Genomic DNA, 72,089 nt, shown 5'->3' with positions numbered 1-72,089 from the left:
GTACTAGGTAGGCAGGCTGTTTTAGCAGTAGCCAGGTCAGCCACAATCTTATTGAGGTCTTCTCCAAAGAGAATGTCTCCCTTGAAAGGAAGAACCTCCAGGGTTTTTCTGGAATCCAAATCCAACGACCAGGATCTCAACCAAAGGATACGTCTGGCCAAAATGGATGCAGTAGCAGCCTTGGCCACAAGCACCCCGGCATCGGAGGCCGCCTCCTTAAGGTACAGAGAAGCCGTGGCAATATATGAGAGACATTGTCGAGCATGCTCAGAAGCTTCTGAAGGCAGTTCCGCCTCGAGTTCCTGAGCCCACGCCTCAACAGCTTCAGCAGCCCAAGTTACTGCAATAGATAGCCTTTGAACGGCCCCAGATAGGGTATAAATCGCTTTCAAACAGCCCTCCACCCGGCAATCCGTCAGTTCCTTCAAAGAGGTGATGGTAGTTACCGGTAAGGCAGAGGAAACAACCATACGCACCACATGAGAATCTACAGGCTTCCCAGTTTTTACACACCTCCGCAGACAGAAGATAGCGAGCCAACAGTCTCTTATTTGGTGTAAACTTTGTCCCCGGATTTTCCCAATATTCCTGACGTATGTCAATCAGGTGTTTAGAGTAGGGTAGAACTTGCTTAACCACCTTCTTGCGCTTAAACCTATCAGGTTTCTTGGAGACAATTTCAGGCTCAGAATCATCAGCCACCTGAAGAATGAGCCGTATCGCCTTAATCAAATCTGAGACATCCACGGACGATTTCCCCTCCCCATCTGAAACATCAGCGTCAGTATCCGAGGGGTCACTATAAGCATCATCCTCCTCGGAGGATGTGTCAGTTAAGGCCGCGGATCGGTAGGAGGTAATGGCCCTTTTAGAAGACGATTTAGTCTTATGCGGGTGAGAGTGACCCTTAGATTTGGACATGGATCGGTTCAAATGCTGTAACTGAGTGGAAAGCTGATCCGTCTATGGCGGGTTCACAGCGGGGACCATAATCTGTGATAGCGGCACAGGTGGTCCCACAGGGGGCATCAACTTAGTTACAAGCGTGTTTAACAATGTGGAAAATGTAGCCCAAGGTGGATCTTGTGTTGCCCCGAGTGCTACCGACCCACTGGGGGGCAAGGAAGCCCCTGAACCTGAACTCTCAGCTGCCAAATTATCCTCCATGCCGTCAGTGGCCTCACTACCACGCAGTGTGGGAGAGGCCCCAACGTCGTTGCCACGTATAGCAGACATAACAATGCGCACAGTAATGGGAAACCTGGTACAAACAGTATGTTATATTTAGCAGCACTGTACCTAGTAAGAACTCTCAGAATAACAGCCGCAGCTGGCACAGACTGAGGGTTCAATAGGAATAAAATATATATATATAGTGACTATAATTCACAAGTAAAAAATACTGCAGTAGTATATCTTGTGAAACAAACCTATATTATCTGAGAAAAACCTGAAACACTTGGCCCCCACAGGTATAGTAATATAGGAATAGCACGCTGAGTGAAATACCCTGCAATAAGGCAACCACGCAGCAGCTACATGCACACACACGTATATAGGCCCTCATTCCGAGTTGTTCGCTCGCTAGCAGCTTTTAGCAGCATTGCACACACTAGGCTGCCGCCCTCTGGGAGTGTATCTTAGCTTAGCAGAATAGCGAACGAAAGATTAGCAGACCTGCTACTAAATAATTATTTGCAGTTTCTGAGTAGCTCCAGACCTACTCCTAGATTGCGTTCAGCTCAGTCCGTTTAGTTCCTGGTTGACGTCACAAACACGCCCTGCGTTCGGCCAGCCACTCCCCCGTTTCTCCAGACACTCCTGCGTTTTTCACTGACACGCCTGCATTTTTTTGCACACTCCCGGAAAACGCTCAGTTACCACCCAGAAACGCCCCTTTCCTGTCAATCATTTACCGATCAGCAGAGCGACTGAAAAGCGCAGCAGAATCCACAGCAAATCTGCTAAGTTTTTAGTTAAATAACTAAGCGCAGGCGCCCTGCGTGCCTTGCGCATGCGCAATTAGCAACAAATAGCAGCATAGTGAAAATCGGCAACCAGCGATCAACTCGGAATCGGAATAACCCCATAGTCACATACGTACCATGCAGAAATTATGTACCATAAACTGCACTGGACTAGCAATACAAAGTAATACTCAGTATGGCTATATGTGATAATAATAGATGTAACAAACACAGTAAGCACTGGATGTATATCACAGGGTGTTTGTACTACACGACCCTGACAGTATGCACTCTTTCTTAACTAGCACAGTCGCAGTGACAGGTAGAATAATCAAGTGTCTTGTAGGAAGCTCAGCACTGGCAGTCAGGTGGTTCCACAGAGAAGGATTTGCCCCAGCAGTCCTAGAAACAGCTCAGCTCCACCTGTAATGGCCGCTGATCAGGAGTGAGGGAGACAGATATGCAGCTCCAGGGCGGGAACATTACAGAAATGGCGCTCTGGGGCTGGGGGGAGGGGCCTCAGGTCCAGCCTACTCCCCTGCTGGCATCCCCACCGGGCGTGCGGGCAGTAATATGAAGCGGGGGGTAACGGTACAAAAGTCCCCCCTGATCTGTGCCCTATAAAACCACCCTGGTGGCTAGTGGAACAGCAGCCCAGTAATCTGTGTCCACGCTAGCACTCGCGTGGCCCGCCCCCTACAGCCGCACGGGACCGCCGTGTACAGCGTGGGCACAGAAGCCCCTTACCTCCCCCTTGACAGCGGCTCCGCGATCCGTGAGACGGCGGCGTGTGTGTGACCGACAGAGGACAGAGGTAGAAAAGCCAGCGCCTCCACTGTAGTGACCCGGCAACCTCGGCGCGGGAGTATACAGCGTCCGCTGGGGGTGATGGAGCTGCTGCAGGGACGCCTTCTGACACAGCCTGCTGCAGCCCTGGTATAGTCCTCTTCTTTTCTGTTGAAGCTAAAACTAAGAATTAGGCTGCCTGAGGCAGCCCCCTGTTAAGTGACCTGCTACTGCAGGCACCAACTACAAACTGAGCTCTCTGGCATGGAGGCGGGGTTATAGAGGAGGCGGCACTGTGCATCTTGGGAACAGTCTAAAGCTTTGAGCCTGTTGGTGCCTCGGATCAAGATCCTACTCTACACCCCGATGTTATTTCCTTGTGGAGCCCAGTGTACCCCGCAGCAGAAATATATATATATATTTTTCTGTGACATTTACAAAACCTATTATGCTGTGCTCGGCCCACAATAAATATGCTCAAACAATTCTTAATTTCAGATTTGAAGTGTTAAAAACTAATACTAGTAAAAAAAAAAAAACTTAAGTAGCAAAGCACTGCATGTCAGTTATGTGTTTAAAAATCCTGCAGCATTATCACTCTCCATATTGGTATGAATTCAACAATTTCTACAAAGCCATTATGCTAATCAGGAGAATACAGGTTATTCAGTATAATTCAGGCTGTGCAGTGCCTTTATGATCATGTGACCAAGACAGAGGCGTGTGCCATCCTAATAACGTCAACAGTAAAATGTTTACACGCAACAACATAAGAAATAGTGCAGAGACGGATTAAGGCTCTGGGGGGCCCGGGGCACTTCAGAGAGCGAGGCCCCTAATTAAAAGGCAGGCAGCTGAGTTATATATATATATATATATATATATATATACACACACACACGCACATGTATACATGCATACACATATAAATACATATATACACACGCATATACAGTATATGTTTACATATACTGTATGTGCACACACAGATATATACACGGACACAGATAGATATATATATATATATATATATATATATATACACACACACACACACACACATATATATATATATATATATATATACATATAACAAACATTTATGCACATATGTATAGACACAAACGTGAGCTATAATTATACAGCCAGCCTTACTTTTGCTGGCAGGCTGCTGTAGCACAGGAGACAGGAGAGTGAGTGTTCGTTCCTCTCCTTCTCCTCCAAACACCGCTCCGTATGGTGTTTGGAGAAGAACTGCACTACAGTCTCTCATACAGCCTGCGCGCTCAGACGGTGACTGAGCCGCAGGCTGTTACATTACACACTATTGGACAGCTGAGCCGTCGCTCAGCTGTCCTGTACTGATAGGCGGCGCCGGCGCCACGGCTCAAGTGTTAGGTTGCCAGGGCAACCAAACGGGAGCCGGGAATGCAGCGCAGCGCCGCAGATCGGTAAGAGCTCCGATCTGTGGCGGGGGGCCCTTTTAGGAAGGGGGGCCCGGGGTACGTACACCCCGCCCCCCCCCCCCCCCCCTTAATCCGGCTCTGAAATAGTGATAGTACATATAGATAATGCTGCTTTCACATCGCAAAACCTGCTTTTGAAATGGTATTTGAAACGGTTCTTAAAACGGGTCTGAGCAGTTAAACCCCTTTCACATCTCATGTTGTAACCAGTAAATTACCATTTCATTACCGTTTTGGTACCTTTCACACTAAACCCGTTTCACCCATAGAAAACAGTGGTTGTCATTATAAATGGACTTTTCTGGCCCACACATTATTAATAATTATTAATTAATTAATTATTAATAATTTGGATAGTCGTACGATGGAACCCAGCAGCTTGAAGCATTTTTGCTATGTTTTTATATATGAGGGTATCCTTGACTGTCCCAGTAATTTGGCAGCAGATTTCCTCATCCCCTCTGATCCTAAAGCAGCTCCCTCACCTCTTCATCACTCCAATTAGACATTTTATAATGGCTTTGCAGTCTAAGGGGTATATGCAATTGCGGTCGAATTCCCGAAATTGTCGAATTTCGGGAATTTTTCGCCCCCAAAAAAAAATCGTCAATGCAATTCAATGCTTTCCGTCCAAAAAACGGACTTTCAAAATTCGACTTTTTGAAATTCGACTTTTGTCAAATTCGACTTTTCTGCAATGATACAAGTGCTGCAATTCGACTGAAGTGTATTCAATTGAAGTTTGGAAATTCGACAACAGTGCTTTTAGACAGTAAATTCGACATTTTCAATCCGCCACACTTTGGTGGGTGAAACTAATAAAAAAAAATTAAAACATGTTTTTTTTTGTGTTTTTTTTATTGATAATAGCATATCTATTTATATTAGAAGGGATTAGGTACTTGGTTTGTCTTTTTTGGAGGCACAAGTATTATTTATATATTTTTTAAAATAAATTTTTTTTTTTAGATGGAATGGTAAAATTCAGAAAAAAAATGGCGTGGGGTCCCCCCTCCAAAGCATAACCAGCCTCGGGCTCTTCGAGCTGGTCCTGGTTCTAAAAATGCGGGGGGAAAATTGACAGGGGATCCCCCGTATTTTTAAAACCAGCACCGGGCTCTGCGCCTGGTGCAAAAAATACGGGGGACAAAAAGAGTAGGGGTCCCCCGTATTTTTTACACCAGCATCGGGCTCCACTAGCTGGACAGATAATGCCACAGCCGGGGGTCACTTTTATACAGTGCGGCCGTGGCATTAAATATCCAACTAGTCACCCCTGGCCGGGGTACCCTTCAATCAAGGGGTCCCCCCCCAGCCACCCAAGGGCCAGGGGTGAAGCCCGAGGCTGTCCACCCCATCCAAGGGCTGCGGATGGGAGGCTGATAGCCTTGAGTAAAATGTCAGAATATTGTTTTTTCCAATAGTACTACAAGTCCCAGCAAGCCTTCCCCGCAAGCTGGTACTTGGAGAACCACAAGTACCATCATGCGGAGGAAAACCGGGCCCGCTGGTACCTGTAGTACTACTGGGAAAAAAAATAAGATTTTACTTACCGATAAATCTATTTCTCGTAGTCCGTAGTGGATGCTGGGACTCCGTCAGGACCATGGGGAATAGCGGCTCCGCAGGAGACAGGGCACAACATTTAAAAGTTTGACCACTAGGTGGTGTGTACTGGCTCCTCCCCCTATGACCCTCCTCCAAGCCTCAGTTAGGATACTGTGCCCGGACGAGCGTACACAATAAGGAAGGATTTTGAATCCCGGGTAAGACTCATACCAGCCACACCAATCACACCGTACAACTTGTGATCTGAACCAAGTTAACAGTATGACAAACGTAGGAGCCTCTGAACAGACGGCTCACAACAATAACAACCCGATTTTTTTGTAACAATAACTATGTACAAGTATTGCAGACAATCCGCACTTGGGATGGGCGCCCAGCATCCACTACGGACTACGAGAAATAGATTTATCGGTAAGTAAAATCTTATTTTCTCTGACGTCCTAGTGGATGCTGGGACTCCGTCAGGACCATGGGGATTATACCAAAGCTCCCAAACGGGCGGGAGAGTGCGGATGACTCTGCAGCACCGAATGAGAGAACTCCAGGTCCTCCTTAGCCAGGGTATCAAATTTGTAGAATTTTACAAACGTGTTCTCCCCTGACCACGTAGCTGCTCGGCAGAGTTGTAATGCCGAGACCCCTCGGGCAGCCGCCCAAGATGAGCCCACCTTCCTTGTGGAATGGGCCTTGACAGATTTAGGCTGTGGCAGGCCTGCCACAGAATGTGCAAGTTGAATTGTGCTACAAATCCAACGAGCAATCGTCTGCTTAGAAGCAGGAGCACCCAGCTTGTTGGGTGCATACAGTATAAACAGCGAGTCAGATTTTCTGACTCCAGCCGTCCTTGAAATATATATTTTCAATGCTCTGACAACGTCCAGCAACTTGGAATCCTCCAAATCGCTAGTAGCCGCAGGCACCACAATAGGCTGGTTCAGGTGAAACGCTGAAACCACCTTAGGCAGAAAGTGAGGACGCGTCCGCAGTTCTGCCCTGTCCGAATGGAAAATCAGATATGTGCTTTTATACGATAAAGCCGCCAATTCTGACACTCTCCTGGCTGAAGCCAGGGCCAGTAGCATGGTTACTTTCCATGTAAGATATTTCAAATCCACCGATTTGAGTGGCTCAAACCAATGGGATTTGAGAAAATCCAAAACTACATTAAGATCCCACGGTGCCACTGGGGGCACAACCGGGGGCTGTATATGTAGTACTCCTTTTACAAAAGTCTGGACTTCAGGAACTGAAGCCAATTCTTTCTGGAAGAAAATCGACAGGGCCGAAATTTGAACCTTAATGGACCCTAATTTGAGGCCCATAGACAATCCTGTTTGCAGGAAATGTAGGAATCGACCCAGTTGAAATTCCTCCGTCGGGGCCTTCCTGGCCTCACACCACGCAACATATTTTCTCCAAATGCGGTGATAATGTTGTGCAGTCACCTCCTTCCTGGCTTTTACCAGGGTAGGGATGACCTCTTCCGGAATGCCTTTTTCCCTTAGGATTCGGCGTTCAACCGCCATGCCGTCAAACGCAGTTGCGGTAAGTCTTGGAATAGACACGGTCCCTGCTGAAGCAGGTCCCGTCTTAGAGGTAGAGGCCACGGATCTTCCGTGAGCATCTCCTGAAGTTCCGGGTACCAAGTTCTTCTTGGCCAATCCGGAGCCACGAGTATCGTTCTTACTCCCCTTTGCCGTATAATTCTCAGTACTTTTGGTATGAGAGGCAGAGGAGGAAACACATACACTGACTGGTAAACCCATGGTGTTACCAGAGCGTCTACAGCTATTGCCTGAGGGTCTCTTGACCTGGCGCAATACCTGTCCAGTTTTTTTGTTGAGGCGGGACGCCATCATGTCCACCATTGGTCTTTCCCAATGGACCACAATCATGTGGAAGACTTCTGGATGAAGTCCCCACTCTCCCGGGTGCAGATCGTGTCTGCTGAGGAAGTCTGCTTCCCAGTTGTCCACTCCCGGGATGAACACAGCTGACAGTGCTAACACATGATTTTCTGCCCAGCGGAGAATCCTTGCAGCTTCTGCCATTGCCCTCCTGCTTCTTGTGCCGCCCTGTCTGTTTACGTGGGCGACTGCCGTGATGTTGTCCGACTGAATCAACACCGGCTGACCCTGAAGCAGAGGTTTTGCCAGGCTTAGAGCATTGTAGATTGCTCTTAGCTCCAGTATATTTATGTGAAGAGACGTCTCCAGGCTTGACCACACGCCCTGGAAGTTTCTTCCCTGTGTGACCGCTCCCCAGCCTCTCAGGCTGGCATCCGTGGTCACTAGGACCCAGTTCTGTATGCCGAATCTGCGGCCCTCTAACAGATGAGCACTCTGCAACCACCATAGCAGAGACACTCTTGTCCTTGTGGACAATTTTATCCGCTGATGCATCTGCAGATGCGATCCGGACCATTTGTCCAGCAGATCCCACTGAAAAGTTCGTGCATGGAATCTGCCGAATGGAATCGCTTCGTAAGAAGCTACCATTTTTCCCAGGACTCTTGTGCATTGATGCACAGATACTTTTCCTGGTTTTAGGAGGTTCCTGACTAGATCGGATAACTCCCTGGCTTTCTCCTCCGGAAGAAATACCTTTTTCTGAACAGTGTCCAGAATCATCCCTAGGAACAACAGACGTGTCGTCGGGATCAGTTGGGATTTTGGAAAATTCAGAATCCACCCGTGTTGTTGGAGCACTACTTGGGTTAGTGCTACTCCGACCTCCAGCTGTTCTCTGGATCTTGCCCTTATCAGGAGATCGCCCTTGGTGTGAAGGACAAATTGGAACATGAAGGTAAGCATCCTTGATGTCCAAGGACACCATAAAATCCCCTTCTTCCAGCTTCGCTATCACTGCTCTGAGTGACTCCATCTTGAACTTGAATTTTTGTATGTACAGGTTCAGAGATTTTAGATTTAGAATCGGTCTTACCGAGCCGTCCGGCTTCGGTACCACAAATAGCGTGGAGTAATACCCCTGTCCCTGTTGTAGGAGGGGTACCTTGACTATCACCTGCTGAGAATACAGCTTGTGAATGGCCTCCAATACCGTCGCCATGTCGAAGGGAGACGTTGGCAAAGCAGACTTTAGGAAACGGCGAGGAGGGGACTTCTCTAATTCCAACCTGTAACCCTGAGATACTACCTGCAGGATCCAGGGGTCCACCTGCGAGTGAGCCCACTGTGCGCTGAAATGTTTGAGGCGACCCCCCACCGCCCCTGAGTCTGCTTGTAAGGTCCCAGCGTCATGCTGACGCCTTTGTAGAAGCCGGGGAGGGCTTCTGCTCCTGGGAAGGAGCTGCTTGTTGCAGTCTCTTACCCTTTCCTTTGCCTCGGGGCAAATAGGAATGTCCTTTTGCTCGTTTGTTCTTATAGGAACGAAAGGACTGCGGCTGAAAAGCCTGCGGCTTTTTCTGCTGGGAGGTGACCTGGGGTAAAAAGGTGGATTTTCCGGCCGTTGCCGTGGCCACCAGATCCGATAGACCGACCCCAAATAATTCCTCCCCCTTATACGGCAATACTTCCATATGTCGTTTGGAATCCGCATCACCTGACCACTGGCGCGTCCATAAACTTCTTCTGGCAGATATGGACATCGCACTTACTCTTGATGCCAGAGTGCAAATATCTCTCTGTGCATCTCGCATATAAAGAAATGCATCCTTTAACTGCTCTATAGTCAGTAAAATACTGTCCCTATCCAGGGTATCAATATTTTCAGACAGTGACTCCGACCAAGCCACGCCAGCACTGCACATCCAGGCTGAGGCGATTGCTGGTCTCAGTATAACACCCGTATGTGTGTATATACTTTTTAATGTATTCTCCAGCCTCCTATCAGCTGGATCCTTGAGGGCGGCCGTATCAGGAGACGGTAACGCCACTTGCTTTGATAAGCGTGTGAGCGCCTTATCCACCCTAGGAGGTGTTTCCCAGCGCGCCCTAACCTCTGGCGGGAAAGGGTATAATGCCAATAACTTCTTTGAAATTAGCAGTTTTCTATCTGGGGTAACCCACGCTTCATCACACACTTCATTCAGTTCCTCTGATTCAGGAAAAACTATCGGTAGTTTTTTCACACCCCACATAATACCCCTTTTTGTGGTACTTGCAGTATCAGAGATATGCAAAGCCTCCTTCATTGCCGTGATCATATAACGTGTGGCCCTACTGGAAAATACGTTTGTTTCTTCACCGTCGACACTGGATTCAGTGTCAGTGTCTGGGTCTGTGTCGACCGACTGAGGTAAAGGGCGTTTTACAGCCCCTGACGGTGTCTGAGACGCCTGGACAGGTACTAACTGGTTTGCCAGCTGTCTCATGTCGTCAACCGACTTTTGTAGCGTGCTGACACTATCCCGTAATTCCATAAACAAAGCCATCCATTCTGGTGTCGACTCCCTAGGGGGTGACATCACCATTACAGGCAATTGCTCCGCCTCCACGCCAACATCGTCCTCATACATGTCGACACACACGTACCGACACACAGCAGACACACAGGGAATGCTCTGATAGAAGACAGGACCCCACTAGCCCTTTGGGGAGACAGAAGGAGAGTTTGCCAGCACACACCCAAGCGCTATAAATATATATAGGGACAACCTTAATAAGTGTGTTCCCTTTATAGCAGCTCAAATATTATAAATATCGCCAATAAGTGCCCCCCCTCTCTGTTTTTACCCTGTTTCTGTAGTGCAGTGCAGGGGAGAGTCCTGGGAGCCTTCCTCGCAGCGGAGCTGGGCAGGAAAATGGCGCTGTGTGCTGAGGAGAATAGGCCCCGCCCCCTTTTCGGCGGGCATCTTCTCCCGGTTTTTTTGGAACCTGGCAGGGGTTAAATACATCCATATAGCCCCAGGGGCTATATGTGATATATTTTAGCCAGAATAGGTATATTACATTGCTGCCCAGGGCGCCCCCTCCCAGCGCCCTGCACCCTCAGTGACCGCTGGTGTGAAGTGTGCGGAGAGCAATGGCGCACAGCTGCAGTGCTGTGCGCTACCTCATGAAGACTGAGACGTCTTCTGCCGCCGGTTTCTAGACCTCTTCTCTATTCGGCATCTGCAAGGGGGTCGGCGGCGCGGCTCCGGTGACCCATCCAGGCTGTACCTGTGATCGTCCCTCTGGAGCTAGTGTCCAGTAGCCTAAGAAGCAAATCCATCCTGCACGCAGGTGAGTTCACTTCTTCTCCCCTAAGTCCCTCGTTGCAGTGAGCCTGTTGCCAGCAGGACTCACTGAAAATAAAAAACCTAACAAACTTTTTCTAAGCAGCTCTTTAGGAGAGCCAGCTAGATTGCACCCTGCTCGGACGGGCACAAAAACCTAACTGAGGCTTGGAGGAGGGTCATAGGGGGAGGAGCCAGTACACACCACCTAGTGGTCAAACTTTTAAATTTTGTGCCCTGTCTCCTGCGGAGCCGCTATTCCCCATGGTCCTGACGGAGTCCCAGCATCCACTAGGACGTCAGAGAAATACCCAAATAAAAACAGGAGACACACACCGTGACAAGTACAACTTTATTACACACTGCCGACACACATACATACTTACCTATGTTGACACGCCGACTGCCACAGTCTCCGACGATCCGAGGGTACCTGTGAAGAGCCCGGTGCTGGTTTTAAAAATACGGGGGATCCCCTGTCAATTTTTCCCCCGCATTTTTAGAACCAGGACCAGCTCGAAGAGCCCGAGGCTGGTTATGCTTTGGAGGGGGGACCCCACGCCATTTTTTTCCGTGTTTTTCCCGTTTAAACGTTTATAAAGCCACTCTCACATGTGTCTCCTGTGTTTTCCAAGCTGTTTCCTGGTTGTGGCTGCTGACATCACACATGGAGACAGCCTATGACCTGCTGGGGCTTGCAAATACCGTTTCAGACCCTTTCACACTGCACAGTGAAATGGGACTGAAACGGGTAGGACCCTTCTATTTTACCGTTTCAAAATACCGGTATTTTGAAAACGGTAAATTGAAGGGGACCCTTTCACAACGCAGCTTGACCCGTTTAGGAAGCCAGTTAAAACGGCAAAATACCGGGTATAAGCTGCGGTGTGAAAGGGGTATAAGTAAATGTTAACATAAATAGGCAAAGTTATCAGCACAAATTACACACCTTTAGCACATATTAATGCCACATAATAAAAGTCTGGAGTTCCCTGAATGACAAAAGATTTCTGCAATATATTTATAAGGCTGGAAGATGCTGTAAAAGGTTGTGTGAAACTCATTGGCAAGCACAGGGTATTTATACTAAGTGCTTCTGCAGGGAAATCCCTCAGCAGATGTGAGGTCAGATAGCTGTGATGAAATGCCAAAAGTAGAAAAACTCTTCTTACTGACAAGAGTACAACCCTAGACTCTGCTTGTGCTGCAAATCAGATACCTTATGTAAGCTTAAAAGTAAATTAGCCAGTAATAACTCAGCTAGTATCACTTAACTCTTTGTATCGCTCAATGTGCTGGTTTTATGAAAATGTTGCAAACATGCACTTACAGTAATAGTGCGCACTCTGCAGTATTCCTAAACTCCTAGTGTAAGTGCAAACACAATAATAAAACCTATTCTGCACAGGTTGGGGCTGAAATGCCGGCGGGATGCCAGCGATCAGAATAACATACCCTCTAACTGTACCTTTTTGCCAGGTACAGTACCTTTTTTTATGGTCTGTACCGATTTTTGACTCTCCAAACTTCCATTGAATTTATAGGAAAGGGGGTATGACCACTCCCCTTTCACCCGTGGTCACGCCCCCTTTCCTAATTTGTACCGATATTATGTGTAAAATGTTAGAGAGTATGGAATACCATCTGCGCCACCTCGCTGATTAGCTACTGCTCACCCCCTGACCCCCTAACCCTCCCTTACTGCAGCCCAACCCTAACCTCCTCCTTCCACAGCCTAACCCTCCCCCCCCCCCCCGGCAGCCTAAACATAACACTCCCCCCCACCCCCACCCCACCCCACCCCCGATGGCATACTTCTTTGTTGGCCCAGCAGTGATTCAAACGTTATCCCGGCATTGTGATCCTATTCGGGATGCTAGCACTGGCATTCTGATCATTGTGGGGTATCCGGCGTCAGTCTTTTGAACGGCGGGATCCTGACCGCATCACTTCTGCACTGCATGTGTTTAAATGAGAAATGAACACTATGGGGCAGATTCAATCAAAAGCTCTGTAATTAATGCCTGGAGCTATTCAATCATTAGGCTATTTCCCCGTGCAGTAGACCTGAGGCTAATGCGCATTTACCGATAGGTTCCTTGTTAAGTGCCCAGAATCTATACGTTACCCCATGCAGTACGCCCCAGAGGGTGTATTTATTGAAAGATTTTTTGTTGCAACTCCTAAGGCTGCAAGGAAAAAAACTGCATTAAGTGCACCCCCTGGGGCAGGGGCATATTCAGGGAGGAGGGGGCCCGTCTGCAGACTCTGTCCAAGTCCCCTCCTCTCTAGCAGGCAGCAGCAGTGACTCTGAGCACTAGGTGGTGCATAGCTCCCTGGCGAGTTTCCCTACTGTACATGTGCAAAACCCCGGGAAAATTGCCACCGCACCATTTTCCCTGAGACCTGGGCCCACCTAGTGCTCTCACTGTGGAAGCACTCTGGAGAGGTAAGTATTGAAAAAGTGGGTGCAGGGTGTGCGGTGTGGGGCCTGTATGTACCACACACACTGCACCCATTATACAGTAGATACACCAGTGCTCTCGGGCTAAACATGTAGGCTAGGGACACTAAATAGCTAAGAGCTAATTGAATCTGCCCCTGTATAGTGATAGTTGTGTTTGCATAGATTAAAGGGGAAAATAATGGGGGTAATTCCAAGTTGATCGCAGCAGGACATTTTTTAGCAATTGGGCAAAACCATGTGCACTGCAGGGGGGGGCAGATATAACATGTGCAGAGAGAGTTAGATTTGGGTGGGTTATTTTGTTTCTGTTCAGGGTAAATACTGGCTGCTTTATTTTTACACTGCAAATTAGATTGCAGATTGAACACACCACATCCAAATCTAACTCTCTCTGCAAATGTTATATCTTCCTCCCCTGCAGTGCACATGGTTTTGCCCAATTGCTAAAAAATGTCCTGCTGCGATCAACTTGGAATTACCCCCAATGTACAGTATTGTGTGTTCAAAGCAATTCTGCACTTTTGAGTGATTCATGTATAACATATCATCCACTGACTGCGTCACAAAGGGGCCAACGCAAAATTGAACCCATGTTTGGCGTAAATACTCCTGCGTTGTAACTAAATGTATATATGTTCAGCTGTATACCCTAAACAGTCATCATCATTATCAGCGCGCACTTACACCAGCCCTGTCTTTGGTGCAAAAGATTTATTCCAAAACAAGCGTAATTACTAGAGATGAGCGCCTGAAATTTTTCGGGTTTTGTGTTTCGGTTTTGGGTTCGGTTCCGCGGCCGTGTTTTGGGTTCGAACGCGTTTTGGCAAAACCTCACCGAATTTTTTTTGTCGGATTCGGGTGTGTTTTGGATTCGGGTGTTTTTTTCCAAAAACACTAAAAAACAGCTTAAATCATAGAATTTGGGGGTCATTTTGATCCCAAAGTATTATTAACCTCAAAAACCATAATTTACACTCATTTTCAGTCTATTCTGAATACCTCACACCTCACAATATTATTTTTAGTCCTAAAATTTGCACCGAGGTCGCTGTGTGAGTAAGATAAGCGACCCTAGTGGCCGACACAAACACCGGGCCCATCTAGGAGTGGCACTGCAGTGTCACGCAGGATGTCCCTTCCAAAAAACCCTCCCCAAACAGCACATGACGCAAAGAAAAAAAGAGGCGCAATGAGGTAGCTGTGTGAGTAAGATTAGCGACCCTAGTGGCCGACACAAACACCGGGCCCATCTAGGAGTGGCACTGCAGTGTCACGCAGGATGGCCCTTCCAAAAAACCCTCCCCAAACAGCACATGACGCAAAGAAAAAAAGAGGCGCAATGAGGTAGCTGTGTGAGTAAGATTAGCGACCCTAGTGGCCGACACAAACACCGGGCCCATCTAGGAGTGGCACTGCAGTGTCACGCAGGATGGCCCTTCCAAAAAACCCTCCCCAAACAGCACATGACGCAAAGAAAAAAAGAGGCGCAATGAGGTAGCTGACTGTGTGAGTAAGATTAGCGACCCTAGTGGCCGACACAAACACCGGGCCCATCTAGGAGTGGCACTGCAGTGTCACGCAGGATGGCCCTTCCAAAAAACCCTCCCCAAACAGCACATGACGCAAAGAAAAAAAGAGGCGCAATGAGGTAGCTGTGTGAGTAAGATTAGCGACCCTAGTGGCCGACACAAACACCGGGCCCATCTAGGAGTGGCACTGCAGTGTCACGCAGGATGGCCCTTCCAAAAAACCCTCCCCAAACAGCACATGACGCAAAGAAAAAAAGAGGCGCAATGAGGTAGCTGTGTGAGTAAGATTAGCGACCCTAGTGGCCGACACAAACACCGGGCACATCTAGGAGTGGCACTGCAGTGTCACGCAGGATGTCCCTTCCAAAAAACCCTCCCCAAACAGCACATGACGCAAAGAAAAAAAGAGGCGCAATGAGGTAGCTGACTGTGTGAGTAAGATTAGCGACCCTAGTGGCCGACACAAACACCGGGCCCATCTAGGAGTGGCACTGCAGTGTCACGCAGGATGTCCCTTCCAAAAAACCCTCCCCAAACAGCACATGACGCAAAGAAAAAAAGAGGCGCAATGAGGTAGCTGTGTGAGTAAGATTAGCGACCCTAGTGGCCGACACAAACACCGGGCCCATCTAGGAGTGGCACTGCAGTGTCACGCAGGATGGCCCTTCCAAAAAACCCTCCCCAAACAGCACATGACGCAAAGAAAAAAAGAGGCGCAATGAGGTAGCTGTGTGAGTAAGATTAGCGACCCTAGTGGCCGACACAAACACCGGGCCCATCTAGGAGTGGCACTGCAGTGTCACGCAGGATGGCCCTTCCAAAAAACCCTCCCCAAACAGCACATGACGCAAAGAAAAAAAGAGGCGCAATGAGGTAGCTGACTGTGTGAGTAAGATTAGCGACCCTAGTGGCCGACACAAACACCGGGCCCATCTAGGAGTGGCACTGCAGTGTCACGCAGGATGTCCCTTCCAAAAAACCCTCCCCAATCAGCACATGATGCAAAGAAAAAGAAAAGAAAAAAGAGGTGCAAGATGGAATTGTCCTTGGGCCCTCCCACCCACCCTTATGTTGTATAAACAAAACTACCGTGAAAAAAAAGCCATGAACTACCGCACTGTACTGTGTCTGCTGCTAATATATAGACTGGTTGATAAAGAGATAGTATACTCGTAACTAGTATGTATGTATAAAGAAAGAAAAAAAAACCACGGTTAGGTGGTATATACAATTATGGACGGGCTGCCGAGTGCCGACACAGAGGTAGCCACAGCCGTGAACTACCGCACTGTACTGTGTCTGCTGCTAATATATAGACTGGTTGATAAAGAGATAGTATACTCGTAACTAGTATGTATGTATAAAGAAAGAAAAAAAAACCACGGTTAGGTGGTATATACAATTATGGACGGGCTGCCGAGTGCCGACACAGAGGTAGCCACAGCCGTGAACTACCGCACTGTACTGTGTCTGCTGCTAATATAGACTGGTTGATAAAGAGATAGTATACTACTAATATTATATACTGGTGGTCAGGTCACTGGTCACTAGTCACACTGGCAGTGGCACTCCTGCAGCAAAAGTGTGCACTGTTTAATTTTAATATAATATTATGTACTCCTGGCTCCTGCTATAACCTATAACTGGCACTGCAGTAGTGCTCCCCAGTCTCCCCCACAATTATAAGCTGTGTGAGCTGAGCAGTCAGACAGATATATAATATATATAGATGATGCAGCACACTGGCCTGAGCCTGAGCAGTGCACACAGATATGGTATGTGACTGACTGAGTCACTGTGTGTATCGCTTTTTTCAGGCAGAGAACGGATATATTAAATAAACTGCACTGTGTGTCTGGTGGTCACTCACTATATAATATATTATCATGTACTCCTGGCTCCTGCTATAACCTATAACTGGCACTGCAGTAGTGCTCCCCAGTCTCCCCCACAATTATAATCTGTGTGAGCTGAGCAGTCAGACAGATATATATAATATTATATATAGATAATAGATGATGCAGCACACTGGCCTGAGCCTGAGCAGTGCACACAGATATGGTATGTGACTGAGTCACTGTGTGCTGTGTATCGCTTTTTTCAGGCAGAGAACGGATTATAAATAAAAGTGGTGGTCAGTCACTGGTCACTATCAGCAAAACTCTGCACTGTACACTACTGAGTACTCCTAATGCTCCCCAAAATTAGTAAATCAAGTGTCTAAACGGAGAGGACGCCAGCCACGTCCTCTCCCTATCAATCTCAATGCACGTGTGAAAATGGCGGCGACGCGCGGCTCCTTATATAGAATCCGAGTCTCGCGATAGAATCCGAGCCTCGCGAGAATCCGACAGCGTCATGATGACGTTCGGGCGCGCTCGGGTTAACCGAGCAAGGCGGGAAGATCCGAGTCGCTCGGACCCGTGAAAAAAAACATGAAGTTCTGGCGGGTTCGGATTCAGAGAAACCGAACCCGCTCATCTCTAGTAATTACATGGAGTGTGGTATGTTAGATAGAATAGACTTAGGTTGACAGTGTCTAGGTCAACTACTATTGGTCGACAGTAAGTAGGTCAACATGGTTTCTAGATCGACAGGGACTCTAGGTCAACATGTACTAGGCTGACATGAAAAAAGGTCGACATGAGCTTTTACATTTTTTTTGGTGTCGTTTTCTTCGTACAGTGACGGGGAACCCCAATTAATGCACCGTGTACCCTCGCATTGCTCACGCTTCGGGCACGGCACAGGTTACCGTTCCCAATTGTAGTCCACGTGGATCGTAAAGTATGAAAAAGTTAAAAAAAAATTAATTTAAAAAAAAAAATCATGTGAACCTTTTGTCATGTCGATCCTAGTACATGTCGATCTAGAGTCCCCGTCGACCTAGAAACCATGTCGACCTACTTACTGTCGACCAATAGTGGTCAACCTAGACACTGTCGACCTCAGTCTTGTCGACCTAGAGACCGGATCCCAATTACATGTATGCTCAAATCTGCACAGCTTGCATCATCCTCTCTGAACTTATGTACAATTGCCTCATTAATACCCAGTTACGCCTCTTTACCTACGAGTGGAGATGCGACTGAATTGCGTATAACTAGGCTTCATCCATATTTGCGCATGTTTGGCTACTGGGCATGTGCAGTATGAAAACATGCACAATATGGGCCTAATTCAGCATGGATCGTAGATGTGTGAAAAATCGCACATCTACAATCCATTACACTGACATGCGGGGGGACACTGGGCACAGGGCAAGTCCGCCCCACAAGCTGGTCTGTGCCCCCCCGGCAAACATGCAAAAGCATTGCACAACGGAGTTGCTCTCTGCCTATGCGGCTGCTGAGGCAGACGGCAACCTGCCATCTTTTGGGTTGCAGCAGAGCCGCTGTGGCCCGCCCAGCAAGTGGTCAGGACATGCCTGCATTGTCCCTACCGCACCCCCCCCCCCCCCAAACGCTGCTGCGACGTCCCTTAAATGCCGCCATAATGCCCCCTCCTACCCTCCAACAGGTCTGCCTGTCAGTTCCCACAAGTTTCTCACTGTGTGTGCAGGCGTAGTGTGGCTTCTCTGCGTTCGCACACTTCACAGGGCTTCAGCATGCAAACACTGACACAGCAGTGTTCCATGCTGAATAAGGCCCTATGTTCCCAAAACTAACCTGCATTTGAATTTGTACCATCCCCAAGGTGTCTTCATGGGTCAAGCACCAGAGTTAAATCTGTAGAAAGACCATCTATTCCTTTTGAATTGTCTTCCAAGACCGCCACCTACTGGTATGTCGGAGAATAGGCACAAACTGCAAACTTGTTGATAATGATACATGGGGAAACTGTTGTCTAGTGACTAAAGGGGTCATTCTGAGTTGATCGTAGCTGTGCTAAATTTAGCACAGCTACGATCATTCATACTGAAATGTGGGGGGACGCCCAGCACAGGGCTAGTGCACCCCGCATTCCGGCTCCCCCCCACAGAAGTGCAAAGGCATCTTTGCACTTCAAGAGTAGCTTCCGACCAGCGCAGCTTTAGCGTGCTGGCCGGGAGCTACTCGTCGCTCCCCGGCCCGCAGCGGCTGCATGTGACGTCACGCCAGGGGCGGATCCAGAAGAAAATGATAGGGGGGGGCACCATGCTAGAGGAACGGTAATAGTTATATTTTCATGCACCTAAGGCACACGTCTCCCAGATAACGAGGGTGGTATCACAGGGGGCGTGGCCTCACAGAATACGCCATCAGATAATGATTGGCTGTAGGAGCGCATCCTGGTTTATTGCCAATGTTTCGCCCTGATGAAAAGGCTGATTGGGCCTTGAAATGTTGGTCACCTGTTCCATTAGTTATGGGATCCCGGAAGACACCCCAGCACAATATAATTATTAAAGTATTTAGTTGGTGGTGGCAGGTGCAGCATACCTTGTTTTGAGATTCAGACTGCAGGACACGAACTGCCCATCTTTGATTAGCAGAAGCAGCCAGCTGGATCTCCAACAAGCAGCATAAGACATATGCAGCACACAGCCCTGTCACAATCACACCGGCCGCCTTCTCAAAGCTGAGGCTAAGTTTGACTGCACCTAGCATGGTGGTAAAGGAAGTGGAGGAGGAAGTGCTGGGAAACTGTGTGGTGCAGTGAGGGCTAATAAAGCCTTCTGCGCCGTCATAAGTAACAGTCTTACTCGATGCTGGCATTTGAACCTCGCGCCTGGGCTGGACTCTGGCCGGCTGGCAGTGGTGGTGGTAGGTTGCGTCGCAGTGTGAGCAGGGGGGCTGCAGCTCCAGCCTTTCCAATGGTTACCACACAGACTTGCTGCTAGAGCCGGTCGGTCCAGGCGGGGAGGGGGATGGGGTGGGGGGCGAGGGGGCTGCAGCAGAGCTCTCACTTCACTGTTACTCCGTTCACACTGCACAATTCAACCAAGGAATAAACCCACCCCCTATGTCGCCTCTCTCCCCTCCCCCGGGTCGGGTTGCCGTCTGAGGGTGGGGACCATAGTCTACAATGGGCTAACAACATAGACTAACACCAATGGGCTAACACCATAGTGCCCATAAACTACAATGGGCTAATACCATCTTCAGATGGCGTTAGCTGCAGGGGCCAAGCTCAGAAATGTTTCGCATTCCAAAACTTGTTAAATCTGGGCAGCATCACATCCCCCATAGTAACTTAAGGTGATTGCAGCTGCGGTCGGGAATGTAGGGATCACAGCAGATTTATCTGCAGCGGTCCCTCAGTCATACATTTGTGGGATACTAAATATTTGTGGTTACTCCCCCAAAACGGAAGTTTTCAGGGAATAAACCGCAAATATTCAATGATAAATGGGCTCTTAAGAGTTACTACCTTGTAAAATTAGATCAGGACATGGCAAAAACGGCAAAGCATTTTATTATGGCAAATAGGCCTACTTGTCTCACTACCACATAGCGTCTGCGCCTAAACTTGCAGATTTATGGAGCCACCTGAAAATAAGCATGACAGAAAGAGGGAAATCTCCAACCTACTTTCACATCAGAGTCTTCTTCATCATTTATTTGAATATTTCCATTCTCCTCACACAATGGCCCTCATTCAGATGTGGACAGAAAAGCTATCACTGCTGCTTACATGGAAGCAGCAGCGATCGCAATGATATGGTAATGCAGCAGTAGGTGTCACGGATTGCGTAGCGAGTGCAGCGAGCCCGCAAAGGGCTTCGTTGCACTTGCCCCTACCGCCGGCCATCTAACAGCCTGCTGCCGGCCATCCGAAATAGTATAAACACACCTTTTCTGAAAGGCCCCAGAGGCTGCAACACCACTAAGCAAGAGGCATCACACCAAGACGACCAAGGAGCTCTCCAAACAGGTCAGGGACAAAGTTGTTGAGAAGTACAAGTCAGGGTTGGGTTATAAAAAATATCCAAATCTTTGATGATCCCCATCATCTTCAAATGGAAAGAACATGCCGGTACCACAACAAACCTGCCAAGAGAGGGCCGGCCACCAAAACTCACAGCTCGGGCAAGGAGGGCATTAATCAGAGAGGCAGCACAGAGACCAAAGGTAACCCTGAAGGAGCTGCAGAGGACCACAGCAGAGACTGGTGTATCTGCGCATGTGACCACAATAAGCTGTACACTCCCTATAGCTGGGCTTTATGGAAGAGTGGCCAGAAAAAAAGCCATTACTTAGTGTTAAAAATAAGAAGGTACGTTTTGAGTTTGCCAAAAGTCATGTGGACGACTCCCCAAATGTATGGAGTAAGGTGCTCTGGTCAGATGAGACTAAAATTTAACTTTTCGGACACCAAGGAAAACGCTATGTCTGGCGCAAACCCAGCACATCCCATCACCCCAAGAACACCATCCCCACAGTGAAATATTTTTCAGCAGCAGAGACTGGTAAACTGTTTTGAGTCGAGGCAAAAATGGATGGTGCTAAATACAGGGATATTCTTGAGCAAAACCTGTTTCAGTCTGCCTGTGATTTGAGACTGGGATGGAGGTTCACCTTCCAGCAGGACAATGGGGGTCATTCCGAGTTGTTCGCTCGCAAGCGGATTTTAGCAGATTTGCTCATGCTAAACCGCGGCCTACTGGGAGTGAATCTTAGCATCTTAAAATTGCGAACGATGTATTCGCAATATTGCGAATACACACCTCGTAGCAGTTTCTGAGTACCTTCAGACTTACTCGGCATCTGCGATCATTCCACTGTTTGTCGTTCCTGGTTTGACGTCACAAACACACCCAGCGTTCGCCCAGACACTCCCCCGTTTCTCCGGCCACTCCTGCGTTTTTTCCGGAAACGGTAGCGTTTTTTCCCACACGCCCATAAAACGGCCTGTTTCCGCCCAGTAACACCCATTTCCTGTCAATCACATTATGATCGCCAGAACGATGAAAATGCCGTGAGTAAAATTCCTAAGTGCATAGCAAATTTACTTGGCGCAGTCGCAGTGCGGACATTGCGCATGCGCATTAAGCGGAAAATCGCTGCGATGCGAAGATTTTTACCGAGCGAACAACTCGGAATGACCCCCCATGATCCGAAGCATATTGCTAAAGCAACACTCGAGTGGTTTAAGGGGAAACATTTAAATGTGTTGGAATGGCCTATTCAAAGCCCAGATCTCAATCCAATTGAGAATCTGTGGTCAGACTTGAAAATTGCTGTTCACAAGCAGAAATCATCCAACATGAAGGAGCTGGAGCAGTTTTGCCTTGAGAAATGGGCAAAAATCCCAGTGGCAAAGATGTGGCAAGCTCATAGAGACTTATCCAAAGTGACTTGCAGCTGTTATTGCAGCAAGAGGTGGCTCTACAAAGTACTGACTTTAGGGGGGTGAATAGTTATGCACGCTGAAGTTTTCTGTTATTTTGTCCTATTTGTTGTTTGCTTCACAATAAAAAAAAACAAAAAAAACATCTTCAAAGTTGTAGCCATGTTCTGTGAATGAAATGATGCAAACCTTCAAACAATCCATTTTAATTCCAGGTTGTGAGGCAACAAAACATGAAAAATGCAAGGAGGGGGGGGGGGGGTTTGAAAACTTTAGCAAGGCACTGTACATACATCTAAATAGTACATCTATGACATCACAATGCATTAACATACGGACACCTTAATACTTAATAGTACATCTGTGACATCACAATGCATTAAGATACAGACACCTAAATGGTACTTCTGTGACATCACAATGCATTAAGATACAGACACCTAAATAATGCATCTGGGACATCACAATGCATTCATATAGACACCTACTGTAAATAGTACATCTGTGACATCACAATGTATTAAGATACAGACACCTAAATAGTACATCTGTGACATCACAATGCATTAAGATACAGTCACCTAAGTAGTACATCTGTGACATCACAATGCATTCATATAGACTCCTAAATGGTACATCTGTGATATCACAATGCATTAACATACAGATATCTAAATAGTACATCTATGACATCACAATGTATTGAGATACACCTAAATAGTACATCTGTGACATCACAATGCATTAACATACAGATACATAATTAGTACATATGTGACATCACAATGCATTAAGATAGACACCTAAATAGTACATCTATGACATCACAATGTATTAAGATACACCTAATTAATATATCTGTGACATCACAATGCATAAAGATACAGACACATAAATAGTACATCTGTGACATCACAATGCATTAAGATTCAGACGCCTAATTAGTACATCTGTGACATCACAATGCATTAGGATACAGACCCCTAAATAGTACATCTGTGACATCACAATGCATTAAAATACAGACACCTAAATAGTACATCTGTGACATCACAATTAGAGATGTGCACCGGAAATTTTTCGGGTTTTGTGTTTTGGTTTTGGGTTCGGTTCCGCGGCCGTGTTTTGGGTTCGAACGCGTTTTGGCAAAACCTCACCGAATTTTTTTTGTCGGATTCGGGTGTGTTTTGGATTTGGGTGTTTTTTTCAAAAAACCCTAAAAAACAGCTTAAATCATAGAATTTGGGGGTCATTTTGATCCCAAAGTATTATTAACCTCAATAACCATAATTTCCACTAATTTTCAGTCTATTCTGAACACCTCACACCCACAATATTATTTTTAGTCCTAAAATTTGCATCGAGGTCGCTGGATGACTAAGCTCAGCGACCCAAGTGGCCGACACAAACACCTGGCCCATCTAGGAGTGGCACTGCAGTGTCACGCAGGATGGCCCTTCCAAAAAACACTCCCCAAACAGCACATGACGCAAAGAAAAAAAGAGGCGCAATGAGGTAGCTGTGTGACTAAGCTCAGCGACCCAAGTGGCCGACACAAACACCTGGCCCATCTAGGAGTGGCACTGCAGTGTCAGGCAGGATGGCCCTTCCAAAAAATACTCCCCAAACAGCACATGACGCAAAGAAGAAAAAAAAGAGGCGCAATGAGGTAGCTGTGTGACTAAGCTCAGCGACCCTAGTGGCCGACACAAACACCTGGCCCATCTAGGAGTGGCACTGCAGTGTCAGGCAGGATGACCCTTCCAAAAAACACTCCCCAAACAGCACATGACGCAAAGAAAAAAAGAGGCGCAATGAGGTAGCTGTGTGAGTAAGCTCAGCGACCCTAGTGGCCGACACAAACACCTGGCCCATCTAGGAGTGGCACTGCAGTATCAGGCAGGATGGCCCTTCAAAAAAACACTCCCCAAACAGCACATGACGCAAAGAAAAAAAGAGGCGCAATGAGGTAGCTGTGTGACTAAGCTCAGCGACCCAAGTGGCCGACACAAACACCTGGCCCATCTAGGAGTGGCACTGCAGTGTCACGCAGGCTGGCCCTTCCAAAAAACACTCCCCAAACAGCACATGATGCAAAGAAAAATGAAAGAAAAAAGAGGTGCAAGATGGAATTGTCCTTGGGCCCTCCCACCCACCCTTATGTTGTATAAACAGGACATGCACACTTTAACCAACCCATCATTTCAGTGACAGGGTCTGCCACACGACTGTGACTGAAATGACGGGTTGGTTTGGACCCCCACCAAAAAAGAAGCAATTAATCTCTCCTTGCACAAACTGGCTCTACAGAGGCAAGATGTCCACCTCATCATCATCCTCCAATTCATCACCGTGTACATCCCCCTCCTCACAGATTATCAATTCGTCCCCACTGGAATCCACCATCACAGCTCCCTGTGTACTTTGTGGAGGCAATTGCTGCTGGTGAATGTCTCCATGGAGGAATTGATTATAATTCATTTTAATGAACATCATCTTCTCCACATTTTCTGGAAGTAACCTCGTACGCCGATTGCTGACAAGGTGAGCGGCGGCACTAAACACTCTTTCGGAGTACACACTTGTGGGAGGGCAACTTAGGTAGAATAAAGCCAGTTTGTGCAAGGGCCTCCAAATTGCCTCTTTTTCCTGCCAGTATACGTACGGACTGTCTGACGTGCCTACTTGGATGCGGTCACTCATATAATCCTCCACCATTCTTTCAATGGGGAGAGAATCATATGCAGTGACAGTAGACGACATGTCCGTAATCGTTGGCAGGTCCTTCAGTCCGGACCAGATGTCAGCATCAGCAGTCGCTCCAGACTGCCCTGCATCACCGCCAGCGGGTGGGCTCGGAATTCTGAGCCTTTTCCTCGCACCCCCAGTTGCGGGAGAATGTGAAGGAGGAGATGTTGACAGGTCGCGTTCCGCTTGACTTGACAATTTTCTCACCAGCAGTTCTTTGAACCCCTGCAGACTTGTGTCTGCCGGAAAGAGAGATCCAAGGTAGGTTTTAAATCTAGGATCGAGCACGGTGACCAAAATGTAGTGCTCTGATTTCAACAGATTGACCACCCGTGAATCCTTGTTAAGCGAATTAAGGGCTCCATCCACAAGTCCCACATGCCTAGCGGAATCGCTCTGTGTTAGCTCCTCCTTCAATGTCTCCAGCTTCTTCTGCAAAAGCCTGATGAGGGGAATGACCTGACTCAGGCTGGCAGTGTCTGAACTGACTTCACGTGTGGCAAGTTCAAAGGGCATCAGAACCTTGCACAACGTTGAAATCATTCTCCACTGCACTTGAAACAGGTGCATTCCACCTCCTATATCGTGCTCAATTGTATAGGCTTGAATGGCCTTTTGCTGCTCCTCCAACCTCTGAAGCATATAGAGGGTTGAATTCCACCTCGTTACCACTTCTTGCTTCAGATGATGGCAGGGCAGGTTCAGGCGTTTTTGGTGGTGCTCCAGTCTTCTGTACGTGGTGCCTGTACGCCGAAAGTGTCCCGCAATTCTTCTGGCCACCGACAGTATCTCTTGCACGCCCCTCTCGTTTTTTAAATAATTCTGCACCACCAAATTCAAGGTATGTGCAAAACATGGGACGTGCTGGAATTTGCCCATATTTAATGCACACACAATATTGCTGGCGTTGTCCGATGCCACAAATCCACAGGAGAGTCCAATTGGGGTAAGCCATTCTGCGATGATCTTCCTCAGTTGCCGTAAGAGGTTTTTAGCTGTGTGCGTATTCTGGAAAGCGGTGATACAAAGCGTAGCCTGCCTAGGAAAGAGTTGGCGTTTGCGAGATGCTGCTACTGGTGCCGCCGCTGCTGTTCTTGCGGCGGGAGTCCATACATCTACCCAGTGGGCTGTCACAGTCATATAGTCCTGAGTCTGCCCTGCTCCACTTGTCCACATGTCCGTGGTTAAGTGGACATTGGGTACAACTGCATTTTTTAGGACACTGGTGAGTCTTTTTCTGAGGTCTGTGTACATTTTCGGTATCGCCTGCCTAGAGAAATGGAACCTAGATGGTATTTGGTACCGGGGACACAGTACCTCAAACAAGTCTATAGTTGGCTCTGCAGTAATGATGGATACCGGAACCACGTTTCTCACCGCCCAGGATGCCAAGGCCTCAGTTATCCGCTTTGCAGCAGGATGACTGCTGTGATATTTCATCTTCCTCGCAAAGGACTGTTGGACAGTCAATTGCTTGGTGGAAGTAGTAAAAGTGGTCTTACGACTTCCCCTCTGGGATGACCATCGACTCCCAGCAGCAACAGCAGCGCCAGCAGCAGTAGGCGTTACACGCAAGGATGCATCGGAGGAATCCCAGGCAGGAGAGGACTCGTCAGAATTGCCAGTGACATGGCCTGCAGGACTATTGGCATTCCTGGGTAAGGAGGAAATTGACACTGAGGGAGTTGGTGGGGTGGTTTGCGTGAGCTTGGTTACAAGAGGAAGGGATTTACTGGTCAGTGGACTGCTTCCGCTGTCGCCCATAGTTTTTGAACTTGTCACTGACTTATGATGAATGCGCTGCAGGTGACGTATAAGGGAGGATGTTCCGAGGTGGTTAACGTCCTTACCCCTACTTATTACAGCTTGACAAAGGCAACACACGGCTTGACAAATGTTGTCCGCATTTCTGTTGAAATACTTCCACACCGAAGAGCTGATTTTTTTGGTATTTTCACCAGGCATGTCAATGGCCATATTCCTCCCACGGACAACAGGTGTCTCCCCGGGTGCCTGACTTAAACAAACCACCTCACCATCAGAATCCTCCTGGTCAATTTCCTCCCCAGCGCCAGCAACACCCATATCCTCCTCATCCAGGTGTACTTCAACACTGACATCTTCAATCTGACTATCAGGAACTGGACTGCGGTTGCTCCTTCCAGCACTTGCAGGGGGCGTGCAAATGGTGGAAGGCGCATGCTCTTCACGTCCAGTGTTGGGAAGGTCAGGCATCGCAACCGACACAATTGGACTCTCCTTGTGGATTTGTGATTTCGAAGAACGCACAGTTCTTTGCTGTGCTTTTGCCAGCTTAAGTCTTTTCATTTTTCTAGCGAGAGGCTGAGTGCTTCCATCCTCATGTGAAGCTGAACCACTAGCCATGAACATAGGCCAGGGCCTCAGCCGTTCCTTGCCACTCCGTGTGGTAAATGGCATATTGGCAAGTTTACGCTTCTCCTCCGACGATTTTATTTTAGATTTTTGAGTCCTTTTTTTTACTGATATTTGGTGTTTTGGATTTTACATGCTCTGTACTATGACATTGGGCATCGGCCTTGGCAGACGACGTTGATGGCATTTCATCGTCTCGGCCATGACTAGTGGCAGCAGCTTCAGCACGAGGTGGAAGTCGATCTTGATCTTTCCCTATTTTTGGAACCTCAACATTTTTGTTCTCCATATTTTAATAGGCACAACTAAAAGGCACCTTAGGTAAACAATGGAGATGGATGGATACTAGTATACTTATGGATGACGAGTGACTGCCGACACAGAGGTAGCTACAGCCGTGGACTACCGTACTGCGTCTGCTAGTATAGACTGGATGATAATGATATAAAAAATATATATATATCACTACTGCAGGACAGGTATATATTATATAATGATGGACCTGCTGGACACTGTCAGCAGCAGACTCCTAAACTACTAGTATGAAGAAGATAGAAAAAAAAAACCACCACAGGTAGGTATACAATTATGGACGAGCACTGCCGACACAGAGGTAGCTACAGCCGTGGACTACCGTACTGCGTCTGCTAGTATAGACTGGATGATAATGATATAAAAAATATATATATATCACTACTGCAGGACAGGTATATATTATATAATGACGGACCTGCTGGACACTGTCAGCAGCAGACTCCTAAACTACTAGTATGAAGAAGATAGAAAAAAAAACCCACCACAGGTAGATATACAATTATGGACGAGCACTGCCAACACAGAGGTAGCTACAGCCGTGGACTACCGTACTGCGTCTGCTAGTATAGACTGGATGATAATGATATAAAAAATATATATATATCACTACTGCAGGACAGGTATATATTATATAATGACGGACCTGCTGGACACTGTCAGCAGCAGACTCCTAAACTACTAGTATGAAGAAGATAGAAAAAAAAAACCCACCACAGGTAGGTATACAATTATGGACGAGCACTGCCGACACAGAGGTAGCTACAGCCGTGGACTACCGTACTGCGTCTGCTAGTATAGACTGGATGATAATGATATAAAAAATATATATATATCACTACTGCAGGACAGGTATATATTATATAATGACGGACCTGCTGGACACTGTCAGCAGCAGACTCCTAAACTACTAGTATGAAGAAGATAGAAAAAAAAAACCCCACCACAGGTAGGTATACAATTATGGACGAGCACTGCCGACACAGAGGTAGCTACATCCGTGGACTACCGTACTGCGTCTGCTAGTATAGACTGGATGATAATGATATAAAAAATATATATATATCACTACTGCAGGACAGGTATATATTATATAATGACGGACCTGCTGGACACTGTCAGCAGCAGACTCCTAAACTACTAGTATGAAGAAGATAGGGAAAAAAAAAACCACCACAGGTAGGTATACAATTATGGACGAGCACTGCCGACACAGAGGTAGCTACAGCCGTGGACTACCGTACTGCGTCTGCTAGTATAGACTGGATGATAATGATATAAAAAATATATATATCACTACTGCAGGACAGGTATATATTATATAATGACGGACCTGCTGGACACTGTCAGCAGCAGACTCCTAAACTACTAGTATGAAGAAGATAGAAAAAAAAAAACCACCACAGGTAGGTATACAATTATGGACGAGCACTGCCGACACAGAGGTAGCTACAGCCGTGGACTACCGTACTGCGTCTGCTAGTATAGACTGGATGATAATGATATAAAAAATATATATATCACTACTGCAGGTATATATTATAATATAATGAATGACGGACCTCCTGGACACTGTCTGTCAGCAGAATGCGTTTATAGAATTAAAAAAAAAAACACCACACGAGTGTTTAACTTTTTCAGGCAGACAATATACTGGTGGTCACTGGTCAGTCACACTGGCAGCAAAAGTGTGCACTGTTATGTACTCCTGCTATAACTGCTCCCCAGTCTCCCCCACAGTTAAGCTGTGTGAGCAGTGAGCACTCAGCACAGTCAGATATACATAGATGATATTATCATGCAGCACACTGAGGCTGAGCACAGATATGGTATGTGACTGTGTATCGTTTTTTTTTAGGCAGAGAACGGATTTTAAATAATAAATAAAACTGGTGGTCACTAGTATAACTATCAGCAAAACTCTGCACTCTGTGAGTACTCCTAATGCTCCCCAAAATTACTAAAATTAAATTACTAGTAAATCAAGTGTCTCACTCTCTATCTAAACGGAGAGGACGCCAGCCACGTCCTCTCCCTATCAATCTCAATGCACGTGTGAAAATGGCGGCGACGCGCGGCTCCTTATATAGAATCCGAGTCTCGCGATAGAATACGAGCCTCGCGAGAATCCGACAGCGGGATGATGACGTTCGGGCGCGCTCGGGTTAGCCGAGCAAGGCGGGAAGATCCGAGTCTGCCTCGGACCCGTGTAAAAAGGCTGAAGTTCGGGGGGGTTCGGATTCCGAGGAACCGAACCCGCTCATCTCTAATCACAATGTTCTCTGATATGTACATCAGTCTCGAGGGCTCTCTGTGATTGATATCTAGGATGCTCTTTTTATTGTAAGACAGTCACTAGGATGCTCTCTGCATTGTATTTCAGTGTCTGGAACTCACTCTGCTTTCTGTTTTGGTCTCTGGGATTCTCCCTTTATCGTATAAAGGTCCCTAAAATGACATACAGTGCATCCGGAATGTATTCATAGCGCTTCACATTTTCCTCATTTTGTTTTGTAACAGCCTTATTCCAAAATGGAATACATTCATTTTTTTCCCCCTCAAAATTCTGCACACAATACCCCATAATGACAATGTAAAAAAAGTTTTTTGAGATTTTTGCAAATTTATTAAAAATAAAAAAAACAAAGAAATCACATGTACATAAGTATTCACAGCCTTTGCCATGAAGCTAAAAATTAAGCTCAGGTGCATACTGTTTCCACTGATCATCCTACAGATGTTACTACAGCTTAATTGGAGTCCACCTGTGGTAAATTCAGTTGATTGGACATGATTTAGAAAGGCACACACCTGTCTATATAAGGCCCCACACTTGACAGTGCATGTCTGAGCACAAACCAAGCATGAAGTCAAAGGAATTGTCTGTAGACCTCGGAGACAGGATTGCCTTGAGGCACAAATCTGGGGAAGGGTACAGAAAAATATCTGCTGCTTTGAAGGTCCAAATGACTTTGAGCACAGTGGCCTCCATCATCCGTAAATGGAAGAAGATTGGAACCACCAGGACTCTTCCTAGAGCTGGCCGGCCGTCTAAACTAAGCAATCGGGGGAGAAGGGTCTTAGTCAGGGAGGTGACCAAGAACCCAATGGTCACTCTGTCAGAGCGACAGCATTTTCCTCTGTGGAGAGAGGAGAACCTTCCAGAAGGACAACCATCTCTGCAGAAATCCACCAATCAAGCCTGTATGGTAGAGTGGCCAGATGGAAGGCACTACTTAGTAAATAGCACATGGCAGCAAGCCTGGAGTTTGCCAAAATGCACCTGAATTACTCTCAGACCATGAAAAACAAAATTCTCTGGTCTGATTAGAGAAAGATTGAACTCTTTGGCGTGAATGCCAGGCGTCATGTTTGAAGGAAACCAGGCACCGCTCATCACCAGGCCAATACCATCCCTATAGTGAAGCATGGTGGTGGCAGCATCATGTTGTAGGGATGTTTTTCAGTGGCAGGAACTGGGAGAGTAGTCAGGATAGAGGTTAAGATGAATGCAGCAATGTACAGAGACATCCTGGATGAAAACCTGCTCCAGAGCGCTCTTGACCTCAGACTGGGGCAACGGTTCATATTTCAGCAGGACAGCGACCCTAAGCACACAGCCAAGATATCAAAGGTGTTGCTTCAGGACAACTCTGTGAATGTCCTTGAGTGGCCCAGCCAGAGCTCAGACTTGAATCCAATTGAACATCTCTGGAGAGTTCTGAAAATGGCTGTGCACCGATGCTTCCCATCCAACCTGATGGCGCTTGAGAGGTGCTGCAAAGAAGAATGGGCGAAACTGCCCAAAGACAGGTGTGCCAAGCTTGTGGCATCATATTCAAAAAGACGAGGCTGTAATTGCTGCCAAAGATGCATCAACAAAGTACTGCGCAAAGGCTATGAATACTTATGTACATGTGATTTCTTAGTTTTTTATTTTTATAAATTTGCAAAAATCTCAAAAAAACTTTTTTCACGTTGTCATTATGGGGTATTTTCTGTAGAATTTTGAGGGAAATAATGAATTTATTCCATTTTGGAATAAGGCTGTAACATAACAAAATGTGGAAAAAGTGAAGCGCTGTGAATACTTTTCGGATGCACTATATATCATTACATGTTGCATTGCCTCACTTACCACTAATATGGCTAGAGACAATGTTGTGCTAAACCCGCCAACTTTTGTGTTGGCTCTGCCTACAGTTGATTGGATCCCACCTAGTAGAGGCCACTTTCAGAACTATTTCCAGGTCCAGTCCACTGTAACGTCCCAATCAGCCCCTGAGTAGGTGTGTGTGCACGCAGTTGTGATCAGGTGCAGACCATGGTGCTCCCACGTACACAAAGCTTTGCTCATTTCACTTTTTTTTTAATTTAAATATAATGGTCATTAGGCTAATATTTTGTGTTTGGGCTTTTGACTTGGCTAGAAAAAATAATCTGATTTCCTTGTTGCACCTAAAATCAGCTTGAACATCCTTCTAGCTACCTGAGCTCTTTGACAGAGTATAGAGTAAAATGTATTTCAATTTGCACCATGTAAAATTGTTTTCAACATTTACAGTCACTTATCTCCTTCTTGCAGCCTTTTGTGCCTGGAGAGGCAGATCAGGGCATTTGTGAGCAAGCCAATTACAATTAAGGCGTGCACATGTACAGTATTATAAGCATACCCGGTGGCGCACAGAGGAGAGGGGGTACTCCTTACCCGGGCTTGGGCCCATTGGAGGGGCTCAGCGGGGGCCCGTTCCCTCAGCACCACTTGCTCCCGTGACAGGCAGAGGAGAGAGAAGAGACCACTGCTGCAGCAGCCTCTCTCACATGAAACCTCATAGAACCAGGGTCCAACAGAGCATACCTCCCAACATGACCCTCTCCAGGAGGGACAGAATGCTCTGCTTCTGAGCTTCCCTCTTAATGTATGATTGCAATCACCTGTACTGGAACACCTTTCCTTTCCATTAACCTGTTCAACACAGGTGCCGGCAATCATACATTAAGAGAAAAGTCCAGAAGCAGAGCATTGTGTCCCTCCTGGAGAGGGTCATGTTGGGAGGTATGAACAGAGCTGTCAGCGGCACTGACCATACCCTTTAGAGTTATAAAGTATGTTAGGATGTGCTACTTTTCACATGTAAATTTTACACTTCAAGGCAGGTACAAGTCTGTTGGTTGATGATAAGAACATATAAAACTAGCACTAGCACATTGGTACAGCAAGCTTGGGTTTCCTCAGCTGGAGTGAAAACCTGCCCTAAATACATTACCCCAGGTTGCCAGGGCAGGTCCAGTGCTGTACATCACATTTAATCCCCCTCCCCCACACACACACACACACACACATCTATCCCTTTCTTCTTACCTTAGAGGCCACAACCATGCACTGACTGCAGGATTTTTGCTCCGGATACATTTTTAATCTATATTTCAAATTGGACACATCTTAAGACACCCAAAGCTCAGAGCCGGCCCTAACCAATATGATGCCCTAGGCAAGATTTTAGCTGGTGCCCCCTAGCACCACCAATGGTTCCGTCTCTGACCTTGCACCTCTTTCCCAGCACCATCATCCCTCACCCATAGCAGTCCTTATTTTGGTGTTTGTACCCCCTATACTTTAAATAGGAACAGCTCGCGCATTTGGCGCACAGCCAAAAAAGGGGTGTGTTTTTGCTGGCAAGGGGCATGGCCACACCATAGTAACCCCCAATTTCAATTATGCCACACAGTACTACAACTTTATTCACATTTGATCATGCAATAGTGTCCATAATTCATATTACATCCCACAGTAGTACCACTTTACCTTATAAACGTTACTCCTCACAGTAGAGCCCCTTATTCACATTACATCACACTGAATTGATCCTTATTCACATTACACCACACCCTATTGCTCTTTATTCACATTAGATGACACAGTAGTACCCTTTCTATATGCAACGCCACATAGTAGAGCACCTTATACACATAATGCCACACATTAGTAATGCATTTATACACATAATTCCACATAGTAATGCCCCTTACACATATGAGACACCTTATTAATGTCCTTATAAACATAATGCGCCTTACACATTATGACAACCTTTATTAATGCCCTTTTACACATAATGTCCCTTACAAATATGCCGCACATTATTAATGCCCTTATAAACATAAAGACCCACATAGTGCAACCTACACATTTGCTGCACATTATTAGTGACCCTTTACACATAATGACACACATACAGTAGTACCCTGTTACACATATGCCGCACATTATTAATGCCCTTATACACATAATGACACACATAGTGCCCCTTACACATATGTTGCACATTATTAATGCATTTTTATGCTCCTTACACATATTCTGAACACTACTGCACAACCAACCCACTCACATGCACACAACACTCACACTGCTACTAACACTGCGCCCTCTTCCTCTGCTTGGATACAGATGTGTCCTCATAAATCTTGCCTCAATGCTAACATCGGGCAGCTTTTTTTATGAAAATGCATCTTATTTGCATTGATATGTGGCTAGGATGCACAAGCAGCTTCTGTTGATTAAAATGATATGCAGCATGCCTATATACTGTGTGAGACTGTGGCTGTATCTGCATATGAAATGCTACATACAGAATATAGGCATGCCGCATATCATTTTAATCAGCAGAAGCTGCTGATGCCCCTAGGCATATCAAATGCCCTAGGCAATTGCCTAGTTTGCCTATGCCTATGGCCGGCTCTGCCAAAGCTACAGTACAAATGCTGATGTAAAAGTGTAAGTCTGCAGATGCATCGTCTTGTTACAAATCTTGAGGTATTTTTGGATTAAACTACAAAAACAGATGGGCGGTTTAAAGCTCTGCAATACCCTCTGCCCTCACAAATGACCACATTCTAATTAACTTGGCCTTAAAAAGTTGTAGAAAGCAAACACGTTAAACAACAGGGGCTGCATGTCACAGACAAACTGCAGACAGAAAAGGTGTTAGCACACATGGTAGGAAATAGCGCCATCTGCTGGTTCCCTGTTATAGCATTGAAATGTATTTTTTACTTGATTGTGCTGAACTATCTAAATTTGGAATTTGCATTTGTTAAGATCATTTCACATTATAGCCTTATATTCTCTGCACAGCAACCTCACACCCTTACTAAAAACAGTGTTCTTTTATTCTACAACCTAAAAGAATCAAGGTGGGTGCAGCCCCAAACCATTAATATACTCTTTGGAAAATTTGTTACTATGAAAACAAACACACAGTTCTTTGATTTGCCTTTATAGCTAAACAACATCAACAATATAGACAATCAGCAATATAAACACTCAAGGAATATGAATTTTGATAAAAACAGCATTAAAGATTTTGTTTGATTTGCTTTTAACTGGCTTCATGTGACTTGAGTTCCTATTATCTACTCTTATTATTACTATCCCTAACCCTCCCTCTAGTGCCTACCCATAACCTCTCCTCCTGTAGCCTAACCCTAACCCAAACTAGTGCCTAACTCTAACCTCCCCTGCCATTGCCTAACCCTAACCCTCCCCAGAGTCTATCCATAGCCTCCCCTCCTATAGTCTAACCCTATCCCAAACCAGTGCCTAACTCTAACCTCCCCTGCCATTAGCCTAATCCCCCACCCCAAGGCAGTGTAGGCCGCTGGGCAAAGCAATGCACTAGCAGTTTTCATGTCCCGTGTGTGGTAGGGGGTGTTCTATCTTCCGCTCAGCATATAGGACCTGGAGCAGTATTTTCTTCTAATTACTCCTTTACTGCACAGATGGTGGGAGATGGGGTGGGAGAGAGAACACTAAACTGTAGAAGTGAGCATTGGGCTGAATGAAGGGGTCCCAGGACATGACTTCCAGTATGGTAGGGTGTGTTTAATACTCAGAGGAGGGGTGGATAGTGGAGTGGGCTTAATATTCATAATTTTCCAGTGGAAGGGTAGATTGCTCCACTGCAGATAATTCCAGTTCCTGGAAATAGATTTCTTAGATTTTAATGGAATAAAATCTCGAGAGACTCTCTTTCAGGAGGTACTGGGGATTTGGGGATCAGTGTTCAGGAGCCAGAGCAATCCACCGACAAAAACATAAAACTGCATACCAAGCATGTGGGACCAGCTGTTGGAAGGCTGATATCTCTGGATCTGGGTATAGTATAGACAAGCTGCTAGTGTCCACTGAAAAGTGGAGAGTCCCGGGCTTGGCTGGTATCAGGGGAAGACGTGTTCCCGTGGAGCTCCTCTCTGCAATATCCCCTACATACAGCCCTCACCCTGATTTAGTGGCCCATCACCAGTGACACGATCCCCAAGGCCTGCTGACTCACCCTGTACCTGGAGGTTGGTGCTGTGGAATCAGGGGGGGCCCGTTTTGCCCCTTGCGGATTGCGGTCTACCTTCAGTATAGAAGCCGGGTCCTGGATTTTGGGTGGAGGCCGCCGTGGAAGTTCACTCCCGGACTCAGCTCAGCCTGCACCGCGACCCCCCTTCCTTCTGGTCTCCGTTCTCTACCCCTCGCCCTGCGGACCCCACTGCCCTGCAGGCGGCCGGAGGCTTGGGAACTTGCTGGAGGACAGGGTCGGTGCGCGTCTCCCCGGCGGGCGGCGCCCATCTTGCAGTTGGCGCCGCTCGATCCCTGAGACCTGCTGCGCCCGCACCGCGGCTCTTCTGCGCTCCCGGGTCCCGGCCCCCATCTCCTGCACCCTCGATCTGCGGACTCCCCTGCTCTGCCGGTGGCCGGGGGCTGGGGGACTCGCGGGAGAAGCGCTGGATACTGGAGGGCGGTGGCCATCTTGCGATTGGCGCCACACTCGCACTGCTCTGAAGCCGTGAGGAAGCTGAGGTGCTGCAGCACATACAGAATCTGAAGCTGGTGCCCTCTGCTGCCTGGTCCACTGCCCCTGCCTTCCTGCCGGCACCCCTCAAGTGAGCTGAAAACCACAACCTGGTGACTGCCTAATGGTGAGGCCCACACTTATCTGAGCTCCTGCTAAGGTGGCTCTGATCTTACCTTCCCCTGTACACCCGACCTCCCGGTTCCTTTACCCAACCACCAGAGCCCCCTTTTGCTGACCTGTCTGCTGTTTGGGGAGCAGTGGGACCCGCTGGCTGCAGTCCGTGGACCAGCTGTTATCCACGGCCACGATATTGCCTTTCCTGCCTATACAGTCTGGCCCTGGTGTTCCTTGCGGCTGCGATGGTCTCTGGATGAATAACACCCCATGGTCGGCCTGACCGCCTCATAACCCACCTGTGTCAATCCCTATCCTCTACCCCACCACTCCTTCCCCCTCTCTATTGCAACTTTACTGGAGAAGATAGCTCTCTCCCCGCCTTGCATCCATTATGTCACAAAGGAACAAGAAAGCTCCCCAGGCCTCCGCAAACTTCTTCGGCAGCAAGGCTAAGGGTCCCCAGAGTGTGGCACACTCCCCGGAGTTCCCTTCGTCACCACGCTCTTCGGAGTCGGGTATTGACCCTCAGATACAGGCAGTGATGTCCGGCCTCCTGGAAGGCGTGCAAACAGCCTTTAAGCAAGTTAATTGGAAAAAGGGTGGAAGCTGCGCTCACAGAAATGGGGTACCGATTGTGCTGCTGTACCTGAAGGCGTCCTACCTCCTTGCGTGGAATAATGATTTGTAAAGGTCAGCGCACTAATTGGTTGGTAAGAGTATGTATTGGGTGTGTGATGGTCTGGGTGAAGTTTGTGTACCACGCGGATGTGTGTGTTAATGATAATCACTCTAACCGTTGGATTGCCGTGTGCATCTATTTTAATTTTATTTTGGAAATGTTTATACAGTATCAAGGTTGTCCTTACTGGCAACAACCTATGAGGGTTAAATAATGGTTCCTTTCAGTTATTTGTCCACCTCTTTCAGGTGTGTCCTGCAGACTACCCTTTATTGAGTATACCTTCCTAGTGGTATACAGGATGGACCCCAGTTCAGGTGAATGTCAGGTGTACCCTGCGGGTCACCTTTACCATAGGGGTGGTGAGAGCCTATGTTCCCTCTGAGCCTGAATGCTGGATGGTGTCTATGGAGTATGATCAGTGCGGCGTCCCGCCTGTCATACAACTTCTGTGTGTAGCACTGAGGTATGAGAGAGTGGGCTGTGTGCACTGACACTTACCGCCGTGGACAGGTTTTTCTGCTGCCTGTCGCCGGTGAGCCGCGTCTCTGCTGTTCCCCCCTCAGGCTGTCAGTCCTCCATTACCTCCGTCTTTCTTTAGTGAATGTTCTCCCCAGCGGCAGCCGGTCCACTCCGTGGCTTCTTCCGTCTCCCTTGCTGTGCGCGCTGTCTGGCGGCAGCTGATCTCCTTCCTCTCCTCCTCGTCGTCCGTGTCCCGTCCTGCCGCTTCCGGGTTCGCGCGTCACGTTCTGAAACGCGTTGGGACGTAATTAACATCACACTCATTCACAAAATTACAGCTTTGCAGGTTCCCCTCTCCGGCCGGAGAAGGGAACAGGGCAATCTGAACTTTGCACCAAAAGAGCGCTCACGTGGTACTGAACGTGACGCGCGAACCCGGAAGCGGCAGGACGGGACACGGACGACGAGGAGGAGAGGAAGGAGATCAGCTGCCGCCAGACAGCGCGCACAGCAAGGGAGACGGAAGAAGCCACGGAGTGGACCGGCTGCCGCTGGGGAGAACATTCACTAAAGAAAGACGGAGGTAATGGAGGACTGACAGCCTGAGGGGGGAACAGCAGAGACGCGGCTCACCGGCGACAGGCAGCAGAAAAACCTGTCCACGGCGGTAAGTGTCAGTGCACACAGCCCACTCTCTCATACCTCAGTGCTACACACAGAAGTTGTATGACAGGCGGGACGCCGCACTGATCATACTCCATAGACACCATCCAGCATTCAGGCTCAGAGGGAACATAGGCTCTCACCACCCCTATGGTAAAGGTGACCCGCAGGGTACACCTGACATTCACCTGAACTGGGGTCCATCCTGTATACCACTAGGAAGGTATACTCAATAAAGGGTAGTCTGCAGGACACACCTGAAAGAGGTGGACAAATAACTGAAAGGAACCATTATTTAACCCTCATAGGTTGTTGCCAGTAAGGACAACCTTGATACTGTATAAACATTTCCAAAATAAAATTAAAATAGATGCACACGGCAATCCAACGGTTAGAGTGATTATCATTAACACACACATCCGCGTGGTACACAAACTTCACCCAGACCATCACACACCCAATACATACTCTTACCAACCAATTAGTGCGCTGACCTTAGCCTTTAAGCAAGAACTGTCCAAAGCTGTCTTGGATTTCAAAACGGAGATTGCCTCGCTTGGAAATCGTACGCATGCCTTGGAGACGAAGACTGACGACTTATGTCGCTCGCAACAGTGTCTAGACCATGAACTCTCGAGGCTCCATACTGAGGTTGAGACCCTGAAGGAGCGCCAAGAGGACGAGGAAAATCGATCCCGTCGCAATAACTTGCGCATACGTAATGTGGCGGAATCAGTCCAGAGCTCTACGTTGCCCTCCTTCTTGAAAGACCTTTTCCAGCATTTAGTCCCGGACTTATCTGATGAGGATTGCCTCTTTGATAGGGCACACAGGGCCCTGCGGGCCAAACCTTCACCATCACAACCCCCTCGGGACATTATAGCCTGTCTCCATTATTACAGCTCGAAGGAAAAAATAATTGCTTCCGTCCGGGATTCCTCTGATATAGCCTCCCGGGGCATGCAATTGCAGATTTCCAGGACTTGGCACCCTCGACCATCCAGAAATGACGGGACCTCCAACCGATTACTAGGGTTCTACGCCAACACCAAATTCGCTATCGCTGGGGATTCCCCTTTTAGTTGCAGCTTTCTTTTAATGGCATCACCCATACACTTAAGACCCTGGCACAAGGGCAGGAACTGCTTCGCAAGCTTGAGCTCCTTCCAGAAGCGTTGTCTTCCTCTGTCGACTCGCCTGCCTCACCAAAATCACAACGAACCCGTCCGCCTCAGCCGGACGGGACGAGAGTGTCGCGTCATAGCGGTGAAGATGATTCTCCCCCTGATTGCCTGCCCCCTTCTCTACTATTGGTTTCACTAAGCCAATGTACCAGTTTGCTGGAGGTTCCCCCTGGACTGGATTAATCATCTCTGGTTCTTTGGACCTCCTTTGTTTCTTTTTATATGTTGATTGGTATTTTGCCTTTAATGTTCTATATCTAATGATAATAGTTGGGGTTTTTTTTTGTTTTTTTGTGTGGTTTTTTTTTGGTACTGCCACCCCCGGAAGCGGGTTGACCTAGTCTCTGCTTCCTGGTCCCCCTGGTTTATCTCAGGCACTATCTATGATGGTTCTTTAAATGTTCCACTTGTTATGTTTTTTATTGTACATTTTGCTTTTAGGTTCATGGCCACAAGATAACCGGTCGTTTTGCGGTTTGGTCCTACAATGCCTACCCTATCATGTGGACCACATGTTATTGCTATACTACTCCCCTTGATGCCCCTCTCCCCTCTCCTTCCTTCCCGGTTCTTCCCTCCCCCTTTTTTTTCCCCCTCCCTCCCCCTTCCTTCCCCTCCTGACACAGGTTTTATCTTCGTATGTTATACTTTTTTTTAGTTCTCGGTCAGGCCGCACAGCCTGATATGGTGGTTCGTGCCACTACCCCCATACTCCCTGCTTTGATTGCTATATTGACTATGTTTTTCTTTAGTTTGACGGTCCTGTTATGGGCCCCATTGCTACAGGGTTTTTGCCCAAATGGGCTTTTTTCCTTTTCTTCTTGCTCTTCTTTACTTTCCTTCTGTGGCCTTCTTTGCTCTCATTTCCCTTTTCTCCCCTCGTCCTTGTGGTGGGTTCTGGGTATCCATTCTACTTGCCCTTATTCCTTTATGGGTAGTTGGGTCCCGGGAGGCCTTTGTTCTTGTCCCTCCTTTTTATGGCTCTCAATGAGATGTTGTTACTCAGGCCACCATGCCACTAAAGATATTATCTGTTAATGTAAATGGCCTCAACTCCCCCAAAAAATGGACGGTGCTCTTGGGCGCCTGTAGACATGAGAAAGCTGACGTAGTTTTTCTTCAGGAAACCCACCTTACGGGCTCCCATACACAACTCTGCGGTAGGCAATTTACACAAACTTTTTTTGCTTCAGCAGATTGTAAGAAACGTGGTGTTGCAATTTTAATTTTCCGTCACATTGGCAAGGTTGCACAGGGCCACATTGTGTTGGGTGGGGATTTTAACACCATTCAGTTTAGATAGGACTGGTCCCCCCTTGCCTCTAGAGCTTCACGCACGCTTGCAGCCTCCCTTAAGTTTCACGACCTGCAGGACTCGTGGCGTCTCTGCCACTCTGTAGCCAGAGACTATACCCACTATTCAGCCCCGCATCAACACTACACCCGGATTGATATGTTACATATTTCGTCCTCCATTGCCTCTAGAATTACTGATGCGGGAATAACCCCTTTCACTTGGACTGACCATTCCGGTGTTTACGTTCTCATGGATCTGCATCATTCCGCACACACTGTTCGCAAATGGCGATTCGATGAATCCCTGTTGCTTAACTCGTCAGTCTCCACGGAAATACAAATGGCGATAGAACAATATTTCACTGAGAATACCACGCCTGATGTCTCTTCTAGTATAATTTGGGAGGCTCATAAGGCCACCTTGAGAGGTCTCCTTATGGCACGGACCTCCTCGCTACGCAAGAAAGCGACGCAGGAGATACACTTGTTGGAATCTCAAATAGCTACCCTAACCACCCAGCATAAACTAACTTCCTGCAATGCCTTACTTGCACAAATCACTAACTTACAAGACCAACTGAACGCGCTTTTGTCCCGTCGTGCGGCTCTCATTCTGCGGAAATTAAATCAGAAATTCTATGACAAGGTGGACAAGTTGGATTCCCTGTTGGCAAATAAATTGTGACATAAACAGGCGACTGGCGCAATTGACAAATTGTATTCCCGAACTCTGGGTGTGCCTACTTACGACACTAAACAAATGGCTGATGAGTTTAAGGACTACTATAGCTCTCTTTATAACTTGACGACCCCGACACATTCCCCTTCCCTCGACCCGGAGAGGTTACATTCCTACCTGTCCTCAACCCCTCTGCCGGGCATCTCCGCAGCTCAATTAGGCACACTAAATCAGGATATCTCAGTAGAGGAGACGTTAACAGCTGTGAAATCCATGCGGTCCTCAGCCGCTCCCGGCCCAGACGGTTTCACGGCACACTACTATAAACACTTTGCTAAAATATTAGCCCATCATCTTACCGCCCTCTTCAACCAGATATTGGAGGGTGCATCCTTTGCTCCGGCAACTACACAAGCTGATATTGTTGTGATCCCTAAGCCTGACAGAGACCCCACTCAATGCGGTAACTACAGGCCAATCTCATTGCTCAATGTTGATTTGAAAATGTATACAAAAATCCTAGCTTTGAGATTGGCCCCCCTTCTCCCTGCACTGATACATCCCGATCAGGTTGGATTTATTCCAGGCCGACAGGCCTCCGATAATACCAGAAGGGCCATTGATATTATCCATTCTATCCACCAACAAAAGTCCTCTTCCCTGTTATTAGCCCTGGATGCGGAGAAGGCGTTTGATCGCATTTCGTGGCCTTTCGCCTTCTCTGTCCTCCAACGCATGGGCTTTTCTGGTAAGTTTTATGATGGTGTCTCAGCACTGTATCGCAACTCCTCAGCGCGGGTCTCTGTCAATGGGGTTACTTCCTCATGCTTTGAGATATCTAATGGTACCAGACAGGGATGCCCGCTCTCGCCCTTGATTTTTGCCCTTGTCATGGAGCCTTTAGCCGTCAGGGTTCGTCTCAATCCGAATATTACGGGGATTCGAATTGGCCGCATGGAACACAAAATTGCACTTTATGCTGACGACGTGCTGGTTTCTCTTTCAAACCCGACATCGTCACTCTTTCCTCTCCTCTCTGAGATTGACCTCTATTCGCAATACTCGGGTTACAAGATTAACGCTACTAAAACAGAAGTGCTCAATTTTTACGTTACCCCTGCATCTAGGTCGCAACTTGAATCAACATTTCCATTTTCCTGGCATAACCGAAAACTCAAATACCTAGGTGTGTATCTAACCCACAGACACCATCAACTCTTTCAGGTGAATTTCCCACGTCTTTTGGACCAAATTCGCTCTGATCTCCAAACCTGGTCCTCCTATTTCATTTCGTGGATTGGACGTGCCAATTCTGTAAAGATGAGTGTTCTTCCCAGACTTACTTATCTTTTCCAGACGCTCCCGATCTATATTCCACCCTACGTTTTTAAATTCTTGCAGCATCAAACCTCCCGTTTTATTTGGGCCAATAAACATCCTAGAATTAAACTTTCGCTACTACAACGGCCTTCATGGAGCGGAGGCTTAGGCATACCCAATTTTAAATACTATTACCACGCAGCCCAGATGGCATCCTGTGTCCAGTGGTGTGGAACGGGGGCGGACAAGGTGTGGATAGTTATCGAAGCCGGCGAGCTGGGACTCTCCACACTCTCTTCCCTCTTGTGGCTTCCGAGAACCGCCCGCCCTCGTGCCACCTCATCTCACCCAGTGGTGGCCCGTTCTTTATACATTTGGGATCTTGTTGTGAGGAAACATCAATTGGCCCCTAACCCATACCCCCTCATACCTCTGTTCCACAACCCTGCCTTCCCTCCGGGAATGGTTAAATCTGCTTTCTCACTCTGGAAACAGGGAAACGTTGCCTTTCTTAACGACATTACCTCTAGTACACCCTTTCCTTCATTTACCCAGATTCAGACACAATACTCTCTCCCTCACAGTGAATTTTTCCGCTACCTCCAACTTAGACACTTTCACTCCGGGGTTCATACCACTCTCTCTTCTAGGCCTCTCACCACTCTTGAAAATATATGTTTGCAACGCTCTTCGACGAAAGGTCTTATATCAGATCTCTATACATTGCTATTGCAGGGCTCTGCTACTCCCAGAGATCACAGAGAATTGGCCTGGGAGAGGGATCTGGGTGTCACTTTGGATGAGGAGGAATGGGGTGAAATATGGAGTAATGCGTCCTCTAGCTCTATTTGTGTTAGGATAAAGGAAAATGTGTATAAACTGGTATATCGTTGGTATTATGTACCTTCTCGTTTGAAGGCGATGTACCCTGATGTTACAGACAGCTGTTGGAGGGGTTGTGCTGCTGAGGGGACATATATGCATATTTGGTGGACCTGCCCGAAGCTGCTACCTTTATGGAAAGAAGTTGTCCGACTTCTTTCATCCCTGTTTTTCACCCCAATCCCCCTGGACCCTAAATACTTTCTACTGCCTCTAGACCTTCCGACTTTAACTACGCATCAGAACAAGTTATTACGTCATGTGGCTACTGCCACGACATGTCAAATAGCGAAGGCCTGGAGGTTGCCCTCCCCACCGTCCCTACAATCCATTGTCACTTACATTTGGTACGTTTTTTATAAGATGGAATATATGACCAGTGTCATTTGACAATCTGCCAGGGTGTTCAATAAAATCTGGGCACCCTGGCTCACTTCTCAAAATGCCCCCTCCCCATTTGGTAGCTGATTAAGCTACGCACCCTTTTTATGTTGGCTGCCCGGATCCCGCCACTCGGACCCCCCCTCTTCTTTTATCTACCTCCCCTTTTGCCCACAATCTTGTTTCTTCCTTTCCCTGTCTCTATTCTTCCTGTTCTCTCACTTCCCTGGGCTGGTTGGCCACACCATAGACCTAGAGGACTCTTTCTTTTCTTGCACTATCTCTGTTGTCTCACTTTAAAAAAAAAAAAAGGATTTACTCACTTGATTATTGTTATTTCTCTGTTGTGTACATCTTAGTATTATATTGTTTTTCTATGCCTATGAAACACACCGTTTATGTGTATTACTGTAAATCGACCAATACATTTTTTCTAAAAAAAAAAAAAAAAGAAAAGTGGAGAGTCCCAGCTATTCGAGTATACACTCCAAAAAACTCTAAGTCAGACAGAACTCGAGATATCTGGCTGGGAAGAGCAATTAACAGGCAAGGATGGGAACCACTGCTTTGAAGTTGGATATATCTGGTTTCCCAGGACCTATTTTAAAAAATGTGGTACCCCTGGAAAAAGTGGACCCTCAGTTATCAGCCAAGGGCCCTTATACTCCTGGGGACCTTTGGTAACTGCCCATTGAGCCCTTACTAAAAGAAGGCCCTGACCAGAGGCGGAACTACCGCCAGTGCAACCAGTGCGTTGCACTGGGGCCCGCCTCTGTCCAGGGGCCCAAAGCATGTAATGAGTCAAACTGACTCATTACATGCCGCTGTGCGCTGCGGGCAACCGCTGCCCGCAGCGCACAGACGCCCGGAGAGAGGAGAGGAGCAGCGGTACGGGGGAAGGAAGAGGAGGGAGGTGGAGGAGGGAGCCGCAGCAGCGCTTTGTTACTGGTAGAGGCACCGCTGCTGCTGCTCCTCTGCTTCACTATAGGCTGTCTTCCGAGAACAGCCTATAGTGAAGCAGAGGGGCAGCAGCAGCAGCGCCTCCACCAATAACACAGTGCTGCTGCGGCTCTCTCCTCCTTCTTCTCTCCTGCCCGGGAATCGTCAAGCTGCACCGAGGAGCCTGAGCCTGCGGAGAGGGTAAGTATAATTCTTCTTTCTTTCTGTCTCTTTCTTTATTTCTGTCTCTTTCTTTCTTTCTTTCTTTCTTTCTTTCTTTCTTTCTGTCTTTGTTGGTACTGCCTGCCGCAATGTGTAAAAATGGGGGACTGCCTGCCGCAATGTGTAAAAAGGGGGAATCTGCTTGCCGCTATGTGTAAAAATGGGGGACTGCCTGCCGCTATGTGTAAACAGGGGGAATCTGCCTGCCGCAATGTGTAAAAAGGGGGAATCTGCCTGCCGCAATGTGTAAAAAGGGGGAATCTGCTTGCCGCTATGTGTAAAAATGGGGGACTGCCTGCCGCTATGTGTAAAAAGGGGGAATCTGCCTGCCGCAATGTGTAAAAAGGGGGAATCTGCTTGCCGCAATGTGTAAAAATGGGGGACTGCCTGCCGCTATGTGTAAAAATGGGGAATCTGCCTGCCGCTATGTGTAAAAAGGGGGAATCTGCCTGCCGTAATGTGTAAAAAGGGGGACGCTGTCTGCCGTAATGTGTAACAAGGGCACGCTGTCTGCCGTAATGTGTAAAAAGGGGACGCTGTCTGCCGTTATGTGTAAAAAGTGTACGCTGTCTGCTGTAATGTGTAAAAAGGGGACGCTGTCTGCCGTAATGTGTAAAAAGGGGGACGCTGTCTGCCGTTATGTGTAAAAAGTGTACGCTGTCTGCCGCTATGTTTAACAAGGGCACGCTGTCTGCCGTTATGTGTAAAAAGTGTACGCTGTCTGCCGCTATGTGTAACAAGGGCACGCTGTCTGCCGTTATGTGTAAAAAGGGGACGCTGTCTGCCGTTATGTGTAAAAAGTGCACGCTGTCTGCCGTAATGTGTAAAAAGGGGGACGCTGTCTGCCGTAATGTGTAAAAAGGGGACGCTGTCTGCCGTAATGTGTAAAAAGAGGAATCTGTCCGCTGTAAGGTGTAAAAGGGTCTCTACCTGGTGTAGTGGTGCTACTGTGCAGCGTAATTTGAATAATGGAGACTACTGTGCACCGTTTTATGAATTGGTATTATTTTGTGGCCACACCCCTTCCACATGAAGCCACGCCACTATGTATTTTTGCGCGCGCCTAAGGCGCGCACTGCCCCTATTTTGCATGCAGGGGTGGGGCTCCGATGCCGTTTCTTGCACACAGTGCTAAAATGTCTAGTTACGGCACTGTTGCTAGGTATCCATTTCTCTGGCCCTGAGCAGGTCCCCCTCACCAGATCCTCTCCAGGGGTGAGGGGGTGGACTTGGATGGGATGTGGGGGGGGGGGGGGCCCAAAGCATTTTGTCGCACCTGGGCCCACCGCTCGCTAGTACCGCCACTGGCCCTGACCCCCGTGCCTATCCATAGTCTCCCCTCCTGTAGCCAAACCCTAACCCACCCTAGTGCCTAACTCTAACCTCCCCCATACTCGAACCCTAACCCCCCCAAGTGCCTATTCATAACCTCCCTTCCTGTAACCTAACCCTCCCAATGCCAAATCCTAGCACACACACCCCCTCTAGTGCCTATTCATAACTGCTCTGCCCTCAGCCCAACCCTAGCCCTCCACTGCCACAGCCAAAGATTAACCCTCCAGTCCCTACAGAATGTCGACATCCCACATGTTGACATTCTGCAAATGCCGACATGTTTGATGAAGACATTTCAACAATGTCCACATCATAACTGTTGACATTGTGGTGTCGACAATTTGACTATATTCCCCTGTCATATTCCTGGCACATCTGCTCCTGTTAATTGCAGGAGGAGGGAAGGATCACTTGTTAGTTATGCGCAGTTAGTTACATCTGACATTTGCCAACAACTATAAATAGGTAACAAAATGCATTTTACGTTTGCACATTTCTGAATCAGGCCCAGTAGCATCATTAGGGTTATGGTCACTCAGTACAAATCAGTTACATGCACGTGCCCAAAAAGGGGGCATGCTCTCGCTGAGAAGGGGGCATGATCTCATAACACACCCATGTTTTCATCACTCTGGGGGCATGTCTAGCACTCCCAGAGATGCTGGGCTGCCCCCAGAGACTCTCCCTGTACTGTGTATATGCCGTGCATCTATTCACCAGCTGCTCTGCATTTTGTGTCACCCCCTCAGATGGTGTCACCTTGTGCGGTCCGCACCCCCTCCTGATGCCACTGATCAGACTCAAGGGCACAGCTATCATAGGTGCAGAGAGTACAGCTGCTATGGGGCCCAGAGCTGGGAGGGACCCACTTTCCCTCTTAAACCTAGGTATCATATACATTTTTTTATCATTGGGTGATACATTGGGGGCCTTACAAACTTTTCCTTGGGGCCTACAATATATCAAGTTACATCACTGGACCTGCTCATTGTAAAATGGTATAAAATGAACTGGATGGCATTAATGTTACATAATATGAAGTGCGGGACTGTAATGTGGCACAATATGAAGTGGAGGCAATATAGTATGGCATAATATGAACTTGAGGCAATGTAATGTGGCACAATACGATCTGGGGACACTGTATGTCATAATGTGAATTGGGGGTTCTGTGTTACATAATGCATAGTGGTAGCCGTACAATATGGCATAATGTAACATAGGGTACTACTATGGTTCATAAAATAAACTAGGGAACTACTACAGTATGGGGCATAAAATTAACTAAGGCACTATTATGGCTCAGAAAATGAACTATGGTGCTATTATGGGGCAACTGCTGTGGAGAGGTGTCTCTCTAGATGCATTTGGACAGGGGACCCTTCAAAATGTTAATCCGGAGCCCACAAAGTTCTGGCTATAGCCCTGACCAGGCCTTATTTGTGGTCTACATTACCAGAGGTATAAACAGGCCAGGGAAAACCCAGTTAATCTCATGACATGTCAGGGTGATATGGAATATGTGCCAATAGTAATCTTGATACCTGATTCTCAGTTAGTTATTTCAGCTGTGAACCTTTCATTATTATACTAGTCACACCTACTGAAAGTAGCCACACCCACTACCGATCCTAGCCACATCAATTATTTTGCCTGACTCACATTTACCAATATCTTTAAATAATTTGCAATGACACTTTGCTGTTGAGTACATACATGCCATGCATTATTGCTGACTGTGCAAAATTTTGTATACTACATTCTCCATTATTATGCATTTGCTGAATTTGGCTACAATTTAAGATATATATGCTCTTGAAATGCTTATTTTCAAAATATAATAGCTGCAAAAGTCCAAAGCTTAACTCTAGTGAGCAATGCAATAAAAAGTGCAGTTGGTCAGAAATTCAGAATAGGCATATACTGTATCCAATTACACCAAATCTGGCAGATCTTTAAAACTCAGGACTGTCCTTGGAAATTAGGGACAATCAGCAATTGTGGATGACTGCTCTCACTCACTTCAATAAATCTCACTTGTGGCAATATACTTCTGCATAATACCTCTGTAAAATTGCACTAGTGAAAATGTTTTATGTATTTGTGTAAGGGAGGAGAACGAAGAGTGTAATTTCAGTTGCCAACTCTAGCAGCAAAATAGGTCAACAGACCCCTGTACGGTTCCATATATAATGCTAAAAATACAGATAAGCACTTCCAAGAAATGCAGTCAAAGAAGACAATAAAATTTAACCTTTAAGCCTTGACAACACTATATATTGTACCTCTATGTACAGTCCTGAGGCTTGCCTGAGTATGTTTAATAAATATAGTGTTTACTACAAATAAATAATTAAATATATATATATATATATATATACACATTTAATAATTTATTCATTCATTCAGCATTATACAATGCAGTTTCATGTCCTGTAAAATTGGGTCTGCCAAAAAAGTAGCAAGTATAATCCTGTAAGATTCTGAAGTAAGATTGTTGACAAAACCTTCATTTAGATTCCTCATGGAATATAAATAACCCTCATTAGCCAGCAGATTTTACAGCCCTCCTTAGGAAGAATTTGTCTATGACAGGGTCTTCTTTAATACTGTATATGGTATGGGGGTGGTGTTTGAAAGGTATATAAGCAGAGTCCCATACGTAGATAGGCACAAGTCAAAGATTTCTTCCATTGAAAAATTGCTCAAGGTGAGTTACATATACTCTCCGCTTTATCAGTCTCTGGGATTCTAACTTGGTTCAGCTTGGAAGTGTAGAAGAACTTTCATGAATAGGACGACATTCCTGTTATTAACCAACAAGGAAAAACACCAGTTTGGAACAAAGTCTTCTGTCATTTTTGGACTACAGTAATTGCAAAGGAGTCATTTTCCTGGGCCGGCAATCAACGAAACCTCTGTGGTCGATGCCCCAATATTGAACTATCAACATCTGCTACATGTACCAACATTTTAAGGCATTTTTGTCACACTAAAAGAGCCTGGAATTTTTCCACAGACAGTTCTTGTACAACAGCCATCCCTAAACAAACAAGGGCTAGAGGTCTTATGTTGTATTTGCAGTACTTCCTAAAGCTATTAATGATCTCTGCACCAAGAAGGTGTTGAATCAGTGTAGACCAGGGCTGGCCAAACCAGTCCTCGAGATCTACCAACAGTTCACATTTTCCAGGCCACCTAGCTGGTGCACAGGTGTAGTCATTACTAATTAAGATGTGCTGCATTCATTCCTAACTGACAATTCTACAGATCTCCAGGAGGCCTGGAAAACATGAACTGTTGGTAGATCTCGAGGACTGGTTTGGCCAGCCCTGGTGTAGACTGTGCACTAGAACTTAATATAAAATAATGAGCTGATATAGTATGTTTAGCTGTTGGAACATATATTTTTAAGATGAAATAATACAGATACTGGGTCATTTATATGCTGCCACTATTTAATAGACTGACAGATATGTGCAGTACTTTATAGGGTTTTGCCTGCATAATATTCTGTTCCATTTAACGTGTGGATTTTAACTTGCATATGCAGCATCTTTAGATATTGCTTTAGCACTTTATATCCTTATATAACTCAATAAAATGTACCCTGCTTCATTCTCATTCATTCAGTCTGAAATGCTATTGGTTTCTGGCAATAACCTTAAATGTCTAATAAATCATTTATCTCTTATTAGATCTAAAGATGGCTTTTGCTGGTATCCTGAATGACGCTGACATCGCAGCTGCTCTAAAGAGCACTGAAGGTATTGTACCATCCATCCTAGTTAATGCTTTAAACTTCCATCACGCAGCTTAGCGCTGTTGTGCACAAATGTGTCCGGGTCACTATAGGTGAGCAACCAATAGAAGAAATGCTTGCTTGTGGAGGAAAGAAAAACTGCAAATTGCTTAGATTTTCTTTTTGTAGAATGAGGGTTATTGACTTACAAGTGATCAGAGGTACAGATCTGTACTGAAATGATAGCAACCAATCTTGGGGCAGATGTATTAACCTGGAGAAGGCATAAGGAAGTGATAAACCAGTGATATGTGCAAGGTGATAAAGACACCAGCCAATCAGCTCCAATATGTAAATTAACAGTTAGGATCTGATTGGCTGGTGCCTTTATCACCTTACACATGTCACTGGTTTATCACTTCCTTATGCCTTCTCCAGTTTAATACATCTGCCCCCTTGTTTTCAGCGAAGAACAAAATTTAGCAGTTTTCTAAAATAAAGTGTAGCTATTACCAGAATAACAACCTGTCTTTGCCAAAAAGTACCTGGACAATGAGGTTTATTTACTATTAACACTAAAATTATGAATGTGTGCAAACTAAATAATATATGAGATAGATAGTAAAAATGCCAGTCTCATCTTCACTTTTAAAATGACTAGCTGGATGTAATTTAAATAACTAGCTGCATGCAATTAAAATAACTAGCTGCATGCAATTTAAATGCCCTATATGAATATGAAAAAGAAAGCATTGTCAAAGCACATTCTCAGTAGTACAAATATCTCAATACATCCAGCACAATAACGATGGTTCATATTCTGATTTAGACATGTTTTAAACATCACTGAAATGCAGTTAAAATAATTATCACTTACCTCACTAATGAGGCTAAAATATTACTTGAAACTAGTTATGTCTTCTAGTTGATTGTACTGTAGCTTAAAAATGAACTGAATGTACTCATTAAAAAATAAAAAATAAATTAAGTTTTTAAACAGTAATAGAATTGTATCTGATGCCCAGTTCTTTTTCATATTCCAACTTGTAACGGCTCTCTCTGTTTTAACCTTTCAGCCAAGGACTCTTTCAACTTCAAAGATTTCTTTGCTAAGTCTGGTCTGAACAAAAAGTCTGCTGAAGCCCAGAAAATCTTTGAGATCTTGGACCAGGACAAGAGCGGTTACATTGAGGAAGCTGAACTGAAGTGAGTAACAGTATCTTCACCATTAGTAAGAGGGGAGAAAAGTTAAAAGTATTTGTAGAGTTTAATAGCCATAGCCAAGTCTTATCTAAATAAATCGATTTTATAAAACAAATCAATTTTCAAGGGAAGTCAGATAATGGATATTTGCCACTTTGAGTAAAAATGTAATGGGGGAGACAAATTCAGCCTTAGAGAGAGATAAAGTGCGCAAAGTAACCAATCAGATTCTCACTGCCATTTATCTAGCACTATCTTTGAAGTGACAGTGAGATGCTGATTTTGTTGCTTTAGGCAACTTCTTCACTTAATCTCTCTCCAAGGCTTGATACACCTCCCCTAATATGAGAAGTAATGTAACATTGTATCATGTATTGTGATGTAGACATATACAGCATTTCCAATTAGTTTTAGATATGGCTGGAAAGTTACATTTGTTAAGCACACTGTACTTCATAACAGAAGCTAGCATGGTATGATGGGACTAGAAAATTGAATAGAGTAGCAGGTCCCGATCTTGCAGTAAAATATGCCATTGTCATTCAAACAGCAGAGGATAATGAGCGTTCATTACATAATAAATAAAGTAAAATAAATTATTGAATACTTGCAATAATGCTTAATAAAAAATCCTGGACAATACTATGACAATAAAAGTTCTGTATTGGAATAATTTATGCAATGTGAATTACAAGGAGTAAAATCAGGGTAATTGGTCCATTAGGAAATAAGGGAACCATGAAAAATAGAAAAATATCAGGAGACATAAAATGAGGAATACCATGTATACAGGGTGATCCAACAATAGGTGGACAGTAAATGATAACATTTCTACTTTCTACTGTCCACCTACTTTTGGTTCACCCTGTATATAGTTACATGTGTCATGTATGTAGAGAATACACAGTGGTGTAGAAGATATGGTTATTTCAGCTATAGTTTTTCTTTCGGAAGCTGAGCCGTTATTAGAGGTGTCTATCTGGCAGATATGCAGAATCCAATGGCTCTAAATAGGTGTCAAATGTTTCAGCCATAGAAGTGTGCTATACTGTCACTACTAGCGAGGTCTTCACACTCTCTTCTATCCTACCACACTCAGACTGTTCCTGAAGAACTTCAATGCTGCTGCCAGAGAACTGACCGATGGCGAGACCCAAAAGTTTTTGTCAGCTGGTGATTCCGATGGTGATGGCAAAATTGGAGTTGAAGGTAAATGTGTTTTATATGGTATATTATTTCACCCTACTACTGCTATAAAATGTGAATATCTGCCAATCAGCTTAAAATCAACATTAGATACGGATAGTGGTAATGCCACCATTGCAGAAAGATGAAGGGTTCCAGCCATAGCCACTTGTCAATGGCGGTAGCTCTGCCAGTATCCCACTCTCTGTTACCTTTCACCTGCATAGTGAAGATCAAAACCTTGTTTATTGCAGATAAATGTATTTCTAAAAAGAAAAATCCCCTCTTTAAGGGAAATTCTGTGGTGTCAGAGCCGGCCCTAACCAATATGATGCCCTAGGCAAGATTTTGGCTGGTGCCCCCTAGCACCACCGCTGGATCCGCCTCTGACCTTGCACCTCTTTCCCAGCACTATCACCCCTCACCCATAGCAGTCCTTATTTTGGTATTTGTACCCCCTATATTTTAAATAGGAACAGTTTGCACATTTGGAGCACAGCCCAAAAAGGGGTGTGTTTTTACTGGCAAGGGGCATGGCCACACAATAGTAACCCCAATTCCAATTACGCCACACAGTACTGCAACTTTATTTACATTTTGATCATGCGATAGTGTCCATAATTAATATTACATCCCACAGTAGTATCACTTTACCTTATAAACATTACTCCTCACAATAAAGCCCCTTATTCACATTACATCACACTGAATTGCTCCTTGTTTACATTACACCACACCCTATTGCTCTTTATTCACATTAGATGACACAGTAGTGCCCTTTCAATACGCAATGCCACATAGTACAGCACCTTATACACATAATGCCACACAGTAATGCCCCTTACACATATGAGACACATTATTAATGTCCTTATAAACATAATGTGCCTTGCACATTATGACAACCTTTATTAATGCCCTTTTACACATAATGTCCCTTACACATATGCTGCACATTATTAATGCCCTTATACACATAATGACATAGTGCCCCCTACACATTTGCTGCACATTATTAATGCATTTTTACATGACACACATAATGCTCCTTACACATATTCCGAACACTACTGCACAACCAACCCACTCACATGCACACAGCACTCACACTACCACTAACACTGTGACCTCTGCTTGGATACAGATGTGTCCTCATAAATCTTGCCTCAGTGCTAACGTTGGGCACATTTTCTTAATGCATTGCTATGTGGCTAGGATGCACAAGCAGCTTCTGCTGATTAAAATGATATGCAGCATGCCAATATACTGTGTGAGACTGTGCCTGTATCTGCATATGAAATGCTACACACAGAATATAGGCATGCCGCATATCATTTTAATCAGCAGAAGCTGCTGATGCCCCTAGGCATATCAAATGCCCTAGGCAATTGCCTAGTTTGCCTATGCCTATGGCCGGCTCTGTGTGGTGTAAATGTAATAGCCAAGTGACTTGCAAGCATCAGTGACTTTCAGGCGAGTGTGGCCGATGTTTTAAAGGGGCAGTCGTTTAAGAGGCAGAACCAAACTGTTTTTTTTACGATTTAAATGTTTGCTACTTTAAAACATTGTCCAGACTTGCCGAAAAGTTTATGATGCCTGAAAGTCACTGGCTATCACATTATTTTTCTGCCATCTTTTAGCTATTGCTTATATATGTTTATAGATAGATAGATAGATAGATAGATAGATAGTTAAAATGATCTGTCTTGAAAGTAGTATTAAAGTAAACTCAGTTTGTTCGAAATTATCAAAGGTAAAATGTTATTAATTTGATTTTTTTATCTGCACTTTCAGAATTCCAGGCTTTGCTGAAGGCTTAAAGCAATTTCTTAATGGAAGAACAACTTCTTAAAAAATCAGTCCCCATTTTTATTTCTGTTTAACTGAAGGGTTAGTGGAACCTGGTTAACAATGTTAATGTTTGCCCCGTTAAAGAGGGTTTCTTTTCCAACACCCACAAGCAAAAGTCAATGCCATCTTCCCTATCAGTAGAGTCTTACTACGTTGTCTTCAGCACACAACATCAGGATCCTCAGCTCCCACAACTAGAAGTTCGGCTCAGAGACAAAACAATGCCTTCATCTATTTATTTATATATTTTTTACATTGATAATGCACTTCCAGCTGTTTACACTATTGCAACTTTTGTAAATCCACACATTGATGATGTCTAGTCTTGATGTCTTCATGGATAACTTAAAGCAGCAAGGATGATGTAAAGACAATGCTATCAATAAAAGGACATTTTGGAATCAGTCTGTGTCTTGTTGTTCATTAGTTGGAATCCATAGATTAAATGCTACAACTACTTTTCAAATTAATATAGGGTTTAATGTGCCATTGTAATTTTATATATATATATATATATATATATATATATATAGTCCCATGGATCCGGCTGAGGAAAATGCCCTAATAAAGCGGCATTGAAACGTCGTCTTTTACTTATCTGCCTGGCCTAAGAGTTGTTATTTCCAAAGTCACTTGGAGTGCCGCGTCTGCTGTGTTTTTTTATATATATATATATATATATATATATATATATATAAGCTCTCTCCTTTGCTATTTATTTGCTCCTTTATCTATCTATCTATCTATCTATCTATCTATCTATCTATCTATCTATCTATCTCACCCTCTTCTACTGGTCTACTATTGTCTTCCATATCATCCTACACTTGCTGGTAGTGTCAGACTGGGGATAAAGGGCCCACCGGGGGAATGCAGTGGTAGGGGCCCATGTTTAGGGGTCTGTCCAGTCTTCAGAGGTGGTGTGGCCAGCTACCACAGAGGTTTGGCTAACCATAAGGGTCTGGGTCCCTTGATAAATATGTATAGTAAACACTGCTAGTGCATGCAGGATAATGTACCAGATTAATATCAGCAATGCACTGTAGAAAAAACAGCATAGTCATGTACAGTATAAGGTTACATATATGTAATGTATAATTCAAGTGCACAGTCTGGAACTTGATCCCTAGAGGAGAAGGTGGGCCCCCAGGTACTAGGGACCACTAGGGTGTGCTCCTGTGGGTAGTCTAACCCTGCTTGCTGTAATACCCTTGCCATGCATATCTGTTATCTAGTTATTACTATAATTATTGTGACATCTATTGTATGTTGCTTGTAGTTGTTTTAAGCTGCTAATAGAATTTATAAAAAAAAACTATAGTAAAACTAGTATAATAGTATAACAGAACAAAATGTAAGTTGCTCAAATCAATTAGGAAGTACAATTCAGGTGCATGAAAGGGAGGGGGTAGTCTATAATAGTATAACCCCTGACATAGCTACTCCAGGGTAGTGATTAAGTGGCTTGTAACTCACCGATGGTGATACAGTACTTAGCAATGACAATGACTTCTTCACCCACAAGCGGTCAACCTTTGAAACTCCTGCTTGACCCACATACACACAGATAAAGCACAGATATACGTAAGTAGGGCACATGTCCAAAATAATTTATAAGGGAAAATGGGAGCATTGAGTAAACAAAATAAAATAAAAATCACACAGTTCAGTGTTAGACAGGGAATAAACTCATAACAGCTCACTGCAAAATGTAACAAGTGATCACAAATATAAACTATGGTGAAACAGTGTAATTCTCAGTCTCCCTCTCGAAATGTAATCATTATGGGGGTCATTCCGAGATGATCGTAGCTGTGCTAAATTTAGCACAGCTACGATCAGTCACACTGACATGCGGGGGGACGCCCAGCACAGGGCTATCCAGCCCCGCATGTCAGTGCCGCCCCCGCAGAAGTACAAAGGCATTGCACAGCGGCACGCAGCTGCTGCAGCCCGCCCCCGTTTGGTCCGGCCATGCCTGCGTTGGCCGGACCGCACCCAAGAAACGGCGGCCAAACGCTGCCATTCCGCAACCTCCCCCCCGCGCAGCGACCGCCTCTGCCTGTCAATCAGGCAGAGGCGATCGTAGCAGCCCAACGGCATGCGGCGCCGGTGCATGCGCAGTTCTGACCCATTCGCACAGCTGCGATAAACTGCAGCATGCGATCGGGTCAGAATGACCCCCTATATCTCTAAATATGCATGCAAATGTTGTGGTGCATCCCTACAATTGTTAAAGTGTCTAAGGGGTTTTAGTACAAGATGCTGGCAACATCTGATCAATAATAAAATCTTCCAAAACATCAACATGCCCGGAAATGACCTGACTTACATGCTACTAGCTGGTTATATGCCACAAGCAACAGTGAAGTCAGATGCTTAAGTAGTTTTTCTGCAAAAAGTAGAAGTGAGCACAACTACCAATCATGGGAGTCTAAAGTGAAAATGCTGCTAGTAAAGGAAGTTACACTGAAATATACACAAGAGCCTATACTTAGGGGTCAATCCTATTAGCCGCGATGATATCGTGGGTGCGAATCATTGGGCCACACTTTATGGCGGCCCGAATTTGCACAAAAGTGCTCGCTGCCCCATGGGGCTCCAAGCACTTTGGTGCAAATTGAGCACAAAACCAGCTCCCAAAGGGTGCGAGATCGGGTGCTGTTGCCGGCGTTTAAATGCCCCAGCAGCTGCCCATCACACCCTTTGCAGGTAATAGGATCAACATCATAGTCCATTCCCAGATGTTTAAACTGAGAAAGATCAAAAAGCCTGTAGTAAGATCTCCCTCAGCCTACTATATAATGATCATATTTATTGTGCAGACATACTGTATAAATGTGAAATGTTGAAGGAGCTACAAAAAGAGAATGAATATTTTATTTAATCAGAAAACTATATTGAACCAAGCTAAGTGAGGACCTGCATATGCAGAACTACAGAAGGAGTACCTTACAAATAATAGACGACATGTGTTATTGGAGAAGACATAAAAGACTTCAGTGTGACGGCCAGTGGTGTCTTAGATAGCTATGAAATGTGTGTGACTCTACTTGACACTCAAACTGTGAGGTCACATTACTGTACCATGGGGGTAATTCAGAGTTGATCGCAGCAGCAAATTTGTTAGCAGTTGGAAAAAACCATGGGGGTGATTCCGACTTGATCGTAGCTGTGCTAAATTTAGCACAGCTGTGATCAGGAACACAGACATGCGGGGGGACGACCAGCACAGGGCTAGTCCACCCCGCATGTCAGTCCCTACCCCATTGCAGAAGTGCAAAAGCATTGCACAGTGGCGAGGCTTTTAAACTTCAGGATTAGCTCCCAGCCAGCGCAACTTTTGTGTTCTGGCTTGGAGCTACTCGTCGCTGCCCGGGACGCAGCAGCTGCGTATGATGTCTGGCCCCACCTGCGTTGGCCGGATCGCGCCCACAAAACGGAGGCCAAACGCCCCGTGCCGCCCCCTCCCGCCCAGCAACCACCTCTGCCTGTCAATCAAGCAGCCATCGGCAAGGACAGCCGTTGGCTGTCAGCCATGCGCCGCCGCAATGTGGCACCGGCGCATACGCAGTTCTGACCTGATCGCTGCGCTGCAAAGAACTGCAGCGAGTAATCAGGTCAGCATGACCCCCCATGTGCACTGCAGGTGTGGCAGATGTAACATGTGCAGAGAGAGTTAGATTTGGGTGGGTTATTTTGTTTCTGTGCAGGGTACATGCTGGCTGCTTTATTTTTACACTGCAATTTAGGCAGCACTGGCGAGGGTTAGGGTTAGGCTACGGGGGTGGGTTAGGTTAGGGTCAGGCTGCAGGAAAGTCGGGATAGGGTGATAAGGAATCAGGGGTTACCTTACTTATTAATAGCTGTTGGGATCTTAAGCGCTGTTGGTATTTGGAAAGCCGGCATTCCAAGCGCCAGAATCCCGTATCTAATCCAGCTGACGGGATATTTTCTGCTCTCAACACTTCTGAATTAACAGACAAAATGAACTTCCATCTTCCTGACATGATGCATGCAGTGAAGTAATCTGATAATACCAAACCGTGCATCTGCACCATGCACAGACAAATAGCCTTTGTAAGTAGCTTTCATAGTATCTGTCAGTGTAGATCTATGCAATGTTATGCTGTCCACAGATGCTTATTATATGTAACTGTCCCTAAGGATGTTTCACAGCAGAATGTCACTTTTACAGATGATGCACGCGCCCTGAATGTTCCACCCACAGATCATTGACTTTCTATCTCCAAAATAGACAGAGCTTAGGACTGCATTCGATCATTTTTGCAGTGCTCACCATGGCTTTGCATGTAAAATAAACCACCAAACGCTGAAGTCAGCCCAACAAGAGTAATGGTGGAGTGACTTAAATAGAGATTCCCTGTCAGAAGGGACAGATGCACTCTCCACAGGTCTTACGACACCTGTCACTTGCAGTATTTATGTGACATTTCAGCTCTTGTGGAAGCATGTGACATATTATTCTGTTATTTCTACAGCTGCTTCTTTTTCGTCGGTGTGCAAAAGTTTACTTGTTTGCTGTCTTATCTAAAGTATCTTGTTTTCTTGGTTATTCTGGGAAGGTATGAGTATTTACTTATATGCAGTATCCAAATTAATACTGTGCATCTCCATCTCTATAGATTGGTAATTCCAAATTTCTGTCAGTGTCTCTGCTTTGTCACTGCTTTCTCATAGACTGTGCCAGCTGTCACACTATGGGCTAGATGCATCATCGCTTGGAAAGTGATAAAATGGAGAGTGAAAAAGTACCAGCCAATCACCTCCTAACTGTCAAGCCACAGGCTGTGTTTGAAAAATGTCAGTTAGGAGCTGATTGGCTGGTACTTTTTCACTCTCCATTTTATCACTTTCCAAGCGATGATGCATCTAGCCCTATGAATGCCTATCACTGCATTAGTGATAAATACTAAGCACAAAAGCCCATGTGACCACTACTGGAGATCTATTCTTAAGGGCACAGGTGTGTCAGCCCTTGACAGCTAAGGATATGTACATACTAACATTGCACCTCTTCACTTTGCAGAGCAGCAAATTCTTCACACATGATCCCTGACCAAACTGACTGCGTTGGCTTTCAACTTAAGAACCCTGGCTTACTCCGACCCTTACATAGAAACATAGAAACATAGAATTTGTCGGCAGATAAGAACCACTTGGCCCATCTAGTTTGCCCCTTTTTTTTTTTAATATTATTTTTATCTCTAACCTTATTTGATCCTTATTTCTTTGTAAGGATATCCTTATGTCTATCCCATGCATGTTTAAATTGCTCTACTGTCTTAGCCTCTACCACCTCTGATGGGAGGCTATTCCACTTGTCCACTACCCTTTCTGTGAAATAATTTTTCCGCAAATTTCCCCTGAACCTCCCCCCCTCCAGTCTCAGTGCATGTCCTCGTCTCCTATTGCTTCTCTTCATTTGGAGAATGTTTCCCTCCTGGACTTTGTTAAAACCCTTGATATATTTGAAAGTTTCTATCATGTCCCCCCTTTCCCTTCTCTGCTCCAAACTATACATATTGAGATTTCTTAGTCTTTCTGGGTATGTTTTGTGGTGTAGGCCATGCACCATTTTAGTTGCCCTCCTTTGTACAGTTTCTAATGTATTAATATCCTTTTGAAGATATGGCCTCCAGAACTGAATACAGTATTCTAGATGAGGCCGTACCAATGACCTATACAGTGGCATTATTACTTCTTTCTTTCTGCTGCTGATTCCTCTCCCAATGCAGCCAAGCATCTGACTAGCCTTCCTCATTGCCTTGTTACATTGCTTACCTGCCTTTAAGTCATCTGAAATAGTGACTCCTAGATCCCTTTCCTCCTCAGTAGTTTCCAGTATAGTGCCATTAATACTGTATTTAGCTTTAGGATTTTTGAGACCCAAGTGCATGATTTTGCATTTTTTGGCATTAAACTGTAATTGCCACACTCTTGACCATTCCTCTAGTCTACCTAGATCCTCAATCATTTGTTTTACCCCACCTAGTGTGTCTACCCTGTTGCATACCTTTGTGTCATCTGCAAAAAGGCATACTTTCCCTTTAAATATAGAGTTTTCTTAAACATAAGTTTTAAATGGAGTATTTTTGGCTATCAAGCAATACATTGTGGCAGATGGGGCAGCAGAGGAGACTATTTATTAGGTTTGCTCATAACTAATTTGGTCATGTCATTTTTCCCAAGTAGTGCTGTGCTATCAACGCATAGTCTAATTTCACTGAAAAGCCCAAGCACTGAACCAGAAGTTCTGCATTTAGTTTAAGTGTTGGTGTCATTCTGGACAAATATCTAGGTGTCATTTTGTACATATACATAGAATTAATGTTGTAAAGCCCAGTGAAATATTGTGTCGCCTTGATGCATAAAATCTAATCTGTAGCCTTTTGTTTTCATAACAAGCATTAAAATATTTCTGATGTGTGACATGGTGATGACATTTCAACTTAAACTTTGAACTCCATTAAGCAATTTGAGTTATTTTTAGTAAAAGGGTAAAGATACACTGAAAAAAATCATTAAAGTTTTTTTTGTTTTATTTATACTAATCCATTTTATAGTGTTTTCCTTTAAATATATAAATAAATATAAACAAGGAATTGGCCCAATTAGTTGCAAGTTTGGTCCTGCAAGTTATTCTCTCTACGAACTCGCATGGCGAATTGCACCTACAATCAAATTCCACGCTCACTGTACATTGCTTTTACAGAGTAAATTCACTTTTTTTTGTCTGCACACCCCGGAGGGTGTGAAAAGGTAGGGAAAATCTTAATTTTAAGGTAAAAATGTTTGAACTTGCTTCAGAACCACTTGGACACCCCCACCCATTAATGACTAATTAGACATTTGAAAGTTTTCAATTAACTTAATTGGGCTAATAATTACATGTCATTATTGGGAATAAAAAATGGCCTGAAATTACCCCCAAATATTTTTTTTCTGCAATAATTGCTTTTCAGCATTTCTTTTATTGTTTTTTTTTAAATGTAGTGGCCTCCAATTACCCCATAATCACCTTTTTTTCTACTTTTTTTTTGCATTCAGACTAGAGATGAGCGGGTTCGGTTTCTCTGAATCCGAACCCGCCAGAACTTCATGTTTTTTTTCACGGGTCCGAGCGACTCGGATCTTCCCGCCTTGCTCGGTTAACCCGAGCGCGCCCGAACGTCATCATGACGCTGTCGGATTCTCGCGAGGCTCGGATTCTATCGCGAGACTCGGATTCTATATAAGGAGCCGCGCGTCGCCGCCATTTTCACACGTGCATTGAGATTGATAGGGAGAGGACGTGGCTGGCGTCCTCTCCATTTAGATTATAAGAGACTGAGAGAGATTTACTGGAGCTGACTAGGAGGAGTACTGTTACTGTAGAAGTGTAGAGACTGAGTGGAGAGAGTTTACTAGTGAGGACAGTGCAGTTTACTTTATAATCCGTTCTCTGCCTGAAAAAAGCGATACACAGCACACAGTGACTCAGTCACATACCATATCTGTGTGCACTGCTCAGGCTCAGGCCAGTGTGCTGCATCATCTATTATCTATCTATATATAATATTATATATATCTGTCTGACTGCTCAGCTCACACAGCTTATAATTGTGGGGGAGACTGGGGAGCACTACTGCAGTGCCAGTTATAGGTTATAGCAGGAGCCAGGAGTACATAATATATTATATAGTGAGTGACCACCAGACACACAGTGCAGTTTATTTAATATATCCGTTCTCTGCCTGAAAAAAGCGATACACACAGTGACTCAGTCAGTCACATACCATATCTGTGTGCACTGCTCAGGCTCAGGCCAGTGTGCTGCATCATCTATATATATTATATATCTGTCTGACTGCTCAGCTCACACAGCTTATAATTGTGGGGGAGACTGGGGAGCACTACTGCAGTGCCAGTTATAGGTTATAGCAGGAGCCAGGAGTACATAATATTATATTAAAATTAAACAGTGCACACTTTTGCTGCAGGAGTGCCACTGCCAGTGTGACTAGTGACCAGTGACCTGACCACCAGTATATATAATATTAGTAGTATACTATCTCTTTATCAACCAGTCTATATTAGCAGCAGACACAGTACAGTGCGGTAGTTCACGGCTGTGGCTACCTCTGTGTCGGCACTCGGCAGCCCGTCCATAATTGTATATACCACCTAACCGTGGTTTTTTTTTCTTTCTTTATACATACATACTAGTTACGAGTATACTATCTCTTTATCAACCAGTCTATATATTAGCAGCAGACACAGTACAGTGCGGTAGTTCACGGCTGTGGCTACCTCTGTGTCGGCACTCGGCAGCCCGTCCATAATTGTATATACCACCTAACCGTGTTTTTTTTTTCTTTCTTTATAGTCATACTAGTTACGAGTCTACTATCTCTTTATCAACCAGTCTATATATTAGCAGCAGACACAGTACAGTGCGGTAGTTCACGGCTGTGGCTACCTCTGTGTCGGCACTCGGCAGCCCGTCCATAATTGTATATACCACCTAACCGTGGTTTTTTTTTCTTTCTTTATACATACATACTAGTTACGAGTATACTATCTCTTTATCAACCAGTCTATATTAGCAGCAGACACAGTACAGTGCGGTAGTTCACGGCTGTGGCTACCTCTGTGTCGGCACTCGGCAGCCCGTCCATAATTGTATATACCACCTAACCGTGGTTTTTTTTTCTTTCTTTATACATACATACTAGTTACGAGTATACTATCTCTTTATCAACCAGTCTATATATCAGCAGCAGACACAGTACAGTGCGGTAGTTCACGGCTGTGGCTACCTCTGTGTCGGCACTCGGCAGCCCGTCCATAATTGTATATACCACCTAACCGTGGTTTTTTTTTCTTTCTTTATACATACATACTAGTTACGAGTATACTATCTCTTTATCAACCAGTCTATATTAGCAGCAGACACAGTACAGTGCGGTAGTTCACGGCTGTGGCTACCTCTGTGTCGGCACTCGGCAGCCCGTCCATAATTGTATATACCACCTAACCGTGGTTTTTTTTTCTTTCTTTATACATACATACTAGTTACGAGTATACTATCTCTTTATCAACCAGTCTATATTAGCAGCAGACACAGTACAGTGCGGTAGTTCACGGCTGTGGCTACCTCTGTGTCGGCACTCGGCAGCCCGTCCATAATTGTATATACCACCTAACCGTGGTTTTTTTTTCTTTCTTTATACATACATACTAGTTACGAGTATACTATCTCTTTATCAACCAGTCTATATATTAGCAGCAGACACAGTACAGTGCGGTAGTTCACGGCTGTGGCTACCTCTGTGTCGGCACTCGGCAGCCCGTCCATAATTGTATATACCACCTAACCGTGGTTTTTTTTTCTTTCTTTATAGTCATACTAGTTACGAGTATACTATCTCTTTATCAACCAGTCTATATTAGCAGCAGACACAGTACAGTGCGGTAGTTCACGGCTGTGGCTACCTCTGTGTCGGCACTCGGCAGCCCGTCCATAATTGTATATACCACCTAACCGTGTTTTTTTTTTCTTTCTTTATACATACATACTAGTTACGAGTATACTATCTCTTTATCAACCAGTCTATATTAGCAGCAGACACAGTACAGTGCGGTAGTTCACGGCTGTGGCTACCTCTGTGTCGGCACTCGGCAGCCCGTCCATAATTGTATATACCACCTAACCGTGGTTTTTTTTTCTTTCTTTATACATACATACTAGTTACGAGTATACTATCTCTTTATCAACCAGTCTATATATTAGCAGCAGACACAGTACAGTGCGGTAGTTCACGGCTGTGGCTACCTCTGTGTCGGCACTCGGCAGCCCGTCCATAATTGTATATACCACCTAACCGTGGTTTTTTTTTCTTTCTTTATACATACATACTAGTTACGAGTATACTATCTCTTTATCAACCAGTCTATATATTAGCAGCAGACACAGTACAGTGCGGTAGTTCACGGCTGTGGCTACCTCTGTGTCGGCACTCGGCAGCCCGTCCATAATTGTATATACCACCTAACCGTGGTTTTTTTTTCTTTCTTTATACATACATACTAGTTACGAGTATACTATCTCTTTATCAACCAGTCTATATTAGCAGCAGACACAGTACAGTGCGGTAGTTCACGGCTGTGGCTACCTCTGTGTCGGCACTCGGCAGCCCGTCCATAATTGTATATACCACCTAACCGTGGTTTTTTTTTCTTTCTTTATACATACATACTAGTTACGAGTATACTATCTCTTTATCAACCAGTCTATATATTAGCAGCAGACACAGTACAGTGCGGTAGTTCACGGCTGTGGCTACCTCTGTGTCGGCACTCGGCAGCCCGTCCATAATTGTATATACCACCTAACCGTGGTTTTTTTTTCTTTCTTTATACATACATACTAGTTACGAGTATACTATCTCTTTATCAACCAGTCTATATATTAGCAGCAGACACAGTACAGTGCGGTAGTTCACGGCTGTGGCTACCTCTGTGTCGGCACTCGGCAGCCCGTCCATAATTGTATACTAGTATCCAATCCATCCATCTCCATTGTTTACCTGAGGTGCCTTTTCGTTGTGCCTATTAAAATATGGAGAACAAAAATGTTGAGGTTCCAAAATTAGGGAAAGATCAAGATCCACTTCCACCTCGTGCTGAAGCTGCTGCCACTAGTCATGGCCGAGACGATGAAATGCCAGCAACGTCGTCTGCCAAGGCCGATGCCCAATGTCATAGTACAGAGCATGTCAAATCCAAAACACCAAATATCAGTAAAAAAAGGACTCCAAAACCTAAAATAAAATTGTCGGAGGAGAAGCGTAAACTTGCCAATATGCCATTTACCACACGGAGTGGCAAGGAACGGCTGAGGCCCTGGCCTATGTTCATGGCTAGTGGTTCAGCTTCACATGAGGATGGAAGCACTCAGCCTCTCGCTAGAAAAATGAAAAGACTCAAGCTGGCAAAAGCAGCACAGCAAAGAACTGTGCATTCTTCGAAATCCCAAATCCACAAGGAGAGTCCAATTGTGTCGGTTGCGATGCCTGACCTTCCCAACACTGGACGTGAAGAGCATGCGCCTTCCACCATTTGCACGCCCCCTGCAAGTGCTGGAAGGAGCACCCGCAGTCCAGTTCCTGATAGTCAGATTGAAGATGTCAGTGTTGAAGTACACCAGGATGAGGAGGATATGGGTGTTGCTGGCGCTGGGGAGGAAATTGACCAGGAGGATTCTGATGGTGAGGTGGTTTGTTTAAGTCAGGCACCCGGGGAGACACCTGTTGTCCGTGGGAGGAATATGGCCGTTGACATGCCAGGTGAAAATACCAAAAAAATCAGCTCTTCGGTGTGGAGGTATTTCACCAGAAATGCGGACAACAGGTGTCAAGCCGTGTGTTCCCTTTGTCAAGCTGTAATAAGTAGGGGTAAGGACGTTAACCACCTCGGAACATCCTCCCTTATACGTCACCTGCAGCGCATTCATAATAAGTCAGTGACAAGTTCAAAAACTTTGGGTGACAGCGGAAGCAGTCCACTGACCAGTAAATCCCTTCCTCTTGTAACCAAGCTCACGCAAACCACCCCACCAACTCCCTCAGTGTCAATTTCCTCCTTCCCCAGGAATGCCAATAGTCCTGCAGGCCATGTCACTGGCAATTCTGACGAGTCCTCTCCTGCCTGGGATTCCTCCGATGCATCCTTGCGTGTAACGCCTACTGCTGCTGGCGCTGCTGTTGTTGCCGCTGGGAGTCGATGGTCATCCCAGAGGGGAAGTCGTAAGCCCACTTGTACTACTTCCAGTAAGCAATTGACTGTTCAACAGTCCTTTGCGAGGAAGATGAAATATCACAGCAGTCATCCTACTGCAAAGCGGATAACTGAGGCCTTGACAACTATGTTGGTGTTAGACGTGCGTCCGGTATCCGCCGTTAGTTCACAGGGAACTAGACAATTTATTGAGGCAGTGTGCCCCCGTTACCAAATACCATCTAGGTTCCACTTCTCTAGGCAGGCGATACCGAGAATGTACACGGACGTCAGAAAAAGACTCACCAGTGTCCTAAAAAATGCAGTTGTACCCAATGTCCACTTAACCACGGACATGTGGACAAGTGGAGCAGGGCAGGGTCAGGACTATATGACTGTGACAGCCCACTGGGTAGATGTATGGACTCCCGCCGCAAGAACAGCAGCGGCGGCACCAGTAGCAGCATCTCGCAAACGCCAACTCTTTCCTAGGCAGGCTACGCTTTGTATCACCGCTTTCCAGAATACGCACACAGCTGAAAACCTCTTACGGCAACTGAGGAAGATCATCGCGGAATGGCTTACCCCAATTGGACTCTCCTGTGGATTTGTGGCATCGGACAACGCCAGCAATATTGTGTGTGCATTAAATATGGGCAAATTCCAGCACGTCCCATGTTTTGCACATACCTTGAATTTGGTGGTGCAGAATTTTTTAAAAAACGACAGGGGCGTGCAAGAGATGCTGTCGGTGGCCAGAAAAATTGCGGGACACTTTCGGCGTACAGGCACCACGTACAGAAGACTGGAGCACCACCAAAAACTACTGAACCTGCCCTGCCATCATCTGAAGCAAGAAGTGGTAACGAGGTGGAATTCAACCCTCTATATGCTTCAGAGGTTGGAGGAGCAGCAAAAGGCCATTCAAGCCTATACAATTGAGCACGATATAGGAGGTGGAATGCACCTGTTTCAAGTGCAGTGGAGAATGATTTCAACGTTGTGCAAGGTTCTGATGCCCTTTGAACTTGCCACACGTGAAGTCAGTTCAGACACTGCCAGCCTGAGTCAGGTCATTCCCCTCATCAGGCTTTTGCAGAAGAAGCTGGAGGCATTGAAGAAGGAGCTAAAAGGGAGCGATTCCGCTAGGCATGTGGGACTTGTGGATGCAGCCCTTAATTCGCTTAACAAGGATTCACGGGTGGTCAATCTGTTGAAATCAGAGCACTACATTTTGGCCACCGTGCTCGATCCTAGATTTAAAGCCTACCTTGGATCTCTCTTTCCGGCACACACAAGTCTGCTGGGGTTGAAAGACCTGCTGGTGACAAAATTGTCAAGTCAAGCGGAACGCGACCTGTCAACATCTCCTCCTTCACATTCTCCCGCAACTGGGGGTGCGAGGAAAAGGCTCAGAATTCCGAGCCCACCCGCTGGCGGTGATGCAGGGCAGTCTGGAGCGACTGCTGATGCTGACATCTGGTCCGGACTGAAGGACCTGACAACGATTACGGACATGTCGTCTACTGTCACTGCATATGATTCTCTCAACATTGATAGAATGGTGGAGGATTATATGAGTGACCGCATCCAAGTAGGCACGTCACACAGTCCGTACTTATACTGGCAGGAAAAAGAGGCAATTTGGAGGCCCTTGCACAAACTGGCTTTATTCTACCTAAGTTGCCCTCCCACAAGTGTGTACTCCGAAAGAGTGTTTAGTGCCGCCGCTCACCTTGTCAGCAATCGGCGTACGAGGTTACATCCAGAAAATGTGGAGAAGATGATGTTCATTAAAATGAATTATAATCAATTCCTCCGCGGAGACATTGACCAGCAGCAATTGCCTCCACAAAGTACACAGGGAGCTGAGATGGTGGATTCCAGTGGGGACGAATTGATAATCTGTGAGGAGGGGGATGTACACGGTGATATATCGGAGGGTGAAGATGAGGTGGACATCTTGCCTCTGTAGAGCCAGTTTGTGCAAGGAGAGATTAATTGCTTCTTTTTTGGGGGGGGTCCAAACCAACCCGTCATATCAGTCACAGTCGTGTGGCAGACCCTGTCACTGAAATGATGGGTTGGTTAAAGTGTGCATGTCCTGTTTTGTTTATACAACATAAGGGTGGGTGGGAGGGCCCAAGGACAATTCCATCTTGCACCTCTTTTTTCTTTTCTTTTTCTTTGCATCATGTGCTGATTGGGGAGGGTTTTTTGGAAGGGACATCCTGCGTGACACTGCAGTGCCACTCCTAGATGGGCCCGGTGTTTGTGTCGGCCACTAGGGTCGCTAATCTTACTCACACAGTCAGCTACCTCATTGCGCCTCTTTTTTTCTTTGCGTCATGTGCTGTTTGGGGAGGGTTTTTTGGAAGGGACATCCTGCGTGACACTGCAGTGCCACTCCTAGATGAGCCCGGTGTTTGTGTCGGCCACTAGGGTCGCTAATCTTACTCACACAGCTACCTCATTGCGCCTCTTTTTTTCTTTGCGTCATGTGCTGTTTGGGGAGGGTTTTTTGGAAGGGACATCCTGCGTGACACTGCAGTGCCACTCCTAGATGGGCCCGGTGTTTGTGTCGGCCACTAGGGTCGCTAATCTTACTCACACAGCTACCTCATTGCGCCTCTTTTTTTCTTTGCGTCATGTGCTGTTTGGGGAGGGTTTTTTGGAAGGGCCATCCTGCGTGACACTGCAGTGCCACTCCTAGATGGGCCCGGTGTTTGTGTCGGCCACTAGGGTCGCTAATCTTACTCACACAGCTACCTCATTGCGCCTCTTTTTTTCTTTGCGTCATGTGCTGTTTGGGGAGGGTTTTTTGGAAGGGACATCCTGCGTGACACTGCAGTGCCACTCCTAGATGGGCCCGGTGTTTGTGTCGGCCACTAGGGTCGCTTATCTTACTCACACAGCGACCTCGGTGCAAATTTTAGGACTAAAAATAATATTGTGAGGTGTGAGGTATTCAGAATAGACTGAAAATGAGTGTAAATTATGGTTTTTGAGGTTAATAATACTTTGGGATCAAAATGACCCCCAAATTCTATGATTTAAGCTGTTTTTTAGTGTTTTTTGAAAAAAACACCCGAATCCAAAGCACACCCGAATCCGACAAAAAAAATTCGGTGAGGTTTTGCCAAAACGCGTTCGAACCCAAAACACGGCCGCGGAACCGAACCCAAAACCAAAACACAAAACCCGAAAAATTTCAGGCGCTCATCTCTAATTCAGACATGTGGAAGTTTTTAATTAACTTAATTGGGCCAATAATGACATGTCATTATTGGGAATAAAGAAATAGCCTCAAATTATTTCCAAAGAAAAATCTATCAGTTTAATGTTCCTAGTGACATTCATCAGAGGGGTAAATTTGTCTTTAAACAATGCTGATTGCTTTTACAGAGAGACAGTGGGTGCATCATTAGGAGTAGCAGTTATCTACCCCTACAAGCCAATGATTATTTCATTTAATCTAATTGTGGCAGAAGGAAAGATGTGTTTCAGATGAGGAGTGTCTTTTATAAATAAATGATGTCCGTAACTCTAGATTTCAAACTGACCTCAATATACGGTAACATCCACTTCATCCTGAAATGAAGGTCCTGTACACTTTTGTAAGGTATCTCTTTGCCCGGATGGTCATCACTCTTGGCCAGGGAATTGAATTTCAAACATATATATCGCATTAAGCTTACCATACATAAGTGCCACATGCATAATTGTGTGCTTAAAGTTTCTAAGCAAACACTAGACGTATATTTTTGTACTTAGGGGCCTATTTATATCATTAATCATTATCACTTATATCATTGATATAGGGCCTGATTCTAAGGTGGGAGGAGAGCAAAAAAATTGCACACCTGGATAAACCGCATTGCAATTTAAGGGGTGCAAATACATTTATTATTTGTGCATGCAGGGTAAATACTGGCTGCTTTTGCATGTAGCCAGGGGCGACAACAGTCTTGCTGGGCCCCAGTAATGGGAAAGGGGGGGAAACTAAGGCCGCGAATTGGGCACGTGCTCTGCACTGGGGGCCCCAGTCCGCTAAGCGGTGGGTGGCGAGCGTTCTGCCATAAAAAAAAGATATACTATACTGTGACAGTCTAATACAGAGGAGCTGATAAGAAAACAAAGCCAAAAAAAGCAAGTAAGTTCAGAGGCAGATCTTCTGTGAAACTAATGAAGCTTAAGCTTCAGGGCCCCTAATACTAGAGAGACCCATTTTCACCTCTTGTTTTTATGTACTGTATAGTTATAGCATGTCACCAATAACACCATGACAGCCAGGCTTCTAGTACAGTATAGCTGCTATTACAACTTGGATGTGCTTTACTTAGTACCGCAGGAGCTGCTGGGAGTTGTAGTCTAACTCTATAATTTGTGCTCTGTAAATAGCGTAAAACATGTATCTGTTTTAAACTACAATTCCCGACAGCCTGCAGAACTTCTTTTTGTGACATTTTCAGGAATGGTGGCCCGTTATAGGAAGGATCATTGGAGCAATGAAAGGTAAGAAGGAGCCTGGGACAAGGAGCCATCTAATAAGGTAATTTTGCTGGCACTGAGCAGTGTGTGCTGTCAGGTGTTTATTGAAGGGGGGTTGTGATAGAGTGCTGAATGTTGATTAATGAAGTGGAGGTTCTGTGAGGTGATTATTGAAAGGGGGGGATGTCTGTGAGATGATTCCTGAAGGGGGATGTTGTTAAGTGACTAGTGCTGTGAGAGGTAAACATTAAAGGGACAGGGGGTGCTGTAACCAGATCTGCCCCACAGACTCTCATCCTGTCACCCACCACATCTGCCCTGCAGACTCTCTCAACCCATCACCACCCACATCTGTCCCTGCATACTCTCTGGTCAATTGACATTATTTAGATGATCCATTATTAGTTTTAGTTCTGAGCTACCGCTCATATCTTTCATTTACTCCCTATGAAATAATGTGCTATTTTACTCGCATACATTTTGCACATTTCACTGGAAAGCTGCTTGTGTTTTTCTGTCACATTGTATTTGGGCCATAACCTATTGTAGAAATGATTCTTTGTTCATGCACCAAGGGAAAGACTGAGAGATAGAAAGACTGAGAGATAACCTTTACCAGTACATATAACCTTCATAACTTGGATATTGGAAGATTTAATGAAGGGATCACAGTAACAATGATATCTTAACTGTTGGAAGTCTATTTACTGATATATTAGTATGAGTAGTATAATTAGTATAAGTAAAAAGTACTAATAATTTGTCTTTAAATCTAAATATCTCAGTTTCTTCTAACCATAATAATTTTATAACACCTTTATCCACTTGCCTCTTCATTTAACAAGAGGATTCTAGAAGAATGTACACTATACTAACAAAGAGAGACTACATTGTGTCAACTATAGATACAGTGCCACCTACTGGCCCTCCAAAAAGAAAATGCTGGATGGACTTTCTTCAAAGACTGCTATATACTGGAAATACCATATAATTGGCAACCTGCATAAAAACTTAGCATAAGAAACAAGATTTAAAAAAGCCTCTTCCAATGGTTATAATCAGTAAGTAAAACAAAATTTCTGCATGTGAAATCGATAAAAATGCATGCTCCAGAAGAAGCTGTCTAAGAGTAAGAGGAACATTTT

General features: G+C 45.5%; 1 protein-coding gene across 1 annotated transcript; it reads left to right on the top strand.

The window, feature by feature from the left end:
- The first annotated feature begins 49,360 nt into the window (after positions 1–49,360).
- Positions 49,361–55,076, top strand: LOC134943707 (parvalbumin beta-like). The gene is made up of 5 exons (XM_063932400.1): positions 49,361–49,401; positions 50,390–50,458; positions 51,510–51,639; positions 52,736–52,845; positions 54,616–55,076. Exons 2-5 carry the CDS (start codon positions 50,398–50,400, stop codon positions 54,639–54,641), a joined length of 327 nt encoding a protein of 108 aa, XP_063788470.1. The 5' UTR covers positions 49,361–49,401; positions 50,390–50,397; the 3' UTR covers positions 54,642–55,076.
- Positions 55,077–72,089: the final 17,013 nt, after the last annotated feature.

This window comes from Pseudophryne corroboree, chromosome 7, assembly GCF_028390025.1.
Source record: "Pseudophryne corroboree isolate aPseCor3 chromosome 7, aPseCor3.hap2, whole genome shotgun sequence".
Classification (NCBI taxonomy): Eukaryota; Metazoa; Chordata; class Amphibia; order Anura; family Myobatrachidae; genus Pseudophryne; species Pseudophryne corroboree.
This window is presented reverse-complemented; position numbering and strand designations above follow the sequence as displayed.

Coding starts and splice junctions, on each gene's coding strand:
- LOC134943707 (XM_063932400.1), top strand. CDS start 50,398: ATGGCTTTTGCTGGTATCCTGAATGACGCTGACATCGCAGCTGCTCTA. Junction 50,459..51,509: donor TGCTCTAAAGAGCACTGAAG/GTATTGTACCAT, acceptor TTAACCTTTCAG/CCAAGGACTCTTTCAACTTC. Junction 52,846..54,615: donor TGGCAAAATTGGAGTTGAAG/GTAAATGTGTTT, acceptor CTGCACTTTCAG/AATTCCAGGCTTTGCTGAAG.